General features: G+C 33.3%; 6 protein-coding genes and 1 long non-coding RNA gene across 10 annotated transcripts in view; 5 read left to right on the top strand and 2 right to left on the bottom strand.

Annotated features, from left to right (window-relative positions):
- LOC11444031 (signal peptide peptidase-like 4) overlaps positions 1 to 2825 on the top strand; it is a 5597-nt gene extending 2772 nt beyond the window's left edge. For both annotated transcript variants that reach the window (XM_003627526.3, XM_039828930.1), the window contains 6 exons: positions 1 to 12; positions 201 to 293; positions 402 to 544; positions 1012 to 1082; positions 1371 to 1454; positions 2242 to 2825. The exon at positions 1 to 12 is cut by the window's left edge and continues 42 nt beyond it. In XM_003627526.3, the coding sequence (XP_003627574.2) occupies positions 1 to 12; positions 201 to 293; positions 402 to 544; positions 1012 to 1082; positions 1371 to 1454; positions 2242 to 2360 (522 nt within the window). In that variant the 3' untranslated portion in view covers positions 2361 to 2825. The remainder of the gene's footprint in view (positions 13 to 200; positions 294 to 401; positions 545 to 1011; positions 1083 to 1370; positions 1455 to 2241) is intronic.
- A 1076-nt stretch (positions 2826 to 3901) lies between these two features.
- LOC11445956 (SKP1-like protein 21) lies at positions 3902 to 11165 on the bottom strand. 2 transcript variants are annotated; one of them, XM_024773764.2, is made up of 10 exons: positions 10983 to 11165; positions 8908 to 9115; positions 7837 to 8061; positions 7519 to 7734; positions 7347 to 7457; positions 6600 to 6678; positions 5645 to 5748; positions 5346 to 5515; positions 4724 to 4857; positions 3902 to 4364 (listed from the first exon to the last, which is right to left on the bottom strand). In XM_024773764.2, coding segments are annotated over exons 2-10 (1077 nt in total). In that variant the 5' UTR covers positions 8944 to 9115; positions 10983 to 11165; the 3' UTR covers positions 3902 to 4362. The 2 variants fall into 2 exon arrangements, with proteins under 2 accessions (XP_024629532.1, XP_003627573.3); XM_003627525.4 differs by having other exon boundaries at positions 7543 to 7734; positions 10983 to 11163.
- Positions 11166 to 14580: 3415 nt separating this feature from the next.
- Positions 14581 to 15537, top strand: LOC11444030 (F-box/LRR-repeat/kelch-repeat protein At2g27520). The gene is made up of 2 exons (XM_003627524.3): positions 14581 to 15273; positions 15388 to 15537. Exons 1-2 carry the CDS (start codon positions 14581 to 14583, stop codon positions 15535 to 15537), a joined length of 843 nt encoding a protein of 280 aa, XP_003627572.3.
- A 17176-nt stretch (positions 15538 to 32713) lies between these two features.
- On the top strand, positions 32714 to 33687 carry LOC120577665 (uncharacterized). Its single transcript, XR_005643633.1, has 2 exons — positions 32714 to 32818; positions 33443 to 33687. It is a non-coding gene; the product is annotated as an uncharacterized lncRNA (long non-coding RNA).
- An 8598-nt stretch (positions 33688 to 42285) lies between these two features.
- On the top strand, positions 42286 to 47776 carry LOC11446320 (probable glycerol-3-phosphate acyltransferase 8). The gene is made up of 3 exons (XM_003627521.4): positions 42286 to 42679; positions 42955 to 43267; positions 46251 to 47776. Exons 1-3 carry the CDS (start codon positions 42354 to 42356, stop codon positions 47127 to 47129), a joined length of 1518 nt encoding a protein of 505 aa, XP_003627569.1. The 5' UTR covers positions 42286 to 42353; the 3' UTR covers positions 47130 to 47776.
- A 4480-nt stretch (positions 47777 to 52256) lies between these two features.
- LOC11443407 (ascorbate transporter, chloroplastic) lies at positions 52257 to 58066 on the top strand. The gene is made up of 11 exons (XM_003627519.4): positions 52257 to 52475; positions 53209 to 53741; positions 54114 to 54221; positions 54464 to 54619; positions 54727 to 54942; positions 55527 to 55736; positions 56342 to 56479; positions 56701 to 56802; positions 56902 to 56967; positions 57468 to 57552; positions 57623 to 58066. The coding sequence occupies exons 1-11, from the start codon at positions 52421 to 52423 to the stop codon at positions 57718 to 57720; spliced, it is 1767 nt and encodes a 588-aa protein (XP_003627567.1). The 5' UTR covers positions 52257 to 52420; the 3' UTR covers positions 57721 to 58066.
- A 206-nt stretch (positions 58067 to 58272) lies between these two features.
- Positions 58273 to 62624, bottom strand: LOC11444029 (cytochrome P450 86A8). Of its 2 annotated transcripts, none has more exons than XM_039828688.1 (2): positions 62418 to 62624; positions 58273 to 60499 (listed from the first exon to the last, which is right to left on the bottom strand). In XM_039828688.1, exon 2 carries the CDS (start codon positions 60405 to 60407, stop codon positions 58785 to 58787), a length of 1623 nt encoding a protein of 540 aa, XP_039684622.1. In that variant the 5' UTR covers positions 60408 to 60499; positions 62418 to 62624; the 3' UTR covers positions 58273 to 58784. The 2 variants fall into 2 exon arrangements, with proteins under 2 accessions (XP_039684622.1, XP_003627566.1); XM_003627518.4 differs by lacking the exon at positions 62418 to 62624 and adding an exon at positions 60941 to 61542.
- Between the last annotated feature and the right edge of the window lie 9465 nt (positions 62625 to 72089).

Here is a 72089-nt window from a genome sequence, read left to right as displayed (position 1 = left end):
CCAAATCTCAAGGTATGATTCCAAAGTCAACCCTAGGGCATTATCTCTGCATTTACATGTCTGTGATACTCTTGGATTTAAGCACATGCACCATTTATTAACAGCTAAACCGATAAAATGTTGATGTGATAGCTTTGCTTGATACTAATGGATTTTAATTATGAGAGACACTTTCACATATACTTCTTTCTTGGTATCAGGTTGGGACTGTTCTTCTCAGTTGTGCTTTCCTGTATGACATCTTATGGGTGTTCGTCTCTAAATGGTGGTTTCATGAGAGCGTGATGATAGTGGTGAGTGTTTTGAATAAAGCTCTCTCCCCTAAATTGTTCTATACAAGTGGTATTCCAACCCAAATACATTAGTTTGGCCTTAAAATTAGTGACATTTTCTCTGTACAGGTAGCTCGAGGTGATAAGAGTGGAGAAGACGGTATTCCCATGCTTCTCAAGTTACCACGTTTGTTTGATCCTTGGGGTGGTTACAGCATCATTGGTTTCGGGGACATAATCTTACCGGGACTTGTAGTAGCATTTTCACTAAGGTTGGTCATCTATTGATCATACAATATATGTATCTGGCCTTCTATTCACCTTGTGTTACTTATGTTTTTTATGATAAAGAGGACGTTTGGGTAGATATATTTTCCAAGTGCTTATTATTATTATTACAGAAAAGTATAAGTTGTTTCTATAATTGAAGAGGAAACAACCGAAAACACGAGATAGCTCTCTATGAGCCGTTTCTATAATCTATCTTGGTGAGCTTATGAAAATAAGTTGAAAGCAGCTCGTTAACATATTATAAGCTATTTTAATAAGCTCTTCCAAACAATTACCTACGTTTTAATGTCAAAAATAAACTCATGCTCTTCCAAACGTCCATAAAATACATCTCCACATAGGATCTCTATGTAAAAAAGAACAGGTACATGAAGAAAACAGTTGTATTGTGTTGTATCATGTTAACGGTTCGTGAACTTAACTAGTCTATTGACAACTACTTTTACAGGTATGATTGGTTGGCAAAGAAGAACCTCCGAGCTGGATACTTTGTGTGGGCAATGACTGCTTATGGTCTAGGTATGATACACATGATTTGGGGATAACTTGCATACAAAATGTGAATGTCTACTGTTTACTTATATTTCTATCTTCACTTGTGGAGGTGTCTACTAGCAAAAGTTAAAATAGAGACAAAAATTTAGAGACGAAAAAATATGAAATCTGATTCTATTTTTGTTGCTAAGTGTTAGAAATGCCAAATTTGATGACCAATTTTTTTTCCGTCTCCAATTTCTATCATTATTTCAATTTTTAAAGTGGTTATCGGTTTTCCTTATGTGTTCTTCGTTGAATTTTAATATGCAGGTCTCCTCATCACATATGTCGCTTTAAACTTGATGGATGGACATGGCCAGCCAGCTTTGCTCTATATAGTCCCATTTACACTTGGTAAGTATAACCATCTTACTCATAAATTTGAAAGTGTAAACACATATGGTGGCATTCTAGTCTTCAATGTATTATTTGATTGTGTTCTATTGGTTGTTCAAGTTACCTTTGGATGAACAATGCAAAGGTTCAACCATTAATATGAACTCTCCACATTTTGGTCTCAAGCCAATAAAGAGTTGTGCTGGACAAATTACAACAAATATAAAATTTTGTTGAATCATTCTGCAAGATGTACCAAAATAATGTTGTGCTAACTATATGTCGCGTTACTCATTTATTACAAATAACCGGAGCTTCTCCCCCCTCCACCATGCTTTCTAAAAATCCACGTCGATGTTTGGAAGTATACTCGACAGGGAAAAAAACTGTGTTTTGGTCCGAAAGTATACTTTCGGAGCGTAGAAAAAATGTTTTCTTAAAAGTATACTTCCGGACTAACTATAGGGGATGGGAAAAGAAGCTCCCGAAATAAACATGCTGCATGGCCTGAGAGTTGAATGAGCTAGAGTTACAAAATAAGTTATTATTTACATATATGGATGGATGCAGACAAAGAAGTAAAATGTTTTTACTGATTTTAGTTTCCAATAGATGGCAATAATGTAGACTGGTCCTTGTGTACCGAAAAAACAGTAAATTGGTCCATGCAGCTGACATCTCTTAGACAAAACTTGATTGCCGTTGTGTTATCATCCCATGTGACCAAGACATAGCATACATTTAGTTATTGCATGACATTAAAAGTTTATTTTCTGAAACATTGCCATGTAAATCATAATTGCAGGCACCTTTCTGTCATTGGGAAAGAAGAGAGGTGATCTCAAGATTTTATGGACAAGAGGAGAACCAGAAAGGCATTGTCCTCATATTCAAGAAGTTAACCAATCAATTAACCAACATTGATCTTCATCAGATTTGTATCTTAGTTATTAGTTTATATAGGAGAGTGATAGCAACCGTTAGGACATTGTGTATATGTAACATTGTTATCGTAACAAAACTGCAGCCAAATGATTTGATAGCATGGACTTCAAATCAGCAGCTGACAGTTGAAATATATACCACCCTATTGTGTGATGTAACATTAATTTTTTCTTCTCCTGAGATAGCAAGTTGGAGATCAGAAGATTATTTGAGAATCAATATTCTAGTTGATGGCCTTGCTTCCATGAGAGTCTTCTCAAAATCCAAGTCTTGTTAAAGCAAAATGACCTCACAGAAGAAGATTCAAAAGAGGGAAGACTAATAAAAGGTTTGCGTACACTGCAGTTGTTGTTTATTATTGAGTCATAACTCTACTGTAATGTAATATTATTGTGATGATTAATATTACCTTAATTACCATTCATGTTATTCTTGTTGTGTGAAGTAGATTTCAATTTCAAGTTATTCTTAAAAATTTTGCTTTTCATTTTATGAAAGCCTTTGAATCAATAGCACAGACATTGAAGTCTATAGCTTGTCTATAGTTTAAGAAAGATAAACTTTATTTGGACAACTAAATAGTTGTCCAACAATGTACTTACATACGATGTAGATACAATTTTGTTTTTAATTAGTTTTTTTTTCCTTTCCCTCAAGTCAAATCAATTGTTATATGTGGTATATTTTGTATGGCGTCAAATACGTAATCAATTTTCAGTTCAAATAACATTCCTCTTCAAAAATTGCATATTTAACTTACAAGCCATTGAACCCTATAACCTGGCTATATGAGTTATAATTTCATTTTTTTTTTTTTTTATAAAAAAACAAACAGATTTTAAAGACTAAAGATGGAATCTAACTTATTTGACTGAGGTAGATTGGTTTGGATTGGATTCAACATGATAAAGGAGATTAAAAACTGACTCAACGAAATCAAAAGCTTTTGATCGATTTAGGAAACAAGTTAAACAACTCTGATCAAGCACAAACTAAAGTCCCCAGAGGTCATGCCAAAATAAAATAAAAATCATAATTTCGTATGTATTTTTAAAGTTAGAGTTTTTCCCCCCTATAAAGACACCATGTCATATTTATAAATGTGAGACTTTCGACACAGCTCATCACACTTAGTATTGAACAAAACCTCAAGTTCTTCAGATTTTTTAGTTGAATCTAATTCAACTTGTCAGATGAGAGATGTGTCAACCTTTATAAACATAATGTCAGACCATATTTTATTCAGATTATAATGTCAGACTATATTTTATTCAATGTGATATTCTTCACGTCTCACCTTGGATTTTACGGTGTGGCCCAAGCGAGCGACAGCTTGCGGTGCAATCGATTTTGGATATACTTTATGCTGAGTTTAACTCATACTTACAAAATTGACTTGTAAGGTGAGAGATATCTCACTCTTTTATAAACACATTTTCAATCATCTAATCAAATGTGGAACTCTCGACACAAATCAATACCAAAAAAATGAATACTCTAAAGTAAATGTGGATAACATATTCACACGATAACTCGACTATTACAATTTTTTGACAAAATCTCAACTATTACAATTGAAACTCCTATTTATTGTTCAAAGAAATTGAAATGTAGAAAGAGGGAAAAAGAATTCCATATACAAGAAAGAAGCACGTAAAAGTGAACTGCAAAAAACAAAACAAAACAAAAGATGCCAAGGACACTTGTTAAAGAATAGAAAAATAAAATATTTCACAATATCCATTTTTTCAAAAAAAATAAAATAACTTGAGGAGTTTTATTTTTCTGTTGATACTTTATTTTGAATCCTTAACAAGCGTCCTAAGGTTACTCATTAAAATTTCCCTAGAACAAAACAAAAATAAAGAAAGAAAACAACTGACATGCAACAATTTCCTTGTGCTTGCGCTTGCCAGCATCTCTCAAAATTTTGAAGCCAATGGCCATTCGGGGTGGAATCATTTCCATTATGAAAGCAGAGTCCTGAACATGGAAAAAATATTATCGTAAAAAAAAAAAAATATTAAGGTAAGAACAATAGTGTGTAAATAATAGCACAGTATGGTCTCTAACTAGGTTGACGGGATATGGTACGACAGAATTGACTATGCACAGCTTGATTACATGAACATACTAACATGCATTGAGTATATGAAAATAGCAAAACCAAAATTGGAACCATATCATCAAAACTAGTAGACCAAAATGCAGAAGGTTAAAAAAGAAACAAGAATGAGATTCAAAAGGAAGGGGAAAATGGGGTGTTGGAGATCTAAAATACCCATTATGCAAGACAAAAACTTATTATTGAAGTTCAACTAGAAAGGTAAATAGAAGCATACAAGTATGTCGCCCTAGAAAGCCATTCCCATTGGTAGTAAAAAGCATCGTCTTCCTTTCTTGTGAGGATGACAAAAAGTCTTTTATTCTCTCTGGCCAGTCAGAATTTAATCTGCGGGCAAAATCTTCCACTTCCCTGCATCACAAAGTAACATACGAAATAAATTTTAGCATGCATTATCTTAGAAGCACTTAGTGTAACCACCCTACAAACTCCTCTTAACATCAACGAGAAAATCTTAGTTTACCAAAAATGACCTGGTAAAAAAACATGGAAGGTAAATAGTGTCATGAACATTTGCCACTAGGGCTATAGCTCAGGATTGCAGAAGTTATATATTCAATTCCTTAAAAATTCAAAAAAAATAAAAATGGACAGAGTTTATTCATTCTGGTGCCTTGTCCTGTGCATATGTTTTAGTCCTTAAAGATCTGTTCAGCATGCTTCTGAGTTCTGACTAGGCAGAGGGAAAAAATACAGTATTTTTCTAATGTCGAAAAAAATAGTGACCAACAAATGCAACAATGCTAAAGACAATAACCACCTAACTGGATAGAATACAAATACAAAATAGATTTTAGAAACAATACATTGTGAAGCACTGAATCAGAAAATATCCCCACCTGTCAATTTTTGCTTTTAATACCGGATCATCTATATCATCATCTATATCGTCGTCGTCATCATCAAACTCAATCATAGGATCATAGTCTGTATGGAATAAGCTTGAGGTCTCACACGGTCTATCAGCTTCCGAACTTTGATGTCTGTTATTATGACCATTTACCTCCGCCTAGAGAAAGAAGAAAGCCGGTATACAGTTAATTTTTTAGCGATAGCCAATAGACTCTGTTCATCCATCACTGACATTGTGCCAAATGATTTTGCAGTGTATAAATAAAACAGTAGCATTTACAACAACCTTCTTATGTGGTACAGATGATTCCTTCAAAGAAGAATTCTTCTGTTGGTCTTTTTTCCTTCGGTTCTTCTTTTTATTCTTGGAAGTTTTAATCCCCTTCGGATCTGTGACAAAATTCTTCACCTCCAGTCAGGAAGTCAAAAAGGAAGCTATAGAAAAATTCAAGACAAGTCTGACCCCAAAAGAATCTCAATATTTTTAAAATGCAATTAGCAATGCTATACACGTCCCAAAAATCATACAAATTTCTTATCCCAAATGATGTGACAATATAAGGGCACTAGCACATCATTAACAAACTTTGGCACCACGATAATAAAAAATCGTATCCATAAATAGTTAAGTTTAATCCGGATTATGAATAATTTTCTTATTTACTTTTCTAGTTTCAATAATCTGAAGACATTAGTTATAATAGCTCACAAATTTGCCACAACAATTTATCAGTATTAACCCTCCGGTAATGGCCCTGGTAATCCAGAGTTCGGTCAAGAGGTAAGTACAACCTATACAAAAATTGTTCCAGTTAGGGATTGTAAAGTTAGGCATGTTAAATATATTTCTTATATCAATTTATCTGAAATTAAATTAAAGAAAACTGAAATGTTTGTCTTATAGAAAAGGGGACAGATGTTTGCGCTGTCCTTGCCAGCGCTACTTTGCCTAGTCTGTCATAAAATTGAGACTGGTGAATAATTTATCATCTAAAAATGCTTCTACTAAGCCTCTTAATTTTACAATGACATCATTTTTAGCGGGCGGTTGTCTGAGCCTACTCGACTATCATGAAATACAAAGTAATGCTTGTCTTTTAAAAAGGGTTTCTTATGGCCAAGAGGTAACATTAAATAGAAAGTGCACGGATTAGGAATGATATCTTACACATTTGATTTAATCAATCTACAAAATGAAAACAAGAAGTCCACAAAGATGAGAACTGAAATGCTCAAAATACCTCCATCATTTCCATTAATAAAAGACAAAAGGTCATCAACTGAACGTTCGTCTACATGCTCTTCTTCAGCTTCAACATTCTGAAACATGAAAGGGATCAACTTCAAAACTTATCATAATTTAGGGCATGTAAAATGATGCAATAATACATCTAGACCTATGTTGTCAATGGTTTGTGGTGCATCTTTGAATAGGAACGGTATTGTAAAATGACATAAAATTGCTCATCTTGCTCTTTTTTAACTAGAGCTTGAAATTTTAAAGGGGAAATCAGGTCTTTTGACTTGTCCTGTTGCCAAAAACATCAATTAGATCTTTGGCTTGTTCAAAAAAAAAAAAAAAACATCAATTAGATCAGAAATCCTATCTCATTTTGTCTACAATCATGCATAGAGACTGCAATGTCAACAGTTTCAGCTCCATGAACCTACCGGTAGATGCCCTCTTTTAGATTTTACTTTCTCCTAATTTCTAAAATTCAATTTCAGTTTCACACTAAAAATCTTCCAGGGTTTTTTATATCTAAGTTTCTGATATAGAAGGCCGAGCACTTAAACCTTCCTTATATTCACTCCCCTTGAAGAGCTAATAAGTGTTCACTTTGTTTGTATTGTTGTATTCTTTTTTTTGTTGTTTGATTTCTGTTTTCGCATTGGCAATAGTCGAAACAGAAATATCTTATTAACAAATGATAATTAAATTTGACAGAAACAGTACATAAAATGTGCTGGAAAAAATTGAGTAGCACCTTTATCCTCTCACGCTCTTTAAGCTCTTTCCTCTTCTTGGCATACAAGCGGTTCAAAAGCCTTATCCTTGGATCATCAGTTATGTTTCTCAAGGGCTCCAACTTCTCTTCCTGGATTACAAAATGTGTGAGACATGGAAATTGAAAATCCAAGAAAATATAATCGGCATACAGAGTTCTCACAAGCACCAGACACCTCTGTAAGATCATCAGGCAAATGAAATATATCACGTATCTCCTCCGGTGATCTTCCTTCAATTATTCGAGCAAGAGCACGACTGGTGAGATCAACCAATGGCTTTAACTGAAGGCTGTCTGCAGCAGATGTCAACTCACAGAGCTTCTCTGTGTCTATCCTAACGAATTTCTCATCATAAGCCTTCCGTTCCTATACAAAAGAAAATCACCGAGTGAGATAATCTGTGATATTTGTTCGGACTAGGGTCATCTTGTCTAGAATACAATCCACAAGATAAGAGCAATGAAGAACCTTGTTTGAGCGGCCTAGTACTTGATGAAATCGACAGTAATCAAGAATTAAGCTCAGCATTGCAGGACTGACTTGTTGAGGAAGACATACTGCACAATTCTTGGAAGTTCCATTGCCTTTTTGTAATATTTCTTGACATATAAATGGACAAAACATCGCAATCTCTTGTTCCACTTGTTGGATTGATTCATCGGAAGTTTGAAGCCACACATAAGGCTTCATCATCTAGATAATACAAACAAATACCAATATAGTGTCAGTTTTTTTACCCAAAAAAAACAAAGCAAAGTAACAATTCAATGATAGGTAAGTTTAAAAGTAGTAAAATGGACACTTTGAATCCAGACAAGACAACTGCACAACCATTTACAACAGTCATAGAGAAAATAGAATACATAAATTTTTAAAGAGACTACCAAGCAAACTCAAGGATTCGAAGAGAATATAATGCCGTGACTTGTATGAGCCCTAAGGCAAGATGACTTTGCATATCTAATGTTTACAAAGTTGGAATGTGTGCCTGTGTGTGCACGCGCGAGAAGGGTTCAGCATTAAAACTCCTTGTTATTTTACAGATCATGCATGGATAACTGTAAATTTTAAAAAGATGATTCCTCCCTATAATCACCATCCTTAAATAGATTAAGGTGAAAACTAGACCAGAGTCATTTCAGTGCTAAATTGATTCCTTAAATACAAAATACAGCAACAACCTGTATTCACAAAGTCATGTCTAATAATTACAAGTTTCAACTGTCAACAAATACACATAAAACATAAAAAATAGAATACAAACTTATAACACTGAACCTTTAAACAGCCATAAATGCATTCTGGTACACGGAATGGTAAACCTTTTGAAATTATTTGTACATCCAATAATGCATCAAATATTACTTGAAACAAATCATATAAAGCAGAATAAATTGTTTATAAGTAAAAGACAAAGGAATAAGTTAACATTACCACCAAAAAGTACACCTTAAACAAAATTTAACAATTTTGGCTAGATAGTTTTTTTTTTTTAAAAAAAAAAAAACATATATTCACTTATACAGAAAGATATCATACCTCGGGTTTAATAACGGCCATGTCAGTTTCTGACATCGGAGAACAATTTGACTTGTGAAATATGTGAAAATCGGAAGTTTCTTTACGACACAATACAACCTCGGTTATGTCCTCCCTTCAAAGGGCTTCTGCAATCAGGATTATATTACAAGAGCAATATTACTCAAATGCACGATGTCCCTTAGAGAATTTGCAGTGCCGCACAAATCTGCATCACAGTATATCATACAGCAAGTTAAATAGGTAAGAACATGTCAAATATCAGAATGAAGATTTGGCCCCTGGATAAGAAGTTAATATGTGCAACAGATGCATTACAGAAATTAACAGCATGCTAATATATACTGCTGTTCTTAAATTATGGATGGCAACCACACTGTATTTAGCACAAATATTGGCATCAACAACGCAGTACAATAATGCAACATTGCATAAATTATTCCTAAGAAGTAGATTCTTCATGGTTGTTTTTGGTCATACGGATATATCGATTTCTACAAAAGGAACTATCATCAAATTTCTTCCTTAATTTATACTTTTCCACCTTACACGGATGTATTATACATCAGTTTTTTCTTTCGTTATGTGTTTGGTTTTATGGTGTCGAAAATTAATTTTAAAAAATTCAATTTTGTTTAAAAGCGATTTGAATGTAAAATGATGTATGTTTAGAAACATACACGTAAAGTGTGATGAACAATCAATTTCAGGTTACAAATCATGTTTAGAGGTTAAAGTTCCAAATCACAAACTTCAAATCCACACGGAAAAGCAATTACACTCGAGATTGAAACATGTCAAAATCACTTTTATGTTCACTTTTGCCTCTCACAAAAGTGTAATCAAACATACACTAAAAACGGTATATCTTCTCATCACTCTTACGTTTACCTAAATTACTTTTGTGATCAATAAATCCTACCAAGCTGTTATGATTCAAAACAGCATATGAGAAAATACACTTGGCAATTTGGCATAACACTATTGATTGAGGCAAATGGACACCTAAAATTAAGGAAGCTTGGATTGTGCATAAATAGAGAAATGATGATCACTAAGGGGTATGAAGAAAAATGACATAGTATCTCCTCTCCCCTTTGGTACTCTCAAGTAGAGTAATGGCTTAAGTCTTTCGACTTGGTCTTCTTCTATCTTTTCCTTTCCCTTTTATGTACTAAGAACACCAATTTTAATTGGGTTCTAATCCCTCAATTTTACCTTTGATTTAATAAACAATTTACAATTATCAATTTATCACATTCTCAATTTTAGGAACCATTACACAAGCACAAAAATTCTAAACCTATAATTTGCCCTAAATTTGGGTGAAGAATCTCCTAGAATGCAACTAGATACCATAATTCTGGTGATAAAAGCCATAATTTTTTATCAATCAAATATTAAATCAAAAGTTGTATATATATCTTCATAAATCTAAACTTTGCCTTTTTGAACACCATTCACTAATTCACCATAAAAGCAGCATCCCAAATCAGGTTGTCACTTTCCAGAAAAGCCTTATAAAAATTTTCAAAATTAAAACCCTGTTACTTTCAATAATTCAGCAAATATCATATTAAAAATACAAATCTATTCTTAACCTTATCAATAATCTCACTTCAGTACTACTGCTCACGAGTGCCAATCTAGCAATAATGATTAGCATTATCAAATTACAAAACCAACATAAACATCAACATTCAATTCCAAACTTGTATTTTAATCACAAGTCCAATACCAAATTAGTAACATCACTAACCCAAAAATCAACTATTTTTAATCATCAATTAAAACCACAAAATTAAACATTTAAAAATCAACACTTTTCCTTTCTGAACTGAAAAAAATAATAATTAAACTTCATAATTTCATAACCTCGTAATCATCACATAGATTTCCAATTATCCTAACAAAAAAACAACATACAAAGTAAATAAAATAAAATTTTGAAGACAACCCATGATTAATCAACACGAATTAAGGTGAGTTAAATAAAGATGTAGTAAAAATTGAACAATTAAAATCAAATGCAAAAAAAAATGAATCGGAGTGTTTTCATAGATGAACACGTGTACCTTGGAGTGAAGAGAAATGGATTTGATGAGTGAGAAAATTGAGGAGAGAGAAAGTGAGAGTTGGCAATTTTTGTGACTGGGAAACTTGTTCACTCTTCTGCAATCATTTTCAATGACAGGGAATTGCAAAGGGTAAGGGAGATGAATGAAGAGTGGTGTGTGTGAAACGACGCCGTATGAGGGTGAAACGGATTAGATTAGGGAAAATTGGTCTTTAAGCACCTTTAATTTTTACTTTATTTTAAAGCGGGTATTCTCCGCTCGCAATTGCGAAGACTAATCTCTTGAGCTGAGACGCAAATTAGCGACAAACTCTCCCTAGGAGTTTTAACGATGTTGCATGTTCAAGGCTGAATTCAAACTCAATACTTGGTTAAGTTAGAAGAGATTTGTTTCATCTCATCTAAGGGATTTTAAGCACCTTTAATTACTCTAACGCACCTCGAAATGTAAAAATGATAAAAAATATTAAAACCTATGTTGATTCCTAATTCATGATAGCTTAGGATCGGAAGATAAAATTCGTCCACCTTTAATTGTGTTTACGGTAAGATAGGGACTTATGCTCTGAACCTGGATCGAGAGTTAGGACCTGATATGTTTCATAAAAACACATTTGATTAAACCATGAATAAATTTTCTGAATTTCAATAACAATATAATTCAATAACCACTAATTTTTTCAGAAGTGAAAAATTGTGGATGCCAGAGGTGATGGTAATTAAGAATGATCGTGATGTAAAGTCCATGTTTTTCTGGACAGTATCTAAAGATGTAGTGTTATAATTTTGGATTCATTTGAACCATAATTGTCAAAAGTGTTGGTAGAAATTTGATGTAATTTTATATTGTGTTTAGATTTCACTAATATTGGATTGTTGTTGAATTACAATCTTTGGTGTATTAATGTTAAATTATGAATGATGATGTATTGTTAAATTATGAGCGACTTAATTTTTGCTGAAAAAATTATTTGTTGTTGAAATTTAGAGAATTTATGTTTGGTTCTATCGAATGTGTTTTAGGGAACGTATCAGGTCCTACCTCCTTATTTGGGTTCGGGATGTAAGTCTTTATTTCCCGATCTAAGAAGATCGCAAATTAGGACCGGATGGATGCAATTTTGACATCTCTGGTATGAGCAATTAAAGATGCTTAAAGAGAAATTTTATAGATTAGGTTATTTGGTTGGGACTTTAAAAGTTCGGCCCAAGCATATTAAGAAGTTGGAATGCTTTGGTGATTACTTTATAGACCCCTGAGATTGTTCAACATGTGAAGTAAGTCGATCGAAAGATTTTGTACAATTAAGTGAGTTGAGCTGTGAAGAGTGAACAAAATGAACACATAATTACATCACATGTCAATCAGAGCCTCATAAGGTAGGTAATCCTATTTATGTGAAACTAATATTTGAACATTAGGTTTGCCACATTATATTATAAGAGTTTAGTATCTTCCGATAAACTCATTTGTTTTCCATAGTTAAAAAAAATAAAATAAAAGGGTAAACCAATCTTTGGTCATTATTTTCATTTTAATAATCAAAAAATAAAACATATTTATTATTTTATTTTGGTTTTAAGGAGTCTAGATGCATGGTCGGTCTAAGGGGGCTGCTACTAAAGCAAGGGCCCAAGTTGTTTAGACCTCGTACTAGGTCTCGTATTTTAGTTTTGAAAATATTTTTCTATGTCAAATTTTGTAAAAGTGTTTACTCAAAGTTCAAGTGGTATGTAAACGAGAAATTGTAGTTCATGTTGCATGTTCGATTTCAATGCTATCTGTTTTATTAGTTATTTGAACTTTTAAATTCTTTTTGCCTTTAGATTTCAATGCTATTTGTTGTAACGTCCTCTTTGAATTATTTGTTTTATTTGATTATTTTATTGAGTTTAGAGTCTTTTTGAATAATTTATTTGATTTATGATGATGTGTGTTATTTTTGTGTTATAGGTTGGTGTTTTAGTAGTATATTATATTATATTATCTAGTGTAGAAATATATTTGTTATTTGGTGTAGAAGTATTATATATATATATATATATATATATATATATATATATATATATATATATATATATATATATTAAAATAGAATATTGAGACTTTGGGAGCTGATTTGGAAATTTAGAAGAGTTTAAGAGAATAAGTGGAGTTAAGAGAAAATAGGTAGGTTAAGGTTATAAAAAGAGAAAAGTGAGAAGTCAGAATAGTTTTTCACGTACAACCAGTTTTTTTAGAAAAAGGGAGAAAACCTAGAGAAGAGGAGGAACGAGAAGAGAACCTTGCAATCGATTTCTTAAGGTAAGGGTGGGACTAACATTCAATAATCTTGAGTCTATGATTCTAAAAATTGTATTTAACATGTTGTAGGTTTAGTTTTTGAGAATTTGAGAATTAAGGTTAAGAGTGATGATTGTGATGATTTTGAATGAAAGTGAAGTTGAATAATATAGGTTGCTTTTTCTGATTTTTTTTTTCCATCTCTGCCCCGAATTTGAAATGAAATCTAGTATTGATAGGTGCATAATTGGTCTTAGGTGTAAACACAAAACTTGTAGGTATGGATGTTAGCTTTCTAATACTGTTGGTCTGACGTCAAAACGATTTATAGAACTTAAGTTATAGTTAAATTAAAAGGATTTTAAAAGGATTTGAAATGAAATTACTGCACGTAGATCATAGTGAATTTTTATGAATTTCAGCACATATACTGATTTTAGTTTTGTGTAAAATTTTACATATACGATCTATATAAATTAAACTTATAATTCAATGATCAAATTTGAAGAATATATTTATAAAAAAAAATGAAAAGTATACATGAAATATAACAATATTAAACGGTATAACACTGATATAATTAACATTATATTAATATTTTTAAAAGGATGTAAGATTACATTAGTGTAATTATTGTCATTTATCAACTATTGTTTCAGTGGAAACAAAATTAAACTAAGTAAAAAAATATAACAAAAACGCCTAGGCCATTTACAACTTTGGCCCACTGCACAATTTGATTACGTAGAAATAAGTTTGTATCCGCAACTCAAATTATATATATTTTGTTATTTATATATAATTTTGTTAGGCAAATTCTATGGTACATTCAACATTTTGAGTATACCGGTACACCAAACATTCATTAAATTGGTTCTTTTTTGAAGAAAAAATAATTATTTTCTATCATTGGCAATTATAATAATTAAATCTTATTTACCAAAAGCATCGATGAAATAAAATTTACTTTTTTTGAATTTTTATTGCTTATAATGAAAAATATTGATTATTTTTTATGAGAAAATGTTAAAAATTTAATATAATTCATTTAAACAATGAAATGATGTTTTTTTCTCATGAGATGGTGTTTTCTAAAATATAAATAATGACAAATAACAACTTATTTTATAAAATGATCATTAATTTATAAATTTATGAAGCAGAATATCGGTACACCTTAATTTGTTAGGTGTACCTTAGAAGCTCCCATTTTGTTATTTGTTAGGGTTCAAAACGCTAACACAAAGCACTACTACTCATCATTGTCATCAATCGCTAAACTCATAAACCCTTTCTAAGGTTGAAGAAGATAATGAGGTATTCCAAGTTGATGAGCATCAAGAAGAAGAAGAAGGACAAGAAAAATAAAAAGCTAACTTTGTCGATGTTCCTTCCTGAGGAACTCATCGCTCAAATCCTATCACTCCTTGACGTGAAAACCATTCTCCGACTCATATGTCTGAGCAAGTCATGGAACACTCTCATCTCTGATCCGACCTTCGTCCAAAAACAACTTAAAAGGCCCCCACGCCTCATACTCAAACCACCATGTTGGGTATACCCTATGCGGACTATCCAATCCCTCCCCATCACTCGTTTACTCAAGAATCCGTCCATCACTGTTTCTGGTGACTTTTGCTACGACGGTGGTGGTTTGAATGACAACTGCAAGGTTGTTATTTCCTGCAACGGATTGTTATGCTTTATTTTCTGTTCTGATAATAAGGAGTATCATAATTATTGGTTTCGTATATGGAACCCTGCTACAGGAACAAGATCGAAAGCATTAGGGACAAATCATGACTATAACCTTCAGCTACGCAGTTTGAGGTTCAATTTTGGTTCTGAAGCATTTGGGAGTTGTTATTATGACTACCGTAGGCGATATCTATTAGGTTGTTTGAAGTTCACTTTTGGTTGTGGCATTTTAAGTGGAACTTACAAGACCGTGGAGTTTCGTGCCAAAGGAGATGAAGAAAACAAATATGGTCCATGGAGAAGTCAGGTCAGAATTCTCAGTTTGAGCGATGATTGTTGGAGAAATATCGACAGTTTTCCTGTGATTCCTCTTATCTCTCCATTTAATAATGGTGTGTATTTGAGCGGCACTATTTACTAGTTAGCTATTCAGAACTATTTTTATCCTTTTTATGGTTATGGGGCTATTACTCATGTTGATCAGTTCAAGATTGTCTCCCTTGATCTTTCAACTGAGGCATACATGCAATTTTCACTGCCTTCTGGTTTTGATGAGGTCCCATGCTTTTAGCCAACTCTTCATTTTCTTTTGGACCGACTTTGCTTTTCGCACGATTTCAAGGAAACTCAATTTGTTATATGGCAAATGAAAGAGATGGGATTTCAAGAATCTTGGACTCAATTATTTAGAATTGACTACTCTAATCTTGAAATAATAACCTTCCAATTATATGGGGTAATCCATTGTTGTTGCCATTGTACCTTTCTGAAAATGGAGATACCTTGATATTAGCATATCATGGAGATGATGAAGTAGTTATTTATAATCAGAGAGAAAATAGAGTCAAGAAAGTTGGATTTTCCGGCAAACTATGTCGGTTCTCTTACGTGGAAAGTTTGATTTCAACTAATTGGAAGTAAGTTCATTCCCTTCTACTGTTTTTAATTGTTTGAATCTATGGCAATTCATGTATGTTTTTTTTTTAAAAAAATATCTATTGGTCATTGTTAATATAGTTTGGGAATCTACTGGATTGAATGAATTTGTTTTGATTGAGTGGTGCTATATCGAGCGCGAGAATTTCTAACGGATGGGTCCTGAAATATGGTGTAGCCAATTTCTTTGTCTCAAAACTGTATCACATATATAATGAATAAACATAGTGATCCTAATACCATGTTAATAGTTGATGTAGTATTTTTGCATCAAACAATTGTAAGTATTTATATCGTCTCCTCAGGGACTAGTGCGATATCGCGGACCGTTCGACACCAAATACCATTCCAAGTTAAAAAGATAATTGGTTGTTTGTTTTAGTAACTCAATTGCAAACGATAAAATTGAGATTAATAGGGCGTGAAACTTGTTAGGATTAGAGTTCCTTGATCAAGCGTCACACGTAACCTAATGATCATACATGGATTCTAGCTTTTCTTTGATATTATCACGTATCCCTCGACAACACTATTCGTGTCCAAACAATATTGTGAAATCAATTGTATCATTCAATCGTCGATGTCTCAAACTATTGAATGATTCAAGAGTCGATCTTATCGTTCAATCGATGATTTCTCGATCTATTGAATGATAAGAAAGCTTTAGGTTTGGATACACAAAGTGATTATCAAAACATCGATTCCATGTCTAGAACCTATGTTTTGATAGATGGTTATTCTAAACCTAGATTCAAAAGTATTTCTCAATCACAATTAAATCAAAGATAAAGATTAAAGTGCAAGAATAACATCAATATCAAATCAAATGCTAGAACCATATATTTATAGATCAAAAGATTACATGTTAAGCTAAGATCAAGTACCTCTAATCCCAACAAAGGAGATTTAGCTACTCATTGTGATGGAAGCCTTGCAAGAATGAATTGAAGGAGAAAAATTCATTTACAACTTGTGATTTCTCAACAAAGAATGAAGAATCCACTCTCTTTCACTCTCACTCTATGAAGAACAAGCCCTATCTCTCTCTCTAAGAATATTACAAGTGAAAAGTATGAAAAACTCAGAGAAAAACTAACTATAAAACTCTATAAAACTATCTCCTTTCTGAAATGGTTGAGTGAGCTATTTATAGAATTCTGAGTCTGCATTCACTCGCCTCGCGAGCTACTTCATTCGCCATGGCGAGTTGAGGTTCCTTCGCCATTGGGTTTGTGCCACGTCAGCTGTGAGAGGCTAAACCGCCCTAACTCGCCTTCCACTTGCCATTGCGAGTTGGTGGCGTGGAATCTCTATTGGCCACTGGAATTGCTCGCCTTTTACTGGCCATGGCGAGTTGGGGGCGAGTAATCTTCATTTTTCAGCCTTTTTGTACTTTTCTTCATTTTCTTGTCTTTGCTTGATGTCTTGAGTTCAAATCCTGCACAAATGGGTGAAGTAAGATAGATAAAGCGTAAAAGGGCAATAATCACTTATTTCTCGGCTTTTCCCTCAATAACTTGTAAAACAAGTAACAAAAGTGCCTAAAATATATCACTTAAATTACAACTTTCTAGCACTTATCAATAGCTCAGCTCTTTATTTGTCTGTTTAAGTGCAAATAAATACATACCAGATATTATTCTTGATCTAATTTTATTTAACCTAGTTCAGGCACATCCATGTTGATTTTGATAGTGAGAACTATTTTATCTTGTATACCTAATGATATTGATATTGCAATAGAATCTATTTTTTAATGACACAACCCTAGTATAGCCATTATAACAGGCTTAGATTCATGGCATCATGGTTGAATGCTTCTACAATTCATTTCTTTTCAATAAAAGTTTTGAACATTTTTATTATGCACTCTTTTTTTTCTTTTCCTTTTTTGTCTGTTTTATGTTTTGTTGTTTTACTTCTAACCTAATTGATATTTTTGAATTATAGGTCTGCATACTCCAATCATGGCAGGAAAAGGAAGTATGGTAGGAAAATCTATCCTTGATGAGGACTAGAGTGAAATTCGACCTAGACCGTATTTTTTAATAGAACTATGTTTTGTCGTCTTTTTGCGAGTTATATTTTGATATTCCTACATATATTGAACATTTTATGACCTACTGCCCTCCTGACTATCAGATAAAGCTTTAGATGTTCACAAGTAGAATCAATAAATGCTGAGTGTGTATTGCATGGAATGACAAAAATAATTTTTATTTTCACATTCAATTGCTCTCAAGAACTCAAAAAGTTATGCAAGCACATGACTACATTTGCATGGCTCTTCTAGATAACCTTCATCTTGTTTGACTAGGGTTCGTTATTTCTGATAGGACACGTATACAACTTTGACACCCGTGCTAGTGTATGAGCGTCATTGAGCGACATAGTTTGTTTGTCTTTTTTACAAAATTTATCCTATAGTTTGAAAAATGTTCTAGTAGTAGTGATATACAATTGAAAAAAATATGGCCAAAATTGGTTGTTAGAACTACCCATGTTGTTTTCCATCACTAGCTTACAATCTAGTTTAATTTGCACCATTGATAGTCCTAATTCTGCAAGTCAGTATATAACTTCCTTTAATTCTAGTGCCTCTGCTTCTAGTGGAGTAGGATAACACTCAAACCATTTCGTTAAAGCTTTTAGAAAACAACCTTGAGCGTTCTAGATGCACATTCCAACACCAAAGCATTGTTGATCACCAAATAGGGCGACATCAATTACACTTTACATATCCTTCATTTGGGGGCTGCCATCAATTACACGAGTTGCATACATCACACCATCGGTAAATGATATCACGTGCCATCGGAATTGTTGTCAGAATAGTCTAATGTTCGGTCTCCCACATCTCGTTGTTCCATCTTCTCCAAACATACCATAACATCATCGCGATATTTCTGTAGATATGATCTTAAAATCTGCAATATAAAGAAAATAGATATTCTTTTAGGCTGGAGAAATATCATTGAATATTAGTACTATACTAGCAGGATTGATTTTTCTTAAATCACCTTATTTTGGTCACATTAAAATCATCATACACACATTATTGTTACATTAAAGAAGCTTGAATGTCCCTCTAAAGTTGCACCACATTAAGACTCTGTTTGGATTGACGGAACATAACGGAATGGAGCGGAATGGAATGGAATGGAGTGCAGCGGAGCGGAATGGAATGGAACAAAGATTCCATTCCATTGTTTGGATATGTTATGATGTGACAAAATCATGTTTCCATTCCATTGTTTGTGAAGTGAACGGAACGGAACAAGTTATAAATTTTTATTCCACTTTTACCCTTATTTAAAAAATACTATTATTATAAAGATATTACTACTAAAATTTTATTGCCTTCAACCGTTAAAACATTTAAACAAGAGTTTAGCATCCTAATTTGATTTAGACATGCCATCCATATGTTTAACAAACTGCATTTCTTCAGAACTCTATAACAAATCTAGGAATATACACGCATGTTGAAACTTTAAAACTCATTATAACTCATCAGTTTGTATACTAGGTATTATTGATAAAATAGCAAAAAAAAAATTGAAGAATATATAGTCATACATCAACGTAGCAAAGTTTCTTAAAAAAAAAAAAAATCAACGTAGCAAAGTTCTTTTTTTTTTAAAGGTAAACATAGAGAAAAAAATATATACCAGAGCAAGAAATAATAAGCATGCACATGAGGAATTAAGAGGAAAACATGACAGCAATGAAAAAATTAAACGGGAGAAGAAAAAAACGTAAGAACAGTAGTTGGAGGAACATGTTACAGATAAAATAAAAACAGGGGTAAAAATGTAATATTTTTGTTACGGTACTCTATTCCATTGGATACACCCCAATTTGGAGGGAATAAAAAATTGAAGGTTTGGGTGGTATTGGATGGAATCAGTTCCATTGTATTCCATCCCACTCCATTCACTTTTTGCAAATCCAAACAATGGAATATAATTATGTACCACTCCATTCCGTTCCATTCCATCACATATCACCAATCCAAACATAGCCTAAGAGAAACATGCAAGATACAAGATACAAATATATGGTCATGTTTTATAATTAGGTGACTCCGAGGTTTTATTTTCTTTTCTAAAAATAAGATAATTTTTTTATAAAAAAATAGATGCTATAGCAATGTCATTCTTCTTTTTAATTTTTTTTTTTTTTATAGAATAATGCAATTATCATGAAGTATAGAAATAAAATTTTCTTACTTTTTGAAATCAACATTGATGTGGTACTTGGACCTTCAATTGTTACGATAACAAACTCGAATCATTTCGTTAAAATCAAATCAATAATACAAGGCGGACTATACTCAAAAACACGGTGACTAGCAAAATACCATGATGCTGGAGCCAAACAATGAGCAACGCGATTGACTTGTTTTCTAGTAAAACCTACCATAGAGTTTTGTTTGTTTTAAAGGATTCCTCTGTGTTTTCTTAAGGTGTCCAAACTCATTATCATAAACCATCTCCCCATAAATTCCATGATATAATAAACCCTCTGACAATCGGTATTAATTTTTGCGTCAGCATTGCATTTGGCATACATTAGTTAATTGCTTCCCTGTGAGAATGATTTCGAGCGTGCACATGAAACCATCAACGTCACTTCTTTTTCCCTTGACAGTTCTTTTTCAGCAAGCTGAACAGACATGCAACTACAGTGTCTACAACAACACTCATTGCCAGATCAACTTCTGTATTGCATCCAGCTTTCTCCCAAACAGCCTCCATGTGAGCTCGATTTCTGGCAGACAAGAGGTCATGGGACACCTTTATAATACAATCTTTCTCATGTTGGGGCAGACACCCAAGCCAACCTTGAAACAAACAACTTGCATTTTTGCAGAATTTATAGTCCCCACAGATTAGTCCACTCACTCGCCTTGTGCACCCTTAATTTTCGTGATGTTTCATGTCGATTTGAACTAACCCTTAACTGTCTTTTGGGATGTCTATCAGTGATTTTTCTGTAGGTATATATTTTCTATACCAACGATTTTTTGGGCCGTCACTATAAATTTATATATGGGGATCAAACTACATTGATTTAGTTTTACATCATTGTTATACATATCAATATCCTTTTTTACCCGATACGTACTATTTTTTAAATTAAATCATTAGATTGAAAGTTTATATCATTTGATATGTTATTGAGATCCATCAAGATTAAGTGTCTATTTATCCGTTGGTTTTTTTAGGGTTTTGAAGATGAGGGATTTGGAGAGCTAAGTCTATAATTTTTTTTATGTTAACCCTCTGGTCTCGGGAGAAGGAGCCCTGGTAATCTGGAGATCAACCGGGAGGCAAGTAAAGTCTGGCCAAGTACAAACTTATAATATATGTTCATGTATGATGTTGTTCTTTTTAATTTTTTAAAATATCAAATAAATATCAAAATATAGAAATAACCCTCCAAAGCTCTCCCTTCCAAAACCCTCTAAAAACCAATCCGCAAACATGATTTATGCGTTTTTATTGAACATTGTTAGTATGTTAATCTTGTGTCTCAGTAACATTCTAACTTATTTTAGATTTGTGTAAAATTTTACCTAGACAATATATATAAATTAAATTTACAATTCAACGATCAATTTTGAAAAATATATATAATAAAAGAATGAAAAATATACATGGAGTAAAATGATATTAAACGGTGTAAAACAATGTAACATTATATTAACTAGTGAAAAGACGGACACTCACGTGCCTGTCTTTCCGCTCTTTTTATTGCGCTAACGTAAAATATAAATGTTTGTTGCTTTCAAGTTATAACAAATCAAACTAACCATTATTATATATTTCAATGACACCAACAATATAACCAAAACATATAATCAATTTTTTTTTTTTAATGAAACCAACAACAATCATTGTTATAGAAAAATTGTTTAAGGGTATAATTGCGATAATGAAAAAGTAAGTATAAATATACTCATCTAATTTATTTTTCTTTTTTTGAAGAGGCATATACTCATCTAATTTGTTACTCTTTTAAAATGATAAAGGAAAAAAAAAACAGAATACATATATTCATATCGTGTTTGTTACATTTTTTTAATATTTAAATTTATTCTTATCTATTTGTTATATGTGTTAATTTTATTGAAAATTGAGTTCATTTTTTAAAAGAGAAAAAGTCAGCTCAAAAGAACTAAAAGGTTTTTTTTTTTTGACAAAAGAACCGAAAGAGGTTATTATCTTTATTTATAGTATATAATAGATATTTTTAAAGGAATTTTTTTTGACAAAATTAATATTTTTAAAGGGATGCACATGACATTAATGTAATTTGATCATTCCTCGTACACACGCCACTCACATCATTGCCCTTTATCAACTATTTATTTATTTTTCAATAAATTGCCCTTTATCAACTATTGTTTCAATGGAAACAAAAGACAGATACTATCCACACTCGAAATAATTCAAGTTACACCCCAAACTTACTAATATACTTTTTAATTAAAAAATTTATGTAAATTCAGTTTATTTAGTTTATGTAAACTCAGTTTACACGAGTTAAAACTGAGTTTACATACACTGAGCAAACTCAGTTTATATAGTGCCTTGAGTTAAGTAAACTGAGTTTACATACACTACGTAAACTGAGTTTACATAAGTTAAGTAAACTAACGTAAGCTGGGTTTACGTAGTTTATGTAAACTCAATTTAACTAGGGGATGACTATTCTCTAGTTCGCGTGGTGATGAGTCATTTATTACCTATTTTTAGATATTATTTAGTTTAGTTTTAATTAGATTTTAGTTTATTTTATATTAATATTATTTCCTTTTTAAGATAGTTTACTACAAATTGCATTTTATTATATTTCAGGAATGAATATTGGATGGATTGAGTCTTGGAGCAAAAGAAAGGGACTTGGAGCTGATTCGGTACGAAATACAAAGATTGGAAGACAAAATATGTCTCCCCTAAAGTCAGAAGCTTGGCACGACCCGTGCTAGCATTGGCACGGCCGTGCCACCCTCTAAAGTGTCTTTTGCTGCTTTTGCTTAGATTTTAAGCTACTCTATTTTTAGCCCGAATGTAATTGCTTAGATTTTAAGTCAAATGTATGCTATAAATAGAGTAGCCATCCATCACAAATATTCATCTTTTCTTGGAATGCAATATGTGACAATTGTCTTTCTAATAAAAGTTCATTTACTTTCTTGTTATTTATTTTTATGTTTTCTCTCTTCTTCTCCTTGTCTACGATGAACGTCAGTGAGTAGACTTCTCTTGTCTTGGGATTGTTGGATAAGTCTAATGACATAATCCTAATGAAACCAAGCTTTAAACCTTAATCTTATGTAACCCTAATTCCTTATCAAAATTCACTGCTTTAACATGGATCAACCATTATCAAACTGTGGAAACGAAAGTGGAGGGTTTGATAATTGTTTATCCATCATCTCAAATATCAATTCATAAAACGAAAGTGGAGCTTTGATATTCGAACAAGTGAATTTAGACAAAGATTGTAAAGGCAGCGAAATAGTCTTTACAATCTTTGAGACATATAGTTTCGATCTTCAAGGGAACTAATAATGATCAAGTCAGCGAAATAGACTTGGTTGTTAGAGGAACCAAAATCTAATAGTAATCAAGTCAGCGAAATAGGCTTGGTTGCTAGAGGAACAAAAGAGAAACTGTCTTGAGAAATTAGGTCTAACATAAGGTTATAAGTTTAATAGTTTGGTTTGTGAAGGACTTGTCATTAGGATGAACCAATAATTCCAAGGCTTTTATCTTTTCTTTTGTTGTTTTTCTTTTAATTAAAAATACAAACTTTTCTACCTTCTAAACGTTCAGTCTAATTATTATTTAAAGTTAATTGAATTCATAACTCCCTGTCGGATCGATACTCATATTTTACTACTTCGGTAAGACCGTGCACTTGCGGTTTTATCTCATCAAGTTTTTGACGCCGCTGCCGGGGAGTTATTGTAATTTGATTAACTTTTTAATAGTGGTTAATCTATATATATATATATATATATAATATTTTATTTCCTTTTCTTATCTTTTTTATTTTTTTTTATTTTTTATTTCTTATATATTTTATTTCCTTTTCTTTTTATTTTTTATATATAAATCTCTCTCCCTTTCTCCTTATTTTATTATTTTATTTTATTTATTTTATTTTTTATTTCTTATCTTTAACCTTTCTTATCTCAGGCATGGCTCAAAACTCTTATCCTTGGACTCCTTCCCCTGTTTTGCCTCCTTGTTATGGAATATTTGGTCATACTGGTCAACTAGGTAGTGTTGTTAGAAGTCCTGAGCAAGTAAACTATGCTCAATATAATCAAGGGTTTAGGAACGATCAATTTTTTCAAACCCCTCAAAATCTTTTTGGACAACAAACAACACCACCTGGTTTTGAAAATAACCAAGGAGTCCCTCAAAGATCCAACTTGGAACTTTTGCTAGAAAATCTTATATTAGATAACTCTAGGCACAACAAAGAATTTGAAATCCAAGCTAGAAATTTGAAGGACTCTCTCGATCGGCTTTCCTCAAAAGTAGATTCTCTTTGTACTCACAACAAAATGCTAGAAATTCAAATCCCTCATGTAGGCCATCAAGTAGCCTCTCACTCCCAAACCTCCGGAAACCTTCCGAGCCAACCTAAGGGTAACCCAAAGGTTCAACCGAATGATGTTATACTTAGGGATGGTAAACAATTAGAGGACCCCGTTGTGGAAACCAAGACTAATGAAGTTGAGGTAGAGAGTGAAAAGCCACAAAGTGAGAAAGTTGTGATAGAGAGTGAAAAGCCTAACATATCACCACCTTATGAGCCAAAAATTCCTTTCCCACAAGAGTTTGATGAGTCCAAGCTAGATGAGCAGTTTAGAAAACTTATTGCAAACATTCAAGAAAAATTGCCATCTAAACTTAAGGATCCTGTGAGTTTTTCCAAACCATCTGTCATAGGATCTGAGATTATAGAAAGAGCAATGTGTGATTTGGGGGATAATGTCAGTTTGATGCCATTGTCCCTTTGTGAAAGATTGGGTATAGGATAGAGAAACCCTTTGACCGTCAAGCTAATGACTTTAAACAAGCGCTTCGTGGGAGGCAACCCATGCATTTAATTGCTTTTGTTTTATTTGTTTCTTTTTGTTTTAAGTTATTTTGTAGGTAATTATCCAAGAATGATTCAAGAAAAAGAAAATTTTTGAAGTTCCGGTCTCCAGAACCTTGGCACGGCCCGTGCTCACACTGGCACGGCCGTGCCAGACCTTGCCACTCCAAAACCAAGCCAAACTCCAGGAACTTGGCACGGCCCGTGCCAACAGCTGGCACGGCCGTGCCCAACCTCAGTTGAGTATCGCCACATTTTCTTTTTCCACTTCATCTTCCCTCATTCTCTAACACCAACATCTCTCCTCCTTCAAACTTCTTTCTAAAACCTACATAACCACCAACCTTCACACCTTCGTATCTCCATCAAAACCCCACCAATTCACAAAAATTTCTTCACCCAAAATCAACCAAATTCGTAGCCTTCCCTAAAACCCACAAATTCATCACCAATTTCCACCACCCAACTCATAACACTCACCCCATCACTAAACCAACCCTTTCCACTAGCACATTCCCTAAACACAACCACGCTAAATCCAACCAAGGTCAAGGCTATGGCTTCCGAAAGAGGTGGTAAAGAAGTTGCAAGCTCGTCAAGAGGACCTTCCCCAAAGAAGCAAGTTACAACAAAGAATCTTGGAATACAATTCAAGGACAACAAGCAAAGGGATAGGTATAAAATTCTCATCTCTAAATCTATACATGCTTGTAGATATCCTGATTCTTTTAGCTTGAATGTAGTAGGCATTCACGATAATGTGTTTAACTTTCTAGGAAGCTAGCAGCATTCACAACCCTGTGCTTAGGTACCTTCAAAGGGTTATGGCTTGCACAATTTGGGGTAGGATTGAATTGGGGAACACTAGAACTGATGAACTCTTCATGTTGTGGGCTATGCTTAACAACCACCCCGTTAACACTTACTTTTCCATGCTTGATTACCTTTCCCATCTCAGTAATAGGTCTAATGGTAGGGGAGAGATAGTGGTAGGTGGTATCATCACAGACATAGTTAGGCAATTGGGAGTGGGTGAAGACCAATGGATTAACAAGATTGAGGGAAACAATAGGCTTAACATAGAGGCCCTTATCTCTTTGAAATTCATAAAACCTCGACCACCCATGGCCTATACACTTAAACTCAATGTGCCTGTTTTAATTATACTTCCTAACCCATCTCGGACTAACACCGAGGTGGAAGAAAATTTGTTGTATGTTGGTGATAGTTCGCAGGTACATGAAGAGCACATTATTGAAGAGGAAGGTGCACACTTGCACCAAGAAGAGGATCACCATGACCATGAAACCGGAGGAAACAATGATAATGAAAGATGGACATGGATGCAAACCGAGGTTGAAAGGATAAGCACCGAGCAACTAAGGCAAGGTGTCAAATTATCGGGACTAAGGAATGATGTCCTAAGGGGCAACCGCATATCCGAAGAAAATAACCAAATGCTTCGGAACATGATGCACCATTTTCACCTCCAAGGTCCTCCCTATAAGAACTCAATGCAAAATGTGAGATTTCCTCTTCCTCTCTTCTCTTACTCCTCCTCCTCCTGCTTCTTCTTCTTCTTCTTCTTCTTCTTCTTCTTCTTCTTCTTTATTTCTCTTATTTTGAATCATTGAGGACAATGTTTCTCCTAAGTGTGGGGGGAGCCTAAATAAAGTGTCTTTAGTCGTAGTGTTTCCAAACTCCCTTGAACTTTATTCTTTTGTTTTGTTTTATTGTAAAAGGCATGAATAAGCAGCTTGTTTTTAATGTTTTATTATGACATAAATTTTTGTTGTCTCTTCAATGGTCGTTTCTTGTACATTAAAGTGATTTCTTGTGTTGTAAGTATTCTTGCTATACCCACATCAAGTTTTATTGTGAAAATTCTCCAATGAGAATAGCACCTAGTTGCAATCCTTGAGTAAGTGTATGAATAGGTATTTTAAGGAACAAGTTCTAGCTTTAATGGTAACCTGGACCCTTAAAAATCTTCAGAGTAAAAGTAGTATAAGTTTGTGTGGGAATAATTCTAATGTGATGAAATGTGTAAACCGAAATGGGGCAGAAGGATATCACCAGCACGTGGAGGAAAGGATACCCTCTCAATGACTTCCTAAATGTGGTGATGACTTCTCAAACAAATTGTGCTTAAATTAACCCTCTAAAAAGATGAACTTCCTAAGTGAAGTAAACAAGTTGTAGCACTACTTAGGGTGATCATAGAAACTTGGAGGAAAGGATACCCCCTCACGGACTTCCAATGTGAAATGATAGCCCCTAGGCATCTACAAGCCCCCAAATGTATAAATTCATCAAATCTATCTTAACTCTCCCACCTCTCTTATATGAAATGAAGAAAAGATTTTTCTCGGTCACTTTAGTGTTAAGGTTAGAACCTGTTCCTCATAATATCTATCTTATACAGGAGCAAGAAAAGGGTTGGACTACACACACACACACACACACTCACTTAAGACTTGTTGTTGGGTTGAATAAGTTCACAAGGAATACTTGAAGTTGTGATTAGTGTACATTGAAATGAAACCTCGAAGGAGACATAAGCTTTTATTTGAATTGTCATATATTAATCTTTTTATTGCTGCCATGTCTATGCCTTTTGCTTGAGGACAAGCAAAGATTCAAGTGTGGGGGAGTTTGATGAGTCATTTATTACCTATTTCTAGATATTATTTAGTTTAGTTTTAATTAGATTTTAGTTTATTTTATATTAATATTATTTCCTTTTTAAGATAGTTTACTACAAATTGCATTTTATTATATTTCAGGAATGAATATTGGATGGATTGAGTCTTGGAGCAAAAGAAAGGGACTTGGAGCTGATTCGGTACGAAAATACAAAGATTGGAAGACAAAATATGTCTCCCCTAAAGTCAGAAGCTTGGCACGACCCGTGCTAGCATTGGCACGGCCGTGCCACCCTCTAGAGTGTCTTTTGCTTAGATTTTAAGCTACTCTATTTTTAGCCCGAATGTAATTGCTTAGATTTTAAGTCAAATGTATGCTATAAATAGAGTAGCCATCCATCACAAATATTCATCTTTTCTTGGAATGCAATATGTGACAATTGTCTTTCTAATAAAAGTTCATTTACTTTCTTGTTATTTATTTTTATGCTTTCTCTCTTCTTCTCCTTGTCTACGATGAACGTCAGTGAGTAGACTTCTCTTGTCTTGGGATTGTTGGATAAGTCTAATGACATAATCCTAATGAAACCAAGCTTTAAACCTTAATCTTATGTAACCCTAATTCCTTATCTAAATTCACTGCTTTAACATGGATCAACCACTGCACAATTTTTTTTTGTGGTGTCTGGGTTTGATTACTATAAAAGAAGGACAAATTGTTTTGCTTTTGTTAGGGTTAACACTTCAACCTAAACCGCCGAACTCGGAAACCCTTCCAAAGGTTGAAGAAGATAACAAGGTATTACAAGTTGATGATGATGATGATGAAGAAGAAGGAAAAGAACATGAAAAAGAATAAGTTACCATTACCACCTGTGTTCCTTCCCACCGATCTCATAGCCGAAATCCTATCATTACTTAACGTGAAAACCATTGTCCAATTCAAATGCGTGAGCAAGTCATGGAACACTCTCATCTCCGATCCACCCTTCGTCCAAAAACACCTTAAAAAGTCATCTCAGAACCACCCACGCCTCATACTCGAAGATTAGAGGTGCCTTATTGGTCTAGTCCAATCCCTACCTGTAGCTCGTTTGTTTAAGAATTCGTTCATCACTCTTTCCGGCGACTATTGCCATGGTTGCACTGGCCAGGTTGTTAATTCTTGCAACGGATTACTGTGCTTTCTGATCAGTTCATATAACACAAGGTATTGTAAGTATTGGTTTCGTGTATGCAACCCTGCCATGAGAACAGGAACTAGAGCGTTTGGGACTCGAGACAGTCAGCTATGCGGTTTGAATTTCAGTGTTGGAACTGAAACATTAGGGCATGATGATCATCATAACTTTCGGCAATCTCTATTAGGATGTTTGAATTTCACTTTTGGTTGTGACATTTTAACCGAAACTTACAAGGTGGTAGAGTTTTGCGCAGAACGAGATGAAGGAAACAACTCTCCATGGAGAAGTCGGGTCAGAGTTCTCAGTTTGAGTGATGATTGTTGGAGAAATATTAACAGTTTTCCTTTGATTCCTCTTATCTCTTCATTTAATAATGGTGTGTATTTGAGAGGCACTATTTACTGGTTGGCTATTGAAAACTATTTTTATCCTTTTTATGAACACAAGTCTATTACTCATGTTGATCAATTCAAGATTGTTTCCCTTGACCTTTCAACTGAGACATACATGCAATTTTGTTTGCCTTTTGGTTTTGATGAGGTCCCAAGCTTTCAGCCAACTCTTCAGGTTCTTTTGGACCGACTTTGCTTTTCGCACGATTTCAAGGAAACTCAATTTGTTATATGGCAAATGGAAGAGTTTGGATTTCAAGAATCTTGGACTCAATTATTTAGAATTGACTACTTTAATCTTCAAATGCATAACCTTTCTTCAATTAGACGGGGTATCCTTTCTTCAATTAGACGGGGTATTCCATTGTTGTTGCCATGGTACCTTTCTGGGAATGGAGATACCTTGATATTAGCATATCGTGGAGATGACGAAGCAGTTGTTATACCCTGATTTTGGACCTAAAAAATACTCGTTCAAATTTCTTTTCTACCACTGATAATTGTCAAATTACTGTCGTGTTACTTTGAATCTTCACTTTATTTTCATCTGCATATCTTACTGTCTCTGTCTCAAGATATTTTCAAATCATGATTTTGCCTGTGTTTTTCTTGCATAAGATCATCCAAAGTGTCTCTCTTGCATTACAGGTCATTTGAAAACTCTCTGAATCATTGCATTGCTTTTCTTGCATGTTATTTCAAAAAATCATACAAAAAGGGCATTCTGATCTTTTCCTGTCAAAATTTCGACAGAGAGGTATTTTAAAATACCTCATTGTGGTAATTGGTTCATTTTAGTCCTTTTGTTGGTTTTATTTTAGGTTTCACTTTACTTTTTTTTTTTCCAATTTACCAGTTTTAATTCAATTTTATTTTTAATTGCATTCTGGTCCCTCAAGCAAGTTTCCAGAATTGTACTTTAGTCCAAAACTTTTTAAATTTGCATTTTAGTCCATTATTATTAATTGCAGTTTAGTCCTCAATTTTACATTTTTGCAGAAAGGTCCCTAGGTCACAACAAGTCCAAGGCCGAGCCATACAAGTCCAGGTGTCACCATTTCATTGGATCTCAAATACAAGTGGCAGCTTATAAATAGTGCACAGTGTCAGAAATTCAGGGAGACCCATTCAATCAGTGCCAACTCACAAACACGTGAAAGATTCTCTCTCTTGGCAGCTAGGATCAAAACAGAAAAATCACCAAGAACAATACAAAAACCCTAATTTCCAGAACCAAAATTTGATCAGAAATTGCATCAATTCTCAGAGATTCATGGATGAATCTTCATCATTGAGTTGAAATCCCTGCAATTCAAGGCGCGAATTCCTCACCGGAGGTGAGAAACTCAAGCACCGATCACAGGGAGAAGAAGAGGAAAAGAAGAAGAGTTTCAAACCGGCAAGGAAAATGAAGAAAGTTAACCGGTGAAGACACCGATTTATTTTCGGTTCCCAAGCAAAATCAACAAAGCAGAGCCAAGAATCAAGTTTTTCCGAAGAATCTCGTAAAATCTCCGATAAAAAACTCAGGTAAAACTCAAACTTCATCTTCCTTTCTCAAGAACAGTAACAAGGACGAAACAATGTAGATCTGTTGAAGTTTGAACGGTTTCATTCAAAAGATTGAAAAAACCTAATAATTTTCAAAAACCGTATGAAAATTCTAAATCTACGTTGTTCCAAGCCTTTTTTGTGAAAATCAGTGTTAGATTCGTGTTTAGGGTTTAAAGGCGAGTAAGAAAACGTAAAAATTTTGAAGTTCTGGTGAGATTAGAGGTTGCCGGAAACTGGAGATCTCACTGGAGAAGATGAAGATTTCGGCGGACCTATGAAGGTTCCGGCCAGATCTTCATCTTCTCCGGCCATTCATTCATGAGTCCGGCGGAGAAGTTAGAGAGAGATGAGAGAAGTGAGAACTTAGAGAGAGAAAGAGCAATAGCAAATGAATTAAACCGGCGATTCCTCCCTTTTATAGGCCAGTGAACCGGACCGGTCCAAGACCGGTCCAATTCCCTTCAATCCTGGCCGTTGGATCTAAGGTTTGATCCCCTGGATCGATCCTGTGGTTCCTGTGCGTCCGGACCCCTTAGGTTTGGGCTTGGGCCTGTTCCCTTTGGTTTAGCTGCGTTTTTACTGTTTTCTTGCTATTCACACCATGTTTTCTTGTTGTTTGAACCACTGTTCGTTCTAATTTTCTCCTAAAAATTCCTAAAAATTTTCTATGTGTTTCTTGATACATTTTTGATTTTTTTTGTGATATTTTACATGTTATAAAATTAATAAAAATATATGTGTTGCTTTCTTGATTATTCTCTTTTCTTTAATTGACTTTCATGCAATTTCTCGTTTTTTCCGTTCGTGATATCTTGATCTATGGTATGAATGTCCGATGTGCAATTTCATGATGAGAATGCCACTGTTTGTGTGTGTGTTTCGCTGTTTTCAACATGATTTGTTAATTTCTTGCCTTGCAAGTATTGCATTTCTCTTTGTATTGTGGTTATTGTCGTCATTTTTACCGTTTACCCTATATTCCTTTGTTTGCTCTCTTTGTCATATTTGTATGCCTTATTTTACTAACCGTTTTTTGTTCTATGTCTCATCCACTTTCTAGCATTTCATCATTTCATTCCTATTCATTTTATGTTAAGTGGACATGTAATAATTCTAGGTAGTTTAATTTCCTTTTAATTTATTGCAAGACCATAGCATGTAAATTAGGGCAAAGTGTAAAGGACAATGGACTCTCTATAATGATGTACACCGACACAAGCACCGACACGCACACACGTTGTATGTTTACCGCTTAGATGCATGCTTAGGAAACGCAATACTTAGAAAAATATCATTTTTTTCCAAAAAATAACTCCATAACTCAAATTTTTTCTCTAATAAACCTTGGAGTCAACACCCCATTGTATTTTCCCTTTATTTTCTTAATCAAAACTTCAATGAATCTTAATTTCTACTTAGACACTCTTTCTTTAATAATCGAACCAACCATTCACTATTGTCTTGTCTCATGCCTTTACGGCCTCCTTCTCTTCTTCAAAACCATTTTCAAAACTTAAAATCAATCAAACACACAAAAACCATTTTTTGAGAGAGAACTACATGGAATTATGATCCCTTAAAAGGGTATGTAGGCAAGAGGTCAAAACCTCTCCAAGTCCAATAAAATGAAATCTCATACACTTTCTTTCCAAATCCTTAACCTAAATAAACTCTCTTTTTCAATAAATAAGCATAAAAGTAAAGCGTAGACATAAAGTTAGGAAAGCGGATCCTGTAGAATACTATAGTCGTTACGGGTGCTTAACACCTTCCCGTAACGAAAACGACCCCCGAACTTAGAGTTTCTAAGGGTTTTCTCAATTTTACCCTTCCAAAAAAAAAAAATAGAGAATATCAAAGATTGAAAGGTTCAAGTCTAATTAATGACTTGATACCAAAATCGTGATAACAGCAGTTATTTATAATCAAAGGGAAAATAGAGTGAAGAAAGTTGGACTTTTCTACAAACTATGTCGGTTCGCTTACGTTGAAAGTTTGATTTCAACTCCTTGAACGTAAGTTCCCTTCTACTACTATTTAATTGATTCTATGCTAATTCAGGTATGTTGTTTTAAAATCTGTCATGTATGATAACATAACATGTGTGAATGATTATCTTTTGGTCATTGTTAATAGTTTGCCAAACTACAGATTGAATGAATTTGTTTTGATTTTATATAAATTTTTATGAATTACAAGTTAGAAGGTTATTTTCATAAAAGAAGATTGATCCCTTCTTGGATGTTACAGAAAATGTTAAATACAAATGAAACTAAAACAAAGACGGCACGACACATACATCAGCCCTGAACCACCTCAGCGAGCAAAACACTCCCTCAGATTCCAAAAAACCTTTTTTGAATAGACATAGTGATCCTAATGCCAAATATACATGGTGGATATTATGCTTGATCTAATTTTGTTTACCCTAGTTCAAGCACATCCATGTTGATTTTGATAGTGAGAACTATTTTATTCGTACACTTAACGATATTGATATTGCAATAGAATCTATTTTTAAATGACACAACCATGGTATTATAGTCAGTACAACAGGCTCAGATTAATGGCATCATGGTTGAATGCTGCTATATTTCCTTCTTTTTATGTTTTGTTGAATGTATATATTTGGATTATAGGTATGCAGCTCCAACTCCAAGCACATTGGCTGCACATGGAAGTATGGTAGGAAAATCTATCTTGAATGAGGACTAAAGTGAAATTGGAGAGTTACTTAAATATAGAGTGGAAGAATCATTTGTTAGATTTTGATTATGTACTATGAAATTGCAATCATCATTTTGCCAATTTTTTTTTTTTTTTTTTTGGATTGATAACTTGAACTGTTTATGGCCAGCAACTAAATTTCTTTCGTTTCAATTTATGACTTGCATCTTTAGTTATGTTTTTTATTTTGAGGATGGATCTTTAGTTATATTGAAATTCATATACATAATATCTCACTTATATATAAGAAGCTTATATTAATTATATGTGTGTGTAATTGATCACCTGTTCCAAAGACATTATCTTGTTTTAGGACTATTCCATCAGCAAATATGTCAGAGGAATTCTTAGCATCATGTTGTTGGAGGATTTCTCAATCTTGTACACTTTTTATGTATCTATTCGATTCAAAGTATCTTGTTCTGTAAGGTATCTTCACGTAATCATACATGAAAGCTTTATATCTTCTTTTTCTTGATCCCTAGTCATTTTCACGTAATCATACTGTCGATTTGTTTAAACTACCTTATTTTGCTCTCATTGAAATCAATATACACACATTACAGTTACAGTAAGGAAGCTTATACGTCCATCTAATCCCGAAGACATAAAAATGCTTGATCTTTTGTATATAATGGAGAATCGATTAACTGCTTTTAGTGATAGTGATTGGGCTGCATGCATGCCTGCATAGATTCCAAAAAGTCTGTCACATGATTCAACGGTTCTTCTTAGTTCATCTCATATTTCTTGGAAATCTAAGAAATAAACTGTCATTTCCCATTCTTCGTCTGAGACGAAATATTTCTCTGCATACTCCTCCCATCCCAATTTATTGTGATAGTCAATCTGCATATTGAGTTGGGATGTCATTTGGTTCGTGATAAGATATAATCTAGTATTGTTCACCTTCTGCCCAACTTCAAACATACACACAAAGGACTTAAATCCAGTTGCTTGTCACTCTATTGTTTCCAAGTTGAACCTCATTGACATATGTGATTCCATCTTGATTGGGGCTAATACCACCTTGAAAAATTAATAGAGGTCAAATCATAAGATACAATATGATTTGTGAATTGATATAGTTTTCCCTTATAGTGACACTACCTCCTAGCAACCTCCTACTAGAGGTCTTCTCAAGTGCAATAGAAAAAAAGGTTCTCTCACATATCTTTTCTCTCAAAATATTTTTATTTATTTATCTTCATCAAATTTATAATGAAGAACTAAGCATACTTCTGCCAAATTAGCTACTTCTGTAAAAATTGGGACAATGTGTATTGTTCATATTGTAGCTGTCATTATCTGAGGAAATTTTTACGGGTAAAAAAAATATAAAATAGTTTTCCTTTGATTCCTCTTACATCTCAATACAATAATGGTGCATATTTAAGTGGCACTATTTACTGGTTGGCTATTCAGAATTATTTTTACCCTTTTCATGATTATGAGTCTATTACTCGTGTTGATCAATTCAAGATGGTTTCCCTTGATCTATCAATTGAGACATATATGCAATTTTGTTTACCTTCTGGTTTTGATGAGGTACCCTACTTTCAGCCAACTCTTCAGGTTCTTTTGGACCGGCTTTGCTTTTCGCACGATTTCAAGGAAACTCAATTTGTTATATGGCAAATGAGCGAGTTTGGATTTCAAGAATCTTGGACTCAATTATTTAGAATTGACTACTTTAATCTTGAAATGCATAAGCTTCCAATTAAATGGGGTATACCACTGTTGTTGCCATTGTACCTTTCTGGGAATGGAGATACCTTGATATTAGCATATCGTGGAGATGACCAAGCAGTTATTTATAATCAGAGGGAAAATAGAGTCAAGAAAGCTAGAATTTTCAACAATGTTGGTTCTCTTACGTTGAAAGTTTGATTTCAACTCATCTGAAGTAAGTTCCCTTCATGATGTATTAGCTTCCTGAGTGCAGTGTTTTCAATTAGGGTGTATTTTTTATACACTTTGAGTTTTAATAACATTTGGATGTTAATAAAAATTAAATAAACATCGTGATCATAAAACCATCTTTAGAGTTCAGCTCGCTATTCGTCGTTTAAGCTATACAAGACGAGGAGTTTCGCGCAATACAAGACGAGGAAAACAAAACAATGGTCTATGGAGAAGTCATGTCAGAGTTCTCAGTTTGAGTGATGATTGTTGGAGAAATATTAACAGTTTTCCTTTGATTCCTCTTATCTCTCCATTTAATAATGGTGTATATTTGAGAGGCACTATTTACTGGTTGGCTATTCAAAACTATTTTTATCCTTTTTATATCACAAGTCTATTACTCATGTTGATCAATTCAAGATTGTTTCCCTTGATCTTTCAACTGAGACATACATGCAATTTTGTTTGCCTTCTGGTCTTGATGAGATCCCATGCTTTCAGCCAACTCTTCAGGTTCTTTTGGACCGACTTTGCTTTTCACATGATTTCAAGCAAACTGAATTTGTTATATGGCAAATGAAAGAGTTTGGATTTCAAGAATCTTGGTCTCAATTATTTAGAGTTAACTACTTTAATCTTGATATTCATAACCTTCCAATTAAATGCGGTAATCCATTGTTGTTGCCATTGTGCCTTTATGAGAATGGTGATACCTTGATATCAGCATATGGTGGAGATGACCAAGCAGTTATCTATAATCAGAGAGAAAATAAAGTAAAGTAAATTAGAATTTCGGGCAAACTATGTCGATTCTCTTATGTCGAAAATTTGACTTCAACTTGTTGGAAGTAAGTTCCTTTTTACTATTTTCAATTGATACTTTTGACCATTTTCATTATGCATTCATTTTCTCCTTTTGTGCCTGTTTTATGTTTTGTTGTTTTACTTCTAGTCTTATGGATATTTTTGAATTATAGGTCTCGAAGTGAAATTAGAGAGTTACTTGAATGTGGAGTGGAAGAAGCCTTCTGAAGACTGATGATGGATGTTACAATTTGTTTGATTATGTACAATGAGACAGTAATCATCAATTTGCCTTTTTTATTTTTGAGGGATCGATAACTTGAACTTTGTATGGCCTGCCACAAAATTTCGCGTTTTAACTTATTACTTGGATCATTAGTTATGTTAAATACCTGTATATTACACCCGTGGGTACCCGTTAAACGTCTGGAATCGTCGATGACTAATGGTATTCGGAGTCTTCTAACTTAATTAGATATCGATTTGATAAGTCCGTTTTGGACCAAGATTTTGGCTGGTTTTCTAAACCAGTTGAACCAATTTATTAACGTCCATCTATTGATTATAATCTGAAATTCTGAATTGTGTAAAAGAAACCAATCATCAGCATGTTAGGAAAGAATTATTTTATGGAAGTCTGCTTGACTAGTTGGTATACTTCAAATTTAAGTCTACATTATTGAAACCAAATGCAGTCGCATCTATTGATTCAAAGTATTGCACTATCAAAAATTGTGATAAAGAGATTTGTCTTTGCAGTTGCATGCGGAAATATCACAAATTATTGAAAATTCAGAAAGTTAAGATTAGATAAAAATAAACGAATAAAATCAAGAGTGGCAAGTACTTGTTTGGTAAAAACTCAAGAGAAACGACATTCTATGGATCCATAGATAAGCTTAAAGCTGTCTGTGTTCATACTCTATGAATGCATATAGTCTGTCCGTTGAGAAGTTATTATGTTTATGAAGGGTTCAACTTCGTACTAGCTACTTCTGAAAGAGTTGGTAAAATGTTTATTGATCATAATGTCGCATTTAACTTTTATCTGAGGGAAGTTTTGTAGGGGTAAACATATTTAAAATATAAATATTTAATACTTATGTTATATGGAAATGAAAAAAATATATTAAAAATAATGTAACATTTCCAAAAACAAAACTCTTAATTCGAAGTAAGGCAAGCAAATAGATAAGGAAATCTTAATCCAATAAGTTACAACATATTATAAATGGTTCCTTCAAAAAAGATATTATAAATGGAAGATAATTTTATATGAGCATGTATTACATGAAATCTTATGAGTGTTTAAATTACTATAATAATATATTGTAGGCTTAATTACACTTTTGGTCTTCGTGTTTTGGCTTACTCACGAAATTGGTCCCGCCCTTTTAAAACAGAATAAAACGGTCTTTCAATTATCATTTTTGTTGCATTTTTTTTGGTACAATACGTGCAATAACTTTAATAATCCTTATTTTTTTAAGAAGAACAATCCTCATTTTGAAACCAACAGAATATTGTTTAATTAATGGGAAATGTTAATTTTTGCCCTAAAGGCACAAGTTAAAAAGCTAAAGATAAATTATTATTATTTTTTTAATTGTGTATTCAACATCACAAAAGTTTAATCATTTATACTTTTGATACAAAATTTATTGCTTATTTTCTTTTATTGTTCCTTAACTTGTACCCCTAGGACACAAGTTAACAAGACCCTTCCTTAATTAATTTATGTAATTAACTTTAAATTAATTTATTTAGAATATCGGTGCCAAGTACCAACAAAATTTTAGAATACTAAATTTTTTCAAAATTTTGAAGAATAGAATAGAATTGCTGTCTTTTAGTTTAGTCAACTTTTTAGATAAGACAAAAACGTAGTACACCACCAAATTAAAATAAAAAAGACCCACTGCAGTATTTTTCTGTTGGAAGTTGCAACTAACCAACCAAAAACAGCACGCAATTAAGAATGGGTGGTAACCGAACTTTAAACCGATTTATTACTCGCTATTAGCTTATGGGAAACAGAAAAATACATGTAGCTCAACCATATAAGTTGAAAAGAGAGGGAAGACTTTGGTCTATGATAGTTTTCCATTGTTGACTCTGATCCCTCCGATTCTCATGTGCTAATTCGATAAAAATGTTGTTGTAGGAACTAGGAACTTGGTTATTGATAAGTAAATTAGAATTCCGTTTTAAAATGAGTGTCATTTTAGGTAAAAAAAAATTGTTTTAAAATGAATATCATTTTACATTTTCAATACAACTGTAATTTTTTTTTTCAACTTTTCTCTCACACAATTTTCAATGCAACTTTAATTTTGTCTTTTTCTTATAAAGTAATTTAGTAAAAGTGTTATATCGAATGGTTACTTCATTACATTTCTTAATCTGTGTGTCAAAGCCTAAAATAACACTCATTTTGAAACAGAGGGAGTATGACTTATGAGATGCTGAATTTAGTTTTTACTTTTTAGAAAAATATACTTCTCTGTTTTAAAATATATTTCCTCCGTTTCAAAATGTAAAGTGACATTCATTTTGAAACAAATATTTTGGTTAGAGTGACACTCATTTTGAAACAGACGGAGTACGTTGTAGTTTGACAACGTATAATATCCGCAAAACTTATTTTTACCATGTTTTTTAACTAACCTATGAATTCAAATGTTAATATATACACCCCCGGTCATTATTATAAGCAAAACTTTGCATTTTAGATTCATTCAATTAATAATGTATATGATCTTTGTTAGAGAGCACATACATCATTTAATGAATGAATCTAAAATGTAAAGTTTTGCTTATAATAGTAACCGGGGGTGTACAATGTTTAATTTGTCTCAATGACTATTTTTAAAATATCCCATTTAAATAATTTTTTATCGTAAATAATTAAAAATATTACTCCTTCCAATTTTAAATGATCTATTTTAAAAATGTGTATTATTCACATAACATACTTTGACCATATTTTTCTACTAATATACAAAGACAAATGATAAAATATAAGATGCTGAATTCTCTCGATGATTATTTTCAAAACATTGAATTTTTATAATTTTTTCTAATAAATTATAAAAGATATTTAAGATCAAAATTTTGTATTGGTATGTGTGACAAAGTTAACTTCATCAAATATTATATAGAAAGGAGGGAGTAGCGGCAAACCTTGTATATTACTCTATCTATTTCAAAATATATATCGTATTTTTGCAATGTATACACGTCGAAAGTTGAAACGGCGAAAAAGAATGTTTACGTTTATAAAATCTTATCCAAAGCAGGCTAATTAATTTCTTCTGCCACCCATCCTCCATGCATGTCCCTACTCTGTGTGTACGAAGATTAACAAAAGTTGGATACAACTCCCCTTAAAATGCAGTCGATCTTAATTTAAGGAGAAATAAGATATAGTAACAATGTTGATAAGTTTCATTCTTTAAATCCCTAAAAACAAAGTATCATTCTTTAAACAAAAACATGTTGATAAGATTCATTTTGAAGTTTAAAGTTTATGTCTTATATATTCATTTGATTAAAAAAATACTCTTTTGATAATCAATATTTTTTCACAAGCTTATATCTTATTTTGACTAGTTTATGTACTGATTCAATTAATTTATAGCTTAACACTTTTAACTTATCATTATTTATCTTAATTTTATCCTTATAAACTTAATTTTAAAAAATTAAATATATAATTTTAATGCATTTCATATTTGTAAGTTACTTCAACCATTAATTTTATCAAATATTATAAATTCAATCGGTTAATTTATCAACTATAAACTAGCCTATAGTTATATATATGCTATAAGTTAGCAAACCAACTATCCACTGTTTTTTTACCGATCATGTAATGATAAAAATAAGAAAAATGTTTTTAAAGAGAATGATGTCATAGGAATAGAAAATATAGAGAAAATAAAGTGTCAAAGTATTGTGTGTTGCAGTTAAGAATGTCCAACTGTCTCTATTGCAAACCGTAAAAGATAGTTATTAAAACATATTCCCTTATGTGATATTTATAAGTATTTTAAATTCATTGAATATATAATGCATTTGGTCTATAATATATATCAAATATATTAAATATTCAATAAATCTAAAAAAGAGTTTTTTATTTATAAATGTGATCAAAAGGAGTAATATTTATTGTTGATCGTAGAAAAGCATGTAAAATAAAGAGAAATGTTAACGACTACCCTTGTTGCATTCTTTAAGTGTCTTAAATGTAACTTCTTCTTTTTTTATGAGAACTTGTATGTTCAATGCATTAGAAATTGAACTATTTGACCTTTTAAAATAATAATTTTTTTAATTTAAAATGTTTAAAGAATGCTCTAGGATACTCATTACGAGCGAAGATTTATTTTGGTTATTTCACAATATTCATGTATGCTAATTTATAACAAGGATAATTTTTTTTAGAAAATAAATTAGCCTTCTTCAATAATATAAATTAGTCACTAACTTAGTAACATAGTGACTAATTTGTCTTCACCATAGTATCATGACGTACTTTAAGTTTTATTTTCGTCGGGATCTAAATTGACCCAAAAAATAAAAAATAAGACCAAAATAAATCACTCTTATATTATTGTATACTCATCTAGAATTAATATAATCGGTATAACACACCCTTACCTTTTTTTTTTTTTTTGCATAGATTCTATGTACCGAAAATAACCATATTTCAAATGCATTGAGCACCAAATATAAATATCTCAAATCTTTTTAGGGAAATATATATTTCTCTCTCTCTCAATTTGAAAACTAAACATTTGTTCCCAACATTTTGTATAATAAAAGTAACGGTTAAAATTTGGAGTCCATGCTGAGAATGCATATATAGAGTTCCCAAACATCATGTATTTTTTATAAGGAATCATAAAGACCACGTTGACGAATGTTTGCGGAGGGGAGTACAGGTTAGGGCTTCATAGCGCGAGACCACTTGGGTAATCCTCACTTCTTTACAAGGCGCAAGGAATTGATTGTAATCTAGTTGTCCCTCGCCAAATATTCTACCATATCCTCTGTAATGGTTTCTCTCATGATTAATAAAATTTCTGATTTACGTAAAAAAAAAATAAAAAAAAATCAACCCAATAATATATACGAAGTAATATTATAAATAGAGTGATTTATTAAAAAAAAATGGTATAGTAAAAGATTGATTTAACAAGGTTAATACAATGAGGAGTCCTTTACTTAACAATGACTTCTTATTAGGGGTTTTTTATTCTTCCAACGAGGTTTTTAACATGGCGAGGTTCTTGTTAAGATCATCTTCAATAAGGGTCATTTACTTAACAAGGACATCAACCTTTTAAGGACCTCATTGAAGGAAGAAAAATGAACACATATTAGTTAACAACAAATATACAAGGACTATATCTCTCTTCAGTAACTAACATATCTCGATCAAAAGAAATAATAAAGGGTCTTGTTAACCATTGCCCTCAGAAGCCAGAAGTAGTATATTTATATTGAATTCAACAATGTTTTGACTTTTAAAAAGTTAAATTCTTCACTTTACACCATTTCTCAATACAATATTTCTATTTTTATCTTCTTAACCAATGCCACAATGGCACTCTTTAGCATTTTCCAATAATAAAATATATATAAGTTAGTCTCACATTATAAAAGAAGTAATATTGTCATTGACACTATCTTTTCATTAAAATCTCTTTAATATATTATTATTGGAGTCATTGAATTTCAATATATACTTTTATTAATATATATATATATATATATATATATATATATATATATATATATAAATGACGTGTACACATATTCTTGTTGGCTCACGACTATAGCGGATGATATTAACATCTAGTCATTTTCTAAAAAAAAATAAAAAAAATTAAATCTAGTCATAAATCCAGTTGGTGCAACTGCAAGAGAATACGGCAATGACTTCTTAACCCCAAGAAAACAACAAAAAACCGCGAGAATCTCCAAGGATAAATCCGTAATTCGCCCTTTCTGAACCAACATTTAAAACCGAAACGTTCCCTCACCTTCCCCTCTCGCGCTCACTCTTGTTCCTTTCTTCTTCAAAACCTCTCACCACCGTAATAGAAAATGTCACCGCCGAAACCGAAACGTAGCTTCCCTCCGATATCGGAATGCAACGGAAAAACTTCCTCATCTTCGCCGCGTGAATCTGTTGCCGCTGATCTCGATGGCACGCTTCTGATTTCGAGAAGCTCTTTTCCTTACTTCATGCTTGTCGCCGTTGAAGCTGGTAGCCTCCTCCGTGGCTTCATCCTTCTTCTCTCCCTTCCGTTGGTTATCATCGCTTATCTCTTCATTTCTGAAGCTCTCGGTATTCAGATACTTATCTTCATCTCTTTCGCCGGTCTCAAAGTTCGTGACATTGAACTCGCTTCACGCGCTGTTCTTCCAAGGTAACTAACTAACTTCACTCTTATCTCTTTGATTCAATCATTATCTGTTTCGGTACAGTTAGACTATAGTATTGACACCTCTGATGAAAGACGTGTTTAGTTAGAGTGTAACGCCGACATCTCTATGAAAAATGTGTTTGGTGTCTGACATGTATCAATATCATTTATTTTATTAAATTTATTACTGGTGTCGTCGTGTCAGTGTTGTATGCGGTGGTGTTTATATGTGTCTGTATGAGTGCACGTTAGATTCAAGTTGATGTGTGATTGTGTAGGTTTTATGCTGCGGATGTACGGAGGGAGAGTTTCGAGGTGTTTGATAAGTGTAAACGGAAGGTAGTGGTGACTGCGAATCCGACGGTGATGGTGGATGCGTTTGTGAAGGATTATCTCGGCGGGGATAAGGTTTTGGGAACGGAGATCGAGGTGAATCCGAAGACGAAGAAGGCGACTGGATTTGTGAAGAAGCCCGGTGTGCTTGTTGGAGATTTGAAGCGTTTGGCGGTTGTGAAAGAGTTTGGTGATGAAGTGCCTGATATTGGACTTGGAGATCGTAAAACTGATCATGATTTCATGTCTATTTGCAAGGTTTGGTTTCTTATACATTCAACATTTTTGTTAATCACTGATTCAATGTGTCTATGAAAAATAATTAGTATTAGTTTATGAGTAAATATTTTGATTAATAGATGATGAGCTTAATTAGTTAATTTGTTGGTTAATGATCTAAGCACTTCGTTAATCACTGTTTGAGTTATGAGTAAGATGTTAAAATATATGTAAATTGATGGTATAATTTTTAGGATCCTAATTTTTAAGGACCTTAAGAAAACGACATTTAAAAAATTTCAATAACTTTAGAATGGTTTAAAGGCACAGTACTATTTTCAACTTTTATTGTGATGATAACAGTTTCCATTTGATTGAGTGCATGTTTAGCATGAGAGTATATTTATCAAAATCATATTGTAATTTGAGGTATTTTTTTATGGTCAAATCAATATTGTTTAGGTACACATATAAAAAGTTTATATATGTGTTTAAACACTATTAATTTAAATTTGTGATCATAGAAGAATAACTCTTATAACTCTGCCGATACGCGGTCATATCAAACAAACTAAATAGTATAAAGTTTGGATAGAAAAATGATGTGTTTGATGCTTGAGTGCATCACTCTATTGTGTAAATTAGATGTAACATTTGAAAATTGGTTAACTTTTCCTAACTTTCTTTTGAAGAAAAGAATTTTTCCTAACTTAATTGCTACGTAAAACATTACACTAGTGTCGGCTGTGTGCTGGAGTGGTATAGTTACTTACCCAAGTTATTTACCATATGTTTTCATGCATTGCACATGCTCTATTTGTTTTCATTAATTAATTGACTGATTAGGTTTTCGTGGTATATATGCAAGATAATTGATTTGATGAGAGTACATTAATATTAGTACCTTTTCTTTCAAATTTTTAATGACCTTTTTGATTTCAAAGCAATTAAAATATTCATATTAAGATTAGACAACAAAAGACCAGAATCTAACACAAGTGGTTAAGCACGAATGTTGTAAATCAGTGGTATTGAAATTTATTCTTACTAGTGAAGAAAAATATTACTAGAAAACTTAAGAAAAATTGAGTGGGACTTGAGGGTCCTTCCGAATCTGTCTGAATCATCAATATTTATATTTTAACCGTGTTAAACCATGAAGTCGGTGACGTTTAACCTATGGTACTATCAATTTATGGGATAGGTTCAAATGTTCAATGGCGTGTCCGTAGGGCATGGGTCATGATGGGTTAAATTGGGATTTGAATTGAAGTAGTAGCTGTTGCATTAACTTATACGGTTGAGTGAATGGTTTAATTTTCATTTTGTTTCTTTTGCCAATTGTAAACCAAGTGGGACCCACCTTATTAACCATCCCAACCAACTACCAGCTTATGCTTTTCGTGGTCCATTCAGTCTTCATACTACTGTAGTGTCGATCACTGTTTAATTAATGCAGTCATGGTCCATATACTTCTTAAGTAGGAAATTGGCCACCCACAATTTCCTACTCAATTAATTCACTCATATGGTTTATGAACTACTCACCAGCCCACAAGAAACTGCTCCCTTTATTACTATCTTAGCATACATGAAATTGACCCTAGAAGGATATAATTCCCGATCTGTGCCTACTAAAGTGAAAGCTAGCATTTCAATCCCAACCGGTGAAAAGGCAGAATGAATGAATGAATGCACTAATTGACAATACCCTTTATTAATCCAATTTTGGTTTGGCTAAAGCAATCTTTGGCCTAACTCTCACTTTCCTTAATATAATTTGTTAGATGACTTGGCATCATCACATCACAGTCATCATATATAGTTTTGTTTAATTCAATTAGTCTTCCTTTAACATGGTACTAGCTAACTTGTTCAGCTCATGTGAAAGAGACACATGGTTGTGTTACACATTAAATAAACATTGCCAAACCAGGAAATTCCATTTATATTTAGGAGCAAATCTTAGCTCATAACCTCAAATGAAAAATATTTGGACACAACACATGAAATTCTTTTAAACTAGAAAAGCTTTGTCACATTTTTTTAATTTGTGTGTTTGTCTAAATATTTTTCATTTGAAATTGTGACCAAACAAAGCTTACTATATACTCAATATCACTCCATTTATATACTAAGCATAGGAGTATTTAGTTATTTACTGCTATTGTCTTTGCATCAATATCCATTCATTTCAATCTCAGTAGTCGATATCACTCCATTTATAGTTTTTACCGACAAGGGACAGCATGTACTGTTTACACATAACATATGATGCAAAACCCATACTCTAATGTCATCCAATCTCCCATTAACATGGTCAAGGTTGGTGGGGTCAAAACACTTTTTTGCCTAAATTAAACAATTGGAACATGTCAAAAACGCCATTTTTTTCCACCGGATTTGTAATTCGGAGAAATCAAATGGTTTGAAAAACAGTGGAGCTATGAGAAACTATCCAAAAAATTAATGTTATTTTCACAAATACATAAAGGAGCATATTGTTAGTCCCTTGTAAATTGCCAATAAAACTGAAATGAATTCTTGTGTTTTGTTTTATTTTATTGGAATTTCCTGTGTCTTTGTTATGCCACTTTGTTCTATGTACAATAATATTATTTAACAAGTGTTAAAAAGGCCTCAGTTCTTTGTCAAAAAAAAGTTAAAAAGGCCTCAGTTCTTTGTCAAAAAAAATAAGCCTTCAGTTCATAATTTGCTCAAGGCCTAATTTAAGTGTTTGACGTGCCCTCATGCTTGCTTGTTATTTACTTAGACTTGCATGCTTGTGTTATTCAACCATAGCCATTGCATGAAATTAAACTTTTACCATTGCTTTTTGTCTTTTTGAATGAATGTTCATCAATTCTTTCTAATTAATTACAATGACACTTCCCCTGTATTTACCTTTGATAAATGAAAGGACCAAATATTTATGTATTGATCAGAAATACTTGCAATAAAACTACTATCTCTAAACTCTAAACTTTTATCTAATCACATTAATGTTGATGATCAATAACAGGAAGGTTACATGGTGCCACCAAGCAAATCAGCAAAACCAGTCCCACTAGAGCGCCTCAAAAGCCGACTCATCTTCCACGACGGTCGCTTTGTACAACGTCCAGACCCACTCAACGCCATCATCACCTTCGCATGGCTCCCCTTCGGCTTCATCCTCTCCATCTTCAGAGTCTACTTCAACCTCCCTCTCCCTGAACGCATTGTCCGCTACACCTACGAATTACTTGGCATCAAGCTCGTAATCCGTGGCAACCGTCCTCCACCACCATCACGAGGAACCCCTGGCAACCTCTACGTCTGCAACCACCGCACCGCCCTTGACCCCATTGTCATCGCCATTGCCCTTGGCCGTAAAGTCTCATGTGTTACTTACAGTGTAAGTAAACTCTCCCGCTTCCTGTCACCAATCCCCGCTGTTGCCCTCACCCGTGACCGTGCTGCCGATGCTGCCAGAATCACTGAAATTCTCGAAAAGGGTGATCTTGTTGTGTGTCCAGAAGGCACAACTTGTCGTGAACCGTTCTTGCTACGGTTCAGTGCTCTGTTTGCCGAACTGAGCGATAGGATTGTGCCTGTAGCTGTTGATTGTAAGCAGAACATGTTCTTTGGAACCACTGTTCGAGGAGTCAAATTCTGGGATCCTTATTTCTTCTTCATGAATCCTAGGCCTGTTTATGAGATTAATTTCCTTGACCGGTTACCAGAAGAGATGTCTGTCAAGGCTGGTGGGAAATCTTCCATTGAGGTTGCTAATCATGTGCAGAAGGTTTTGGGTGATGTGCTTGGTTTTGAGTGTACTGGGTTGACAAGGAAAGATAAGTATTTGTTGCTTGGAGGAAATGATGGGAAGGTGGAGTCCATGTATGGTGGCAAAAAGTGAAGGAAAAATTACCACAAATCAACTCCTTTTACAACCAACTATCACTAAAAATTTGGTGCATTAAGCATATATAGCTTAATTAGTAAGTCTGATTCAAGAATATTAAACCATTTGAATTTCAGAGTTTGGGTTTTGAAGATTGGAATTTGAGTACTACTAGTACGATTTTTATCCAAATGAATTGCATAATTTTTTGGAAAGTAACAAATCCAGATTCTTTTTAAGTTTCTTCATCTGGCTTATTTTTGTCTATCACATTATTCATCTTATCTCCCTGCTTCTTTTTTTTTTCTCTTCTTTCTTTATATCTCCTCATTTTTTTGTATTTCCCTCCTTATCACACTTGATACTTGATAGTAGTAACAGTGTTGAATTCAGTGAAAATTAATTGTGGAAGTTGAATTTTCCAGAACAATGAGAAGACTTGATTCTCTGATTGTTTGGAAGAGTTAAGCAAGAAATTTAGTTGCTCTTTTGGTTATTAGAACCTTGTTTGATGGATTAGAAAAATGTTTGATTAATTAGTTAGCAAATAGAAATTGGTGTTTTTGATGTGGGTGGGATTGTATAATGGATTACAAATGATTTAATCATTTAGAATGTTGCAAACTATCTATAATATAGCTTCTTAGTTTGATGGTCGCTTATCCATTTGATATCATTAAGTCAGTTTTCTTTGATTTCTTTTATTTATAGATATTGCTTTGCTTTGATTTCCAATTGAAATTGCTAAGACTGTCCATAATAAATTCTTCCCACACTTTTTTGTTGCAAATAATGCACGTCAAAATTATTTGGATGAATGTGTAATCGTGGCTGAGAATATCTGGAGTATATGTATATCATTATGAGAGGGTGAAGTGCAGCACTATTTACAGCGTTGTTCGTTTAGCAGGGATGGAAGATAAAAAAAAACAAGAGAGGTACTTTAAACCCTGTGGAATTTATGAGATCATGAAGGTGAGAACAAATGAAACAGCAATACATACGGATACGGTTTCTGGTTGGGGTTTGGACTGCTGTTACATCATAAATTTTGAAATCAATGTCACATGGTATTGGTGAGTGAAACAGGGAGCGAGACAGGATGCAGGGGATGCTTGGATCAATTTGGAAAATGATGTCATTTTGAGTGTACACTGTACCGTATACATTGAGGTTAGTTGAGCTTGAGCAACTATATGTAGATATGATATGATGGAGTGGGATAATTCAGACCCAACAAATTATACTTTGACACACGAATTTAATAAAATGTAGCAAATCATGAACCAACTGTATGTAAATCCCTCAACAAAAAAAAAAAATGAACCAAGTGTATGATTAATCAATATAATAAAGAGAGGTGCTATTGTTTTTTCTACATTACCCCTTAATAAATTGAAAGTAATTTGCCCCTATTAAAGAAAAAAAAAATATTCTTCATATTTATTCTTACAAATAGTTATCATTTTATCTCAAGAACAATAAGTTTCTTCGTGTGTGTTTGTCAACACGTTTTCAACTTTAATTGCGCTTTCCCATGCAGTTCCACCGTGATGGCAAACAGACAATTCATCTCCATCATTGAATCTCCATCATTGAATATATGATATTCATCTCCTTCGTACCATAATTGAATCTTACTAGTCACAAAGTACATCAATTCATCGAGACGTTAATGTAGGAATCACCTTTCGCGAAGCAACAAAAAAATATGTGCAAAAATTACACCAATTTAAACTATTAACTTTATTTTCTTACCAAATAATATATCAGGTTGTGTTCCTGAATTCCTTCTTTCTCAACCTTCATATTTGATTACATTCATATTAAAAGAACAACTAAAATAAGCAAATTGAAAATAGTAAACATGTTTCAAAAGTCAAAGTGAGAGAAAAAATAAATAATGTTATAATCTAGTGTAGTGATTTTTGCAAATAACATGTCAGAATAGATAACTTCAAGTAATATAATGTAGCAGAAACAAAGAGGCCAACAAATAGCCCGAGAAACACCTAACCACCTCACCATCAATTGTACTCCACGATCCCGACTCACCTTTCTATCATAGTCAAGCATACACCCTTCAATGAGGAAGTGTGAAAGATTAATCGCATCGTCCAATGTAATGGCCATCTCTCCCACTGGTAGATGAAAGCTACTAGTCTCGGGGTGCCACCTCTTGCACAAAGTTGTAATCATGGCATGAATCACAAACGAGTATTCAGTGTACAACAAATCATGCAAACCATACGCCCTTATCGGATCCCAAAACCATAACTGATTTTCTGTTGGGCCGTTAAGTTCTCCCAACTTTGGCCCATGATTAATGCATCGAAATTGGCGCGTAGAGCAAATTTGAAACACAAACAAATAAACTAATATGCATATAACAATTCATTTAATCACCTAACCACTTAACAGTGTAAAATTATTCACTTAATCGCTTATCACTTAAACACCTAAACATTTAATCACTTAATCACCTAACACTTAATTATTTAATCACTTAAACACATAAACACTTAAACAAATTAAACACTTAACACTTAAACATTTAAACACTCAAACAAATTAAACACTTGAACATTTAATCACTTAATTGCTTAAAAACCTAAACACTTAAACATTTAATCACTTAAACACTTAAACATTTAATCACTTAACACTATACATCAATAATATTATAATGATATTAAACAATTAACAATAACATAAAAACAACTATAACACTTGACAAATAAAAAGTTAAAAAAATAAAAATACTTACATTATTAGCGTTTGTCCAGGGCGACACTGCAACATGACGCACGTATCCGGATGACACTGATAGTTCCCCATAACCTCCACGAAGGGAGGCTCTACATGGAAGGTATATGTGACTGCCTCATTCTCATCGCCCTCCTGTAGCTCTGGCTCCGGCGCCTGATAATAGGGATCATATGGCCCATCAACATGGTGCTGCTCGGCAAGATCGTAAATGGTGTCCTGACCGCGCGTGTGAGCCCTCTGTACAATCCGGGTTCCTACGCGGCTACTCCCCCTCCCCTCCTAGGCATATGAGGGTTTGCCACCATCCTCTTCTACCTACCACTATTAGTCATAGTCTCCTTGCCAAGTCGACTTCTATGCGAGTTCCCAGACATTTCTCCACAAAAACAAAAGAAAAAAAATCATTGAAACATTCATTTTAGCATTTTATCAAACAATGAAATATTCATTGTGTTAATTCAACTTCTACACAGCAACATCGTACATAATCCTACTATAAACAACATTCACAGCAATAACATTCAAATATAATATCATAAACTAACCAAAAATTAAATTTATAAACTAACTTTAAGCACTAATATTTTACTAAAATTAACAACAAAAGCACACCCAATACAAACTATATTATAAATTAATAAGATTAATTATACTTATTCGTGATTTTGTTGAAAAGATTTGGATGATGAGATTGGAGTTTGTAGGGAATTTATGTGTTTTACTATCATATATACTTTTTTCTGGTATATAAATATGATTATTTCTCTCTAAAAAAAGGTATATGATAGTTTCTCTCTAAAAAAAGGTATATGACAGTTTCTAATTCTTCAAATTTTCCAAGGGATAATTTTTGTAACTCTACCTCTAAAATTATTTTTTGGTCACTCTAATAATATCTCCGACGGTTCAATATACAAAATGACAAATCACTTTTGACGTTCGACAATAGCCATGGTCCAGAAACAGAATATTCCAGGCATGAATATGAAAATACCATCAATTCTTAAAAGATTTTTCAACCAAAAAAAAATCATGAAAAACATAACACTAATAACGACAATAAGAATTTTCACTATTTTGGCAATTATTTTTCCATTATATGCACTTTAAGGTGACGTTGACAAAACAATTAGTTAAATAATTAAAAAGAGTAAAAGCACTTTTGAAGTCACTTCCACGTCCGGAGGAAGGGTATCTCAGCAATTATAAATTAATATTTTGTAGAGGATGATGTGCTACGTGTGATGTTCTAGACCCTCCCCATCTCTTGTTTATAACGCCACACTAGGATTTTTTTACGTATTTTTTATTTATGTACATTTGAATAAGGATATTTAGTTGTTAGTATTTTACAAATTCTCTTTCTCTTGAGACCTTTGACTCTTTTAATTTCTTAAATTTTTAATTAGTTGAACTACTCAACTCTTGTTTGTAATTTTTTTTAGGAATATGAAGGCTACATATATTTGTTATAAGGAAAATGTTAATTTGTATTTTAAGGCACACATTGATGAGTTAGACATAGAAATTTTTTGTTGAAATTCATGCATTGGATTTAATTTTTCAACTTTGAATTAATTGAATGCACAAATATTAAAAAAATATCTTTATTTTTGTGTTGCTTAATATGTGCCTTTAAGACACAAGTTAGCATGACTTTGTCATAAATTTAGAAAATTGTCTCTATGGTATAAATGCCGGAAATAAAATAACATTCACTTTGGTATAAATGTTCGGAGTTCGAACTCCAACCTCTATATATAATAATGCATTGTTCTATCAACTGAATTATACTGACAGTACATTTTTCCATGCTTTTATTCTTAAAGAAATAGGTGAGAATAAAATATTCTCAAGAAGATGAAAATAAAATTCAAGTCCACCATTCATATCACTCATTTTTAAAAATAACCTTAGAAACATGATAAAAATTAACCATACACGTTTTTAAAAAAGTTTAAGTTATTCTTAAAAATACATTTCTCATCCATGAAATAAACATCTCATTTGATTATTAAGAAATAGTAATACAAAATTTGATTGAAAAGTACTCCCTCCGATCACTATTATAAGCAAAACTCAATTTTTAGATATATTGAATAATTAATATATCCAATCTTTATTATAGATCGGATACATTAATTATTCAATGCATCTAAAAAGTGACTTTTTCTTATAACAGTGATCAGATGGAGTAAGTAATAAGAATTAATTCCATTTGAACTTGCTTTTTCGATGATTTGTTGTTAGATGGGAAGTCAATAATAATTAATAAATTTTTCATTTTAATTATTATAAAATATAATTATTTTATAAAAATGTATGTCAGAAATAAATAAAAGAAAGATGGAATAGTTTATTGTCGTTGGGAAAATAACAAAATAGAGTGTTTTTCTGTGCTTTATTTGCTTATTATCCTCTTTCTTGTTCTTCTTCTTTCACAGAAGAGAAGAATAGATAAAAACAGAGTAACAACACTTTCCACTTAGAAACGACGTCGTTGTGCTGTGTGCACTTTCATCATTCATTCACTATCAATGGCTATGAGCGGTTTGATTTCCAACCGCAATTTCGGTTCTTTCATTGCCTCAGGTTCCCACTTCACTTCACTTCTTACTTGCATTTCTCTCAATTATGCATATTTTTACTCATAAGATTTCGTTACTTTTATTCACAAGATATTATCTAATAAGTTTTTAATAGCAATTGAATTTATGCTCACAAATGTAGTAACTATACTCTAGAAATGGAAGTAAACATCCATTTAATTATATATCTTTATTTTTTTAAAATTATATATGAAAATTAATAGAAATCGAAATATAAAATTAATATTTCATGTGACTAGATAGGAAAATATGAATGGACGGTTATGTTAGTTACAGTTATTAACTAAAATACATATTTTTGTGACTCATCAGACTAAAAAAATATATTTTTATTTATATCAGTCAATGGAAAATGGAATTTACTACATTATATATGTTCCTAGAGCTAGAATGTGCATTCTGTAAGTTAATTTAGTTAATGAGTTAAGAGGGTCTGGTATTAATTTGGAAAAATAAAACACATGGATTTAGGAGTTTACCCTGTATGATAATTGATATCATACTTAAATGACCAACACTGTGTTTTAAATGGATGAAATGTAAATGATGCTCTCATAAAATTATCTACTAGGATGAACTTGGATTGTAGCCGTTGTTTTTTTTTTCAATTTCGTTCAAGCTTAGTTTTTTTCTGTAACGATAAATCAAGATTTTGTATATAAGGTTGTAAACTATTGTAAAGTAAGAAAATTTAAGACATTGTTTGGTATTGGCAGGGAATTCGTATAGATCACAAAAGGATATTTCACATCAAAGAGTAGGCATTTCGGTTTCTGGTGTAACGGTTACACGGTGTGGTGGTTGCGTAGCGAAGGGTTCTCTTTCAAGATGCCCTAATGCAACACGTTCTCATATTGATTCCCCTTTGGAAGAGAGAGTTTCAAAACAAATACAAACATTCGATAACAAAAGGGAGCTTTTTTCCCCATTATCACGACAATGCAGCCGCGGCTTGAACATCAAATTAAAGGCTTGCAAAATAAGTCATTGTTACCTTTCTTCATCAACCTTTAGCAGTAGCAATGTTGAACAAAGGAAAGCAAATAAGTTTCAAGTTCGTTACAAGGCTGAGGAGTACGAATTTGCAGAACCGAATATAGATGGGCTGCAACCAACTGATGGGACCGGTGAAGCCATTCTTCTGGAAGGAAATCTGCTTCAAACATCTCCTTGGTGGCAGCAGTTTCCTAAGCGATGGGTTATTGTACTGCTATGTTTTACAGCATTCCTGCTTTGTAATATGGATCGTGTGAGTAACGTTTTCTTCTGTTTTTGGTTTCAGTTACATAGTTCATTCGATTTTCACTGCAGGGTGTTTAGTTACTTGAATAGAGACAAGGTGTTTAGTTGATCATTGATCCTAGTAGCCTAATTTGATTCATTATTCCATCAACTAATTATACCAAAAAAACAGGCCATTTCACCTTTCGTTGTAGATGTTGGTTATTAAAAAGAAATATAACTGCCAAGTTTCAAATACTGTTTTCAAATTTCTACCTTTGATTTACTTAAGTTATTATTTAGACTTTTTTTCAAACCATATCAGGCGTTTGTTTCTAAATTTCCACAATCTTACTAACCTAACATTACTGATATGCTTTACATTTTCATTTTTTGATAGGTAAATATGAGCATAGCAATACTTCCAATGTCTCAACAGTTCAACTGGAACAGTGCAACAGTTGGCCTCATTCAGTCCTCTTTTTTCTGGGGTTATCTACTCACACAGGTATAACTGATATAGTGATATTCATGAGATTAGTTAACTTAACTAGAAATTGGTTTCATACTTTCATATAAAAAATCTTCTAGTATTTTAACTCTTTTAAGTAATACTGCTGGTTGAAACTGCCATAACATGTACTAATCTAGCACGCTCTAATGTTCAAAGTGCCTTATCATTTCACCGACTGTACATATAACATTCTGATTATATTGCTTTGAAACTGACCAAATGAGTTTTGGGTTCAGATTGCTGGTGGCATATGGGCAGACAAAGTTGGTGGGAAGCTAGTACTGGGTTTTGGAGTTGTATGGTGGTCAATTGCAACAGTTTTAACTCCTATTGCTGCAAAACTTGGGCTACCATATCTGCTTGTTATGCGTGCCTTTATGGGAATTGGCGAGGTTGGTCATTTCTATTGCTGTACTACATTTGTCATGTGGTGCCTGTAATTGAAATGATTTTTGCTCTTATCACTCGGCAACAAATTTTTCTGATTCTTTGTTTTCAGGGTGTTGCTATGCCTGCAATGAATAATATTCTTTCCAAGTGGATTCCAGTATCGGAGAGAAGCAGATCACTTGCACTAGTATATAGTGGCATGTACCTTGGTTCTGTCACAGGCTTGGGATTCTCGCCTTTCCTAATCCAAAAATTTGGATGGCCATCTGTGTTCTACTCATTTGGATCACTTGGCAGTATCTGGTTTGCCTTGTGGTTGAGAAACGTAAGTCAGCTTTCACAGTTTCAATGATATACACTATTGTATCTGTTTCTGCTTGCGAAAATGTTTTAATAGGAATTGCCTACCGTATGAAGTGTATTATCATGTTTTGTGCTGATTTGTTAGGGACTGTCTCATGAAGTGTTTGATAACATGTGTTAGAATAGCAACCCTAGTTCAAAAGTAAACAGATACGAAAAACACAAGCAAAGAACACACGAGATTTGATCACGGAGTTCAGCTAATTGTGCCTACGCCTCCAACTACAGGGCGGCGGTAGTACCTTTCTATTATTCAAGCTTAGAGTTTACAGATTACAACTTGTGCTTAAATACGACGGTTCATTTACAAGGTTACCGCTGAACTTGTAAGCTTGAGTGACCTGCACACTTATCACTATGAGCAATATGATCGAGTATATGAGATATGACCAATAAATAATTATAAAAGTTATGTTTATTCGAGTTAGTGTTCCTTTGACTGGATGCATGAGTAAATATGTTATCTTGTACATATTTTTGGCATTTTACCCTGCTATGTATAAATGTGAGGGATGCTTTGTAATTCTTTTTGTTGGGCACTTCCAGGCATACAGTACACCAAAGGATGATCCAAATCTTGGGGATGAAGAGAAAAGGCTCATACTTGGAGGCAACGTATCAAAAGAACCTGTGACAGTTATTCCTTGGAAATTGATTTTATCAAAAGCACCTGTCTGGGCTTTAATAGTCTCTCACTTCTGCCACAATTGGGGGACATTTATTCTATTAACCTGGATGCCTACGTACTACAATCAGGTACTTACCTGTTCAATTTTATTTTAATTTTTCTTTTTGGTATGGTATTGATTAATGCATTTTAGAATATGAATGTTCTTGATGATACTTTTTATAATATTTCATATATTATTTAGGAATGAAGCCACATTTAGGTTTTTTTATATGATAGTCACGAAATATTTATATTTTTTCTACCTGTGAAGGTGGGGCATACACATCCAACTGTCTGCAGTTTCCTCGTTGAAACTTGTAGAATTTTGTACAATACATTTCCTCGTTGTTTTCAATCAAGCTGAGCTTCAATTGGCTGCAGTTTTTTTGTCCATAGATAAAAATGTTGATTTTTTTTTTTTTATTGTCAACACCTTGATGTTAAGGTACATCTTACCATTTGCTCTCAACTATGTCAAAATTGAGCAGACAACTATTTATATTATCGCTTGGTAATTTCTCTAAAGACATGTGAAGCAAATTTACCTCACTCAAATGCTGATATTATCAAATTAGATAAGTTCACACAAGATTGTGATCATTGTCTTGATCTAACTTGAACTGTTAGGTGATGTAATCAAATAGATAGAAATAGATAAATTTGATGAATGAACTTTGTGTTATTTTCTCAGGTTCTGAAGTTCAACCTCACGGAATCTGGACTATTATGTGTCCTTCCATGGTTAACCATGGCTGTTTTTGCAAATATAGGAGGTTGGATAGCTGACACACTTGTGAGCAAAGGTTTTTCCATAACAACTGTTCGAAAGGCAAGCAAATCATACTTTTGTTTTTTATATTTTTTCATACATTTCCAACTGCTGTACAACTATTATATGTGTGCTCAATAATATACATTTTGTTTCCCTAGACTACAACTAACTGCCTAATGTGGAAGCAAATATTGATTATATGGCAATGTACAATGGAATTGGCTTCCTTTTTTACTTCTTAAAATATTTTTTCTTTAACTATTTCCTTTATTTGGCAGATCATGCAATCGATCGGGTTTTTGGGTCCTGCATTTTTTCTTACACAGCTAAGCAATGTCAGAACACCCGCCATGGCAGTATTGTGTATGGCTTGCAGTCAGGTTTGAAAATACATATCTTCCTTAATTCATTCTGATATAAAATGTAGATGCCAATAAAACACGTTACCATTTTTACACAATCTATTATTTTCTTTACAGGGATGTGATGCATTCTCACAATCTGGTCTATATTCCAATCACCAAGACATTGGACCACGCTATGCTGTGAGTTTCTATTTTAATTATTCATTTACCAGGACCGATAAACTGTTACATGGCTAATATAACATAAGAAGTTTCTATAATTTTTTTTAATAGAAAAAAATATGTAAAAAAACAGCAATGAAGCAATTGATCATGCTAAAGACTAAGTTAATAAGTTGTTACTGTCTTCTTGCTCAAGTTAATTATGGTGACCTCTTTTGCGAACTGCACCGCCGAGGATTTTTTTTACACTCAGCCCTGATGCTAATTGCCAAAAATCATTTTACTATGCATTTGTCCGAGTCAATCATTTAAAACATCTATACCCCCTCTAATTTGTTTCGTGATTAATGAAGTCATCACGTCATGAGTAACTAGTACCATTAACGCGTTGATTGTCAGTAACAAGTTTATTTGATGCATGAAATCTTGAGTTTTCTATTATTATACAAGTTTGTTCTAGTTTTATTATATTTATCCATTATGTTTCTATATGAATGCAAACCATTTTATAATACCAGGGAGTGTTATTGGGACTATCGAATACCGCAGGAGTGCTTGCCGGTGTCTTTGGTACAGCTGCGACTGGATACATACTCCAACGAGGTTAGAATTCTTAACTTATTGCATTCAAAACTATTTTCTTGTTCAGCTTGATAACCGTCTGTTGTTGCAGGTTCATGGAATGATGTATTTAAAGTCTCTGTTGTGTTGTACTTAATTGGCACTTTGGTCTGGAATATCTTTTCAACTGGTGAGAAAATTCTTGACTGATGAAGAATGTTAGGACGATGTCAAGGAAGGTGTAGCGCTATATAAGCCGTAGAGATTTTCAAAGAGGGAAAAGTAAAGGTGAAACAAAATTCAGATGACCAAATATGTCAATATAAGCACCCTGCTGAAATAGAAGAGTCACTATCAATTTTTTGATCAAAATAGCTAGGCTTCTATATTTTTACCAGAAAGAAATCTTGGATTAACATGCCTTGTCCCATGATCTAAATGCTTTCTGTATAGATAGTTTGTGGGTTATTTTGCCCCTATAACTTCATTCAAGCATATTTATATTTATACTTAGAATAAGGAGTACAATGTTATTTGACTTTTCAACTCTGTCTCATCATTTTTGTCAAAAAAAGAAAAACTCTGCCTCATCGTACTCAGCTGAGAAAATAGGTCGCAGGCTCACAGTTTCTTTCTGATTCAATGCCTCTTACCATTGGTTCATGTTATGAAATATTTATAACCTATCATGTAACTAGAAGAGAAAAAGAAAAGAAAAAAAGAAAAAAACACAGTATATCCAAATTGTACATAAATATAGTGTTGGACATAAAAAATGATGTACAATTAATATTTCTCTAAAAAACAATACCACCAGAATGTGATTATGACATACTTGTTAGCATATCATCATTAGGACATGAACCAGCTAGGACATTCAAATCCAATCAAAACGTCAGGTGTGTTCTTTTATGAACATCATCATTCAACATTGTTAAATGTGAGTTTAGGTCTGACTACATAATAATGTCTTGAAAGCAGTGAAAATAAAATAGAAACATGAAAATAAAGAAGAAATAAAGAATTACAAATGAATATTTGCAAGGATTCTACAAGATGAGCTGAGAGAGAAAGCATTCATCCACCCTAAGATAAAAGAAATCAATCCATTGACAATTCTCATATGAATTATAATAAATTTATATAACATACCATGAATAAAATATACCCTGTTATTTTTATTGTTTTTCTCTTTTTTTTTTTTTTTTTTTTTTCCACCCTGTTCTCTCTTCTATAAATTACAGCCCCCAATGGCTGAATTGTGAAACACCACACTAAGTTCCATTGCATTTCAAATCATTCAACACTTTCCCCTGAATCTCTCCCTCCTTTTCATTTTGTATAGTTGCAAAAACACCCTTCAAATCCCTATTGTAAACATTAACCCTGAGACCATTTTTCATGAACAAGGTGAGTGACATCTTTTGCTCCACCCGGTGGCCAGGAACCACCGCAAGGCGATGACGGAGAAGCACAGCAGCAGCAATAGACTTCATCTGAAGGTATGCCAAGTCCTTCCCCAAACATATTCTAGGACCAGCATTGAATGCAACAAACTTGAAAGAGTCATGCATGATGAACGTTGTCCCATCCAATGACAACCACCTCTCTGGCCTGAACTCCATGCAATCCTCACCCCATGTAGACTTCAACCTCCCTGCTGAATATATCGAATATGTCACCGATGATCCAGCCGGAACAAAGGTTCCATCCGGCAACACGTCGTCCTTCACCACATGCTTTGAATCCTCTGGCACCGAAGGGTACAGCCTTAGTGTCTCCGACAAGGCAGCTTTAAGATAAACCAAACGGTCAACTTCTTCAAATCCCAACGGCTCATCTGTCCATTTTTCCATGTCAGCGCCACGTGTCTCCATCAAGACCGTGCAAATCTCGCGTAGGATCTTCTCTTCCACCTTTGGATTCTGAATAACCAACCAAAAGAACCAGCTCAACGCAACTGATGACGTGTCACGTCCAGCTAGGATGAAGTTCAACGCCACGTGTTGAAGAAACTTGTCCGAATAGGATTCTTTCTTCCTCATAAACCTAGTCAGCAAGTCATCATGAAGAAGGGACCCATCTTTCTGCTGACTCAGCAATTCTACCTTGCGCTTCTCAATCACACTAGACAAATGTTGGTCCACAAAAGCAAGGCTTCGGCTCAAGCCAACTTCCATACCAAGTCCAAGCCATTTCTTCACCTTCCAAAACACCTCAGGTAATATAAACCGCTGGAGCGTGGCTTCAGTGGCTCGATCAAAAGCGGCTGCAAAACCGTTTTCAGGCAGACCCGTGGCACACGTCTGCGGGTCTCTTCCAAAAGCCAAGCCACAAATATTGTCAAAAGTGAGCCGGAGCATCACATCTTGTAGATCCACCGGCTCACCTTGCACCTCAGCTTTCTTCAAAATCGTGCAAAGTCGATCCTTAATGGCTCGGCTAACCCATCTAGCCATGGCTTGGCGCAAAGTACGCGTGGTGAATTCCAGCGCGGCTGTCTTGCGCTGGAACACCCACGTGTTACCATCAGAGTTAAAGATCCCATCACCCAACAAATCATGAAACACCGCTTGCCACGTCGGCCCTTTCGGGTAATTGTCGAACCGAGTCTTTAGTATATGCTCCAAATTCCTCGGGTCGCACGTGACGGTCACGAGCCCTTGCTTCTTGGCTAAAAATGGGATTGCACAGATGCAGGTCTGGTACGTGCCACCACACGCGCGTAGGTTGTCACAGATCCAATCATGCATACGTTCACAATTCTCAATGAGGCCCGGTAGACTGCCCAATAGTGGCCAGACACGTGGGCCTCTCAATGACCGTGAGATGAAGGTGAACCAAAGCAAGTAAGCTGTTATGGCCGTTAAAAGTAATAGAGCCGTACAAGTTTCCATTTTTTGAACACACCAACCAAACAGTCTTAAACTTGTTAACTTTGATGTGCAGTTTAATGTTGTCACACAACCCAAGAATCAAAAGCTCAACCCTACAAGAAAATTTAATCAAAACTTTAGTCTTTTTACATAATTAAAAAATGAGGTGATAATATTGTCACAACCCAAAATTCAAAAGCTTAAAACTACAAGATAATTCAATCAAAAGTCTAATTTTTTTTCATTCATAAAAGAAAAAAAATGAGGTATAGTATAATGTTATAACAATCCAAGAATCAAAAGCTCAAGCATACAAGAAAATGAATGGTAACTAGTAATGTTTTCACCCCAATAATCAAAATCTCAAGCCTAATAGAAAGTTTAATATTTTTTCTTCCATAAATACAAAAATGGGGTATAGTAATAATGGTGTCATCCCATGAATCAATATCTTAAGCCTACTAGAAAGTGTTCACTCCAAAGTTTAAAGTTTGGTTTACATAAATAAAAATGGGGTGCATGGGAAAATGCATGAGAAAGTAATATATGTTTACCTTTCAAGAAATAATGGTTCAAGGTTGAGCTAGTGTTGTTGTAAATGTGAAGAATGAAGAAGGAGGAGGAAGAGAAAGTGAGAGTAGTGTATTATTATTATGATGATGAAATAGATCCAAGTGTACAATGTGAGTGTGTAATGGAGAAGAGATTTATAGGTGAAGAAGTTAATAAGGCCAGACTGGTTTTCTTCACATTACACCGTCTCTTCTTAATCTCATAAGATGTGTCACTATAAATGCTCTGAAAGGTTGTTGAAAAACTTTAAAGTTGAAATCACCCCACCTGTCTTTTTTTTTATTTTTACTCTAAAAAATTTGAAAAAATTAAGCATGTAGCAGTAGTACAATACAACTAGCTAGGGCTTCTTCGTTGTAATTTCTTACACAAATTATAACAGGGTGTTTAAGTGTGGCAAGCAATGAATGAAGAGAAATAAATGAGAGTAGTTGAGGAACATAGTGAGGGAAAAGCTAGGGAAACAAACAAGCATAAAGTTTTTGGGGTCACATACTCAATATATAATCTTTTTTAGCAAGATGAGGGTGCTGTTTTTAGAACAAGAGTTGTCCATCTACCAATATTATAGTACTAGTAATATACCAACAGTTTTTTTATTTTTTTATATATAGTTTAAAACATAAAATAAAATAATATGATTAAAGGTTTTGCTATGTGAGGTTTGGTTATCGTTTTGGTGAGCAACCTACCTGCAATTTATAACATTTATGTGGGTGAACTGTTTTCTTATCTATATGTATTCATTTTCACCCCCCTTAAAATACTCACTCGGTCGCATGATAGTTGCCCAATTAACAACCAAAAAGAAAAGTATTGTATTTCAAAATAATTTCTACTCTCAATTTTTAAGATGATGTTAATTATATTTTTGAAATTGTATCCCACTAATTAACACTACAAATAATGAATTGATTTAAGTGGTAACGAATTTATACCCGTTAAGCATGTGGTCAGGGGTTCGGTTTCTGATTCATGCATACAAAAAAAAATTGTTTGAAAAGGGATAATCCACTTTGTGTGTACCATAAATTCCCAGATGAAAACTACTAATTATTAAACGGCAATAAAAACTGCATACCAATATCATCGTAACTCAACAAAAATTAAAATTACATTACAACATCTTTAGCAAGGGGATAAACCTAAATTTGCTCAAATAACATGGGGTGAAATTTTTCATGAAGGTCCAAAACTAAAAAATCTTCAAATTACAATGATGAAATTCAAAAAAAAAAAAATTTTACAGGGGAAATCGAAAATGACATATATTACAGAGGGTAATACCCTATTAACTTTTTTTAATGGGTGTGAAATTATTTGGATTATTGTGGAACAAGTAGGATAGTATAAAATTCCTCTAGAAGAAGGTGTAGCATATAAAATTGAAAAACAAAATTCAGAACAACAATAAAAACAACAATTCTAGGATTCATCACAGTCGCAGAGTTGACCTACCCTTCTCATTTATGGTGAGATTTCAATGACCATATGCCTGTATGGTTGGTTAGAGCAAAAGTCAAACTTAAGATCACAGAATTATTCAATACAAAACATTGGCTCAACCTTTGCTCATTCCAATGCAATATTCTTCACGAGAAGTGTAAATTTTGTTTGGCTTATTTTCACCCTCTTAACCTCAAAGAAACTGAAAACCTTGACTGATTCAAACATTGAGAGAGTAAGTAAGACAAGGAAGATAAAGTGGTAACCTAAAGAAAAATTTGAGTTCTATAAGTTATGTATATGTTTTGTTTATAGTTATTTATACTATATACTAATACAATTGGTTAGTGTTATGATTACTCCATTATTTGAGAAATTAACTTAATTTGTTGTAATTAAGTATTGTAAAACCTAGATCTAGAAATTGATTTGAGAGGGTTGAGGTAAAGTTTAAGCTATTGAAGTTTGAATATCACCTCAAGACTATGAGTGAAAGTGATGATGAAAATGACAAAGAAATTAATTAATTTAATGTTTCATTCATCAAGTTAAAGTGACATGGACAATCCTATACAATATTATGCATTTTGATTTTAACATGGGAGAGCAATTTGGCGAAGTTTCTATAATAAAAAAAATAAAAAAAAAAAGAGGTTAAATGGGGTTTAACTCGTGCTATTTTGAGGAATTTTGGTTTAGTTTTTATAAAAAAAAAAAAAAAAAAAAAAAAAAAAAAAAAAAAAACTTTGGATTTCAACCTTGTAATTTAAAGATTATTTGATTTTTGACGTTCGTGAATTTTGACTATACAAAATAGATGATATTACATGGGATAAACGAATATTCCCTCAAATTACAAGGGACAAAAATACGTTAAATTTTTAAATACGATGTCATGAAAATTCAAAATCATATAATCTTCAAATTACAAAGTTGAAATGCGACGTTTTTTTATAAAGATAAACCAAAATACACTCAAATGGCAAGGAGCAAACATCATTTAACCTTAAAAAAAATAAACTATTTTTGTAACAACCAAATAAAATATAACTATCAATAAAAAATGATCGGTGTTAAGTGTGTTTGTTATACTTTTTCATAACTAGCGTTAAGAAGGACACATTCCGTTTTTATTGCAAGAAACGATAAATAAAATAGTGTAGTAAAAATTAATGAAGTAAACGGTAAAATTGAAACAAAAATGTTATACAAAAACACGACATTTTATATATGAGGAATGATATATGTACAATCGATTTTAAACAACTGTTATGACAACCTTTTTTCCTCCCTTCTTATCGGACAATAACATTAGAGAAAGGAAAAGAGAGAATACAAGTACAATAAAAGTATGAGAAAGAGAGTTATCATAAAAATTGTTTAAATATCATTTCTCTCTCTATATATAATGTCAGAATAATAACTTTTATGGTGTATAATATTGTTTATACTGTTATTGATTGTTCCTCCTATTATTGTAGATTGTTCATATTTTAATGAGAATTACTTAACTTTTTAACAAATTATTTCAGTAAAAATGATAAAATAATTTAAGTGGAAAAGAAAAATTGGAAAGAAAAAATTCAGCCCAAAAATTGAGTATATTTCCTTTATATATTGGTATAAATATATACTAATACAATTGCTTACTATTATGATTAGTCAATTAATCAATGAGCAATGCTAACAACAATACAACACTCTCTTTTGTACAATTTCTCTAAGATTCACTCTCTTATTGAGTGAAATCAATGTATGTCCCACCATATTATGTGAATTTCATTTTCAAAGTGTATGACCCACGTTGATTTAATTCAATAAAAAGGGAGTGTTGGAGAAAGTGTTTGATAACAGAGCATCATATGATATTTTTTGCTATGTTTTTAGTACTTATCTTTGCATTTGAAGAAAAATAAGTTGAGAGATAGAAAAATTGTCAATGGTTTAAGAAACATATTTTTTTGTTTTCACTCAAGTTGTTATAATTCATTTTTATCCTAGATCATGCAAATCAAGACATCATGTGAAGGATCAAGGATATGAAGATTTAAGTCAATGATTCTTAGAAGGTTTTTGAAAACAATACAAAGTGAAGAAAATTATTTCAAGTTCCTAGGAGTTTCTAGACGGAAGAACGATCGAAAACGGAAGGAAAACGCAAGAATTCGTACCTTAGAGGCTACCTCAGGCGCCATGAGCCATTTGCACATGAGGCAGTGTTGCTACTGCCTCAGGCAGTATATGCGCCCCTGTAGGCGCCATTTGCGCCTGGCTACGGGCGAAAATTGCCTGCAGCTAACTATTTTCCATAAATAGTGACCCTTGCACTCATTATTATTCATTCAGAACACTGGAAGATCAAGACAATGGTCAAACATCAGAGCTTCAAGACAAGTTATCTTCCTCCTCTTGTTCTCTCTAGGGTATGTGATAAGTGCTCAAAATGATCTAATTTATGTGTTAGTTTAGGCATGTTTGATGAGTTGTTTTACAAATTATTGATGGAAAAGCTTCAATTATGTGCTTTAATGCCATTTATGCTTTGCATGCCTTACTTTACCCTTTTTGTGCAGGAAAATACAAGCAAGGACCAAAAATATTAGTTTTGACCAGAGACAACGCGCCATGAGCGTGTTCCAAGCGAGTTTCAAGCCAAATTCTGGGTAAACTCGCTTAAGGCGAACAAATAGGCTATAAGCGTGTTTCATACCATTTCTGGATAAACACGCTTATAGCGAAATTTGTAGGCCATAAGCGAGTTTCTTGAGCCAAAGCCCAGAAGCCATAATTCAAGCAACTCGCCATAAGCGAGTATTTAGCCATTGGCGAGTTTTCTCCAGAGGCTACACGCCATAAGCGTGTTCATGGCGAGTTCAAGAGATTCAACAGGATAAGGGGCACGTGGAGCATAACCATTGGGACAAAAGCTGATTTCGTGCATCTCGCTTATGGCGATTTATTTTGGCCATAAGCGAGTTGTCCAAACACAGCCCATATAAATAGTTTTTCCTTCTCTTTCTGGAATATTATTACATTTTTATTCATATTTTTCTGGTTTTAGAGAGAGACTAGGGCTTTTCTAGAGAGAAACACAAAGCAAGGTAGTTAGGAGTAGATTCAAGCCAAGATTTGTTGAGACATCATGGATCTTGTCATGGAATCTCCACCCTTTCTTCATCCTTTGCAAAGCTATCATAGACATATGTAGCTACATCTACTCTTGTAGTTTTGAGGTATTCAAACAAGCTATTATGTAATCTTTTGATCTTTTAATATATGGTTCTAGCTTATTTATTCAATATTGTTGTTATTCTTGCTTTTACTGTTTTATTGAGATTCAAAATGATATGGACACATACTTTTGAATCTAGAAATAGAATAACAATCTATCTTAAGTTATCACTCTAGACATGGATGTTAATATTTGATAATCACTTTTAATCTAGAACTTAATGCTTTTGGGTAATTTAATCGGTTGGGAAATCGTCGATTAAACTGCCCAAACGACTTTGTGATCGTTTAAATGTTTGGGAAATCGATGTTTAAACGATCCCTTAGAAATAACGATATCATTTGGACACGAATGATATTGTCGAGTGATTGTGATAATATAGTTTAAAAAGCTAGAATCCGTTAATCGATCGAAAGATTGCAGTTGTTACGCTTGGTTGATGTCTCTGACCGCAAGCGGAATAGCCCTATCTCTTCTCGTTTTACTTTTATGTCGATTAGGAAAATAATTTTACACAAACAAACAATTTATACCCAAACACTTAATGTGACAAATATTGTGAAAATGCTTATGAAATACGCAACTCCCTGTGGACACGATCCTATTATACTTACGTGTAAATAGTTTTATGAGAGGTAAAAATCCTTCATCAGTATGTTTTTCTATTATTTTGTTATGATGTTTGTTGTCATGAGCAAATAAACCTTTTGAAAAAGGTTCCAAGATGAACCCCTTCTTATTTGTTGGATATTATTAATAAAGTTTTTCATTTAGTTTATGCTTTTATCGTGCCCGATTTAAATTAGATCATGTTTGTTCATAATGCTTTTTTCAATTGGTTAATTTGAATTGTAATCTTGAAGAATGATCTGTATGATAAAAGTATGCACTGACAACCCAAAATTATATCAGTTCATTGGCTTTTCTAATTACTTGTTTCTTAAAGAGGTTAATGAAATTCAAGTTTGAAATCTAATCGTTACTACTCTCTTCTTTAGACAATGTCGTACATAACCTAGGTTAGTCCGACCGGTAGTTGTTGTGAGAAGCTTCGTATGAGTTTTATCTGTTGGTTTCATTAAATCATATGTAGGCACCACATAGTTGTTTGTTTCTTAAAGTTTAATTCCAACAAAGACGAAGGGGAGATTTAAGGATTCTCTAATCACTATTAATCATCTGAATCACAAATCTAATCTTGTATTGGGCAGGACAATTCAACCCTGCAATTCTATTCAATTCTATTTTACTTTCATTGTTTGAAATAAGTTTTATTAATTATTAAGTTGAACGACAAAGATCGCTAAATCGTTAGTACTATCATATATTAGATTAGGAGTATGAGGAATCGGCGTTTAAACAATATGATTTATATATTGTTATGTAGGAATAAATAATGTCTCAAGAGCGAGGAAGAAGATATTTAATGGTAACTAAAGTTCATACAATTGGTCGTGAAGATACAATAGAAATTGGCTAATGAAGTCTAATCCCAACAATCTCATTGTTGTTAACATTTCTTAAACTTATTCAAAAACAAAACATTACTAATTATTGAATGTCATAGAAATAACCAAAGTCTTTGTGGGTACGATAAAACAATACTTTACACCGCTAATAAACTATCAAAGGTTTGTGATGCTTGTGTTGGGCCTTGAGGGGAATTTAGGATATCATCACATTGGATCAAGAGTAGCCACATATAGGATAGTTTGACATCATATCTTAATCCAAAATCTTAAGACATCAAATGTATGGATCGTCTCTCTTATATGTTATTCAACATCAACTTTTTTATATAATGTGAGATTTCTAACTCACTTGCTACACAACAATCTCCTCCTTAAATGTGAGCCCATTCATTCATCTTGGTATGAAAGGAAAAAAGTGGGGGTAATCTCTATCCTTAAATACGAATCTGTATTGACCATAAATCTCAATGACCAACAATTTGAAATTGACTTGATAAGAAAATATAGAATATATAATCTAAATATTCTAAAATTTCTTAATTCATCTCAAAATTTCAAATCAAATAAGTCGTATCTTATTCAGACTAACACAAAGACTCACAGTTATTGTTAAAATGCTAGTAGAAAGCCAAAATAACTGGTTATAATGGGCATAAGGAAATTAGTGCTCAAGCCAAACCTTTTTCATCCACGTACATTTGTTACTTTTGCATCAACGCAGCACACTGCCAGTTGTCAGCTGACCACCCCTGTCAGAAACACATTTGATACAAGGAGCGAGTCCCTTTTTAGAAAATTTATCAACTTTAATACCAATGTTGGATCTTAAGGGGAGTCCAGTGAATCATCATATTTGGCCAGAGCCAATGACGAATCCAGATATTGTAACTAGTGGGGGCATGATTATTTTCATTAAGTAAAATATTGAAAATAAAAAATATGTTCCTTTTTTTTTTTTATAGAAAGGATGCAAAGAGCATAAAATCATTTCATTAAAGAGAAAAGAAGTAAAAAAGAGAAAAGGGGACCAAACCAAAACCTTTTCAAAAGGTGACATACCTAAAGTTGGGCATACCTAACCTATTCCTATTGTACTCCCTCCTAAGAAAGTCAGGAATGCTATCAAACCAAAACAGCTCTGAAGAAGATAACGACAAACCAAAATTCGTCAGTCTGTCCGTACAAATATTTCCTTCCCTGTAAACATGCGAAGCACAGAATCTCATCCTGTGGGTAGACTGAATACAATTTTCCCACCTATTTTTTAAACTCCAAGGAACAACAGATTTGGATTTGAAAGCAAAAATCACTAAATGAGAGTCTGACTCTAACCAAACATTGGAGAATCCCATCAATGCATCAATTTCAATAGCATTGATTGCTACAATTAGTTCAGCATAAAGAGCATTAGCATCACCAAGAAATTGAGAGAATCCACCTAAACAAACACCCTCGGAGTTCCTAAAAATTCCACCCGATGCTGCTCTTGAAGGATTCTTGATAGATGCCCCGTCTGTGTTCACCTTCACCCAAGAATGCATAGGAGGAGCCCAAATGATTTCTTTGATCAAGGAAGCCCTAGGAGGCTTGATGTTAACTTTGTAAGATTTCAAGATGGTGAATTCTAACATATTAGCAGCAACAGTTTTAGTGGTAAGGTTCCCAGATAAAGAGACTTTGGAAATGATCAAGTTTATGGATGTTCTCCAAACAACCGTCTTACCCTGAAATCGAATGTTGTTCCTCCTAAACCAGATGATGTTTAAAATATTAATGATGCAAGCTTGAACTACTACTTTGCATTGAGGAGTCCAGTTGTTTGCTAAGATAGCCCAACTATCCATCGGAGAATTGAAGATCAACGGCATATTGAGAAGAGATGCTAGCCAAGACCACATTTTTGAAGCAAAAGAGCATTCAAAGAATAAATGAAAAGTGGTTTCCTCATAAGCGTGACATGATGAACACGTTGAGGGGAGGTTACAACCTCTAAGAGCAAGGTTATCATCGGTAGGGAGCTTGTTGTGCATGAGTCTCCAAGTCATTAAAGATTTTGAAGGTGGGATATCCAGGCTCCATAAATCCTTGGCCCAAAAAATATTTTGACCAGCACCATACTTGAATAGAAAAGCTTCCTTAAGAGAAAGATCACTCGTTGAACTAGTTTTCCAAACAAGTTTATCATTTTTCGGATGCCTGGGAAGAGTAATTTGCATGACAAGTTGACTCAAATTAGGGTAAGAATCCAAGATCGATTGAGGGATGTGCCAGAAAGAATTATGAATATAATCAGAGACCCTAGATGTTAGAGTGCTATGAACAGTACCTGACAAATTAAGAAAAGATGCAATAGGTTTGTTCATCCAGGTATCAAGCCAAAAATTAATATTCTCTCCATTACGTATGATTCAGCTGCAATTGTCATTGATGTTGTTGATTTCTAATTTAACACTGCTTCAAATAGAAGAGAAAATATGGTGAGAGATTACTTTCCTTCCCCTTAAAACCTTGCTTCGAAGGAGAATTGCCCAATCTCTACTAGAATTTTTAAGATCCAAGTACATCTTCAAATTAGTTGCTTCGTTCAGAGTATACAAAGACCTCAACCCCAAGCCACCTTCTGAAAAAGGTTTACACACCTTCTTCCAAGAAACAGTAACCAGCTTCCGTTTAGAAATGTCACCGCTCTAGATAAAATTTATGATCCAAGCCTCTACTTCTTTTAACAAGGAATTGGGCCAAGAGTACAAAGAGATTGTGTGCATCATCATACCTTGAATCACAACTTTCACAAGAGTGACTCTCCCTGCAATAGATAAAAGAGAGGCTTTCCAAGCACCATGCTTAGACTTAATCTTATCCGCAATAAGCTGCAAATGAGATTTTTTTGGTTTCCCCTTAAAAATTGGAACTTCAAGGTAAGAAAAAGGAAGAGAACCTTTATTCAAACCTATAAGATTAGTTATCTGCTCCAGCCTGGCATTAGAAATAGAACCATAATAAACAGTAGACTTGGAGGGATTCATAACTTGGCCTGAAGCCAGAGCATACGAATTGAACAGGTCCATGAGAGCATTGATTGAAGATAACTTTCCTTTGCAAAATATCATTATGTCGTCTGCATAAAGAGAGTGAGAGGGAACCTGGACACTTTTATTTCCTTTGATGAGCTCAAGCTTGCCTTGATCCACAAGTTTAGAAATGTTCCTGCTTAAGACGTCCTCAGCAATGCAAAAAAGAAGAGGAGAGAGAGGGTCTCCTTGACGAACCCCTCTCTTGCAATTAAAATAACCATTCAGTCTACCATTAACATTAATAGATAAAGTGACTGAGTTAAGAATTGTATTAATCCAAGAGCAAAATTTATCATTAAAACCAAAACTGCTTAAGACTCTGAGAAGGAACTTCCATTTTAAAGTGTCAAAAGCTTTAGAAATATCTACTTTGAAAGCTAGAATTTCAGCAAAAGACTTGTTGTGAAGTTGATTGATGGCTTCTGAAGCGACGCAAACGCAATCTCTGATGTTTCTTCCTTGAATAAAACCTCTCTACTGAGTAGATATGATATTCTTCATGATGGGTGCCAACCTGTCTGCTAGGATTTTGGAAATAATCTTGAATTTGAAATTAGCAAGAGCTATTGCCCTGTATTGGGTAACTGACACTGCATCAGGGACTTTAGGAATAAGAACAATGGTGTTAGAGTTGAAATTAGGAAGCAACCAATCTTTAGTAAAAAATTTTAATACAACATTGATCACATCGTGCTTAATAATATCCCAATAGGTTTGATAAAAGTTTGCACCAAACTCATCCGAACCAGGGGCACTATCTTTTTTCAAGGAGCAGACAGCCTGAAAGATTTCTTGAGGACTGGGAAGCATAGTAAGCAAATGATTCAGGTCATGAGATATTATATTAGGAACAACTCCATCAATTAAATCATCAACCTGCAAATCTTGCACATAAAAGTTAGTTAAACAAATATTTTGAAAGTGATTTGTGATATGCGATGAGATTTGATCCGGCTCACTAATCATGTTCTTCCCATTCACAATGAAACTAATAAGTTTAGAGGTGTGTTTGATTTTGGCTAGACGATGGAAATATTTGGTGTTCCTATCCTCTTGAGAGTGCCAAGAAGTGTTGGATTTTTCTATTTTTAAACTATTAAATTTATCATTCTTTATGTATGCGATTGGACAGTATAAAATCTTGAGATAAAGAGAAGAGAGCGAGGTTTATTTATTTTTTGAGTAAATAGTCAATTTCCCCCCTGAAATTGTAAGTTTCATCAATTACCCCCCTGAAATTAACAAAACTTCAATTACCCCCCTGAAATTTCACAACGTTAGTCAATTTACCCCCTCCGTCAAATTTTTCTGTTAGTGAACATGACGTTTTGCAAATACCCCCCCTGAAGTTTTGCACTTATGTGCAAAATGCCCCCCAAACTTAAAAATTTATATTTTTTTTCTTAAAAACAAACAATTAATAGTTAAATATTAAAACTAACTATTAATTTTGGAATTTGGGAAAACTACATGCATATATACATCAAAATAGGCTCCAAAATGGGGAAAAATATGTATTTTTTAAAGTGACAATAATGGGATGATTTGTGGATTAATATTGGGGGTTGTGTAGTTTAAATGGTTTGAGCAAATTGTTGAAGGAGTTGGAGGAGTTAAAATACTAAGATGGTGAAGGAGAAAATATAAATTTAAATCTGATTATTAATTTGTTTATAAACCTCTAAAAATAATAATTTGTCTATTAGAAATAAACATTATTGTCACTTTAAAAATACACATTTTTCCCTATTTTGATGTATATATGTATGTAGTTTTTCCAAACTCAAAAATTAATAGTTAGCTTTAATATTTAACCATTAATTGTTTGTTTTTAAGAAAAAAGTAATATAAATTTTTAAGTTTGGAGGCATTTTGCACATAAGTGCAAAACTTTAGGGGGGTATTT

The sequence above is a fragment of the Medicago truncatula genome, chromosome 8 (assembly GCF_003473485.1).
Source record: "Medicago truncatula cultivar Jemalong A17 chromosome 8, MtrunA17r5.0-ANR, whole genome shotgun sequence".
In the NCBI taxonomy this organism is placed as follows: Eukaryota; Viridiplantae; Streptophyta; class Magnoliopsida; order Fabales; family Fabaceae; genus Medicago; species Medicago truncatula.
This window is presented reverse-complemented; position numbering and strand designations above follow the sequence as displayed.

What these genes read in the sequence shown, in the direction of transcription:
- LOC11445956 (XM_024773764.2), bottom strand. Translation starts at nt 8,943, where the DNA reads ATGTCAGAAACTGACATGGCCGTTATTAAACCCGAG. An exon ending in CTGGTGCTTGTGAGAACTCT is followed by an intron (nt 7,458 to 7,518) that starts GTATGCCGATTA and finishes TTTGTAATCCAG; the next exon opens with GAAGAGAAGTTGGAGCCCTT. An exon ending in TATTAATGGAAATGATGGAG is followed by an intron (nt 5,749 to 6,599) that starts GTATTTTGAGCA and finishes ATTTTGTCACAG; the next exon opens with ATCCGAAGGGGATTAAAACT.
- LOC11444030 (XM_003627524.3), top strand. Translation starts at nt 14,581, where the DNA reads ATGAGGTATTCCAAGTTGATGAGCATCAAGAAGAAGAAGAAGGACAAG. An exon ending in ATGGTCCATGGAGAAGTCAG is followed by an intron (nt 15,274 to 15,387) that starts GTCAGAATTCTC and finishes ACTATTTACTAG; the next exon opens with TTAGCTATTCAGAACTATTT.
- LOC11446320 (XM_003627521.4), top strand. Translation starts at nt 42,354, where the DNA reads ATGTCACCGCCGAAACCGAAACGTAGCTTCCCTCCGATATCGGAATGC. An exon ending in TCACGCGCTGTTCTTCCAAG is followed by an intron (nt 42,680 to 42,954) that starts GTAACTAACTAA and finishes GTGATTGTGTAG; the next exon opens with GTTTTATGCTGCGGATGTAC. An exon ending in ATTTCATGTCTATTTGCAAG is followed by an intron (nt 43,268 to 46,250) that starts GTTTGGTTTCTT and finishes GATCAATAACAG; the next exon opens with GAAGGTTACATGGTGCCACC.
- LOC11443407 (XM_003627519.4), top strand. Translation starts at nt 52,421, where the DNA reads ATGGCTATGAGCGGTTTGATTTCCAACCGCAATTTCGGTTCTTTCATT. An exon ending in CCTTTATGGGAATTGGCGAG is followed by an intron (nt 54,620 to 54,726) that starts GTTGGTCATTTC and finishes CTTTGTTTTCAG; the next exon opens with GGTGTTGCTATGCCTGCAAT. An exon ending in CCATAACAACTGTTCGAAAG is followed by an intron (nt 56,480 to 56,700) that starts GCAAGCAAATCA and finishes TTTATTTGGCAG; the next exon opens with ATCATGCAATCGATCGGGTT.
- LOC11444029 (XM_039828688.1), bottom strand. Translation starts at nt 60,407, where the DNA reads ATGGAAACTTGTACGGCTCTATTACTTTTAACGGCCATAACAGCTTAC.